This window comes from Sceloporus undulatus, chromosome 3, assembly GCF_019175285.1.
Source record: "Sceloporus undulatus isolate JIND9_A2432 ecotype Alabama chromosome 3, SceUnd_v1.1, whole genome shotgun sequence".
Taxonomy (NCBI): Eukaryota; Metazoa; Chordata; class Lepidosauria; order Squamata; family Phrynosomatidae; genus Sceloporus; species Sceloporus undulatus.
In genome coordinates, this window is record NC_056524.1 from 43,208,161 (window position 1) to 43,267,765 (window position 59,605).

The 59,605-nt window shown below is 39.3% G+C and overlaps 2 protein-coding genes across 4 annotated transcripts; both read right to left on the reverse strand.

The window, feature by feature from the left end:
• Positions 1 to 12,335: 12,335 nt before the first annotated feature.
• On the reverse strand, positions 12,336 to 33,544 carry TBX19 (T-box transcription factor 19). The gene is made up of 8 exons (XM_042459606.1): positions 33,348 to 33,544; positions 26,554 to 26,818; positions 23,194 to 23,328; positions 19,839 to 19,900; positions 19,290 to 19,355; positions 16,631 to 16,752; positions 14,829 to 14,964; positions 12,336 to 12,836 (listed from the first exon to the last, which is right to left on the reverse strand). The coding sequence occupies exons 1-8, from the start codon at positions 33,542 to 33,544 to the stop codon at positions 12,593 to 12,595; spliced, it is 1,227 nt and encodes a 408-aa protein (XP_042315540.1). The 3' UTR covers positions 12,336 to 12,592.
• A 7,935-nt stretch (positions 33,545 to 41,479) lies between these two features.
• SFT2D2 (SFT2 domain containing 2) lies at positions 41,480 to 59,390 on the reverse strand. 3 transcript variants are annotated; one of them, XM_042459284.1, is made up of 9 exons: positions 59,231 to 59,390; positions 53,998 to 54,084; positions 51,285 to 51,370; positions 50,533 to 50,614; positions 50,032 to 50,067; positions 49,879 to 49,937; positions 49,127 to 49,156; positions 46,581 to 46,639; positions 41,480 to 45,328 (listed from the first exon to the last, which is right to left on the reverse strand). In XM_042459284.1, exons 1-8 carry the CDS (start codon positions 59,291 to 59,293, stop codon positions 46,600 to 46,602), a joined length of 483 nt encoding a protein of 160 aa, XP_042315218.1. In that variant the 5' UTR covers positions 59,294 to 59,390; the 3' UTR covers positions 41,480 to 45,328; positions 46,581 to 46,599. The 3 variants fall into 3 exon arrangements, with proteins under 3 accessions (XP_042315218.1, XP_042315220.1, XP_042315219.1); XM_042459286.1 differs by lacking the exon at positions 59,231 to 59,390 and adding an exon at positions 58,391 to 58,523; XM_042459285.1 differs by lacking the exon at positions 59,231 to 59,390 and adding an exon at positions 57,835 to 57,974.
• Between the last annotated feature and the right edge of the window lie 215 nt (positions 59,391 to 59,605).

Genomic DNA, 59,605 nt, shown 5'->3' on the forward strand with positions numbered 1-59,605 from the left:
GAAATATTATGCAGCCTCCATTCTTGAAGGAGTACCGGAAGCAAATGGAGCAAAATTGCAGCACTGAATCATGAGAAATTTGCCACCTTGGAGGTTTGGGGGGATGTACCAGGACAGAGGCAAAGTTGCATTCCACACCAGACCAATTCGGATTGAAATCGAAGTGAGCTTGGAAACAATTTTTGTGAATTCACTTGTTACCGAATTCACAAAAAGCAGGAGTCACTTTGGATTGACTTTGGATCTGGCTCGGAAGTACTCCCCATAGAAAGCAATCGTGTGATAATACATCACATTTTAACATGAATTCACATGGTTGGACCAGGAATGACTTCGGATTGGAGCTGCAAAACCCGTTGTCCGATAAGGGCCCAAGTTATTTTTTACTTATGGAAAAGCTATCATGGGGTTTTCATGGTAAGATTTGTTCAAAGCCAATTTGCCATTTCCTTCCTCTGAGGCTGAGAGAGTGACTTTCCCAAAGTCACACAGTGGGTTTCTATAGCCGAGCCAGGAGTTTGATTTCTTGCTCTATTATAGTTTGGCCTTAACTTGGAGAATTTCCATACAAGAAGGCATGTAATGTAGTTAATTTACAGATTAAGTAATCTTAAACAAAAAGTAAATCCCATTGAAATCAGAAAGACTTATTTTTGAGTAAATATGCTTACGAGTGCATGGTTCATGGGTATAGTAGTTCATTAACATCTGGAAGCAACAAATTGCCTAGCCACAATAAATCTTCCAGTGCAAAGTTACCATTTATTAAAAAGGCAAAGGTATGACTTACAAAGTGTATATAGATAGATCAAATGAAAGTAAATATTCCAGAACAATGTGCTCCCAGATAGGAGGAAATTGCAAGAAAATTAGTCATTAAAAACTTCCTGGGTTTGATTTGGCACATGTATCAAAACACGCTGAATATACACATGAAGGAATATCTGAAAACATACGGTATGGCAGGAAACAACTCTGTTAAAGCTATAAAGGTCATCAATACAGAGGCCTGGCTATTTTTTCCTCTCCAAATAAAGGTTAGAGAGATTTTTATTACTTTTTATGTGTTTGACACCACTCCTGTTCACCAAAGGTTTCTGCTATTTCCTTTCCTCCCACCTTCCATCATCTTTCAAAGTCTTCCCTCACCAACAAAGTTCCCCACTCATTATTCACTTTTCCAGCCAGTGGTTAATGATCACATCCTACTGCCTAATAAACTGTCACATTTCCGTTGAATCAATTAGACAAAAGAAAATAGCTTCTGAACTGAAGAGAACCCTGCATAGAAGAAACCTCAAGCAAGACCACAGCAGTAGGTTTGTTCCAGTATGTATGTTTTCCATTTAGTCAATGCCTAGTAATTCCAAACATTTTGAAGCCATTGTCTCGTTTTCTGCATGCGCAAAAAGGAATGTGCTCATTTCTGTCCTTGGACATAATCTAAAAGAATTCTAAATATGGTGCTCAATTTGCCATGAATTTCCACAATACCCACCCCCTAGATCAGGGGTAGGCAACCTTTTTAAGCCGGGGGGCCGGGTTGCTGTCCCTCAGACAACTGGGGGGCAGAAGCCGGGGGTGGAGCTTCCACCCTCCAGGGGCGGAGCTTCCACCCTCTGGGGGCCAGGCCTCCTCCTCTTTGCCGGCCCCTAACGGGGCCCCAGGCCCTGTCAGAGGACGGGAAAGAGCCAGCAGGGGCCGCCAGCGCTGGAGGCCTCCTCTGGCAAAAAAGCCGGTGGGGGCTGCCAGTGCTGGAGGCCTCCTCTGGCAAAAAAGCCAGCTGGGGCTGCCAGCGCTGGAGGCCTCCTCCTCTTTTCTGGCCCCTGACAGAGCCCCAGGCCCCGTCAGAGGCCGGCAAAAAAGCCAGTGGGGGCCGCCACGGCTGGAGGCCTCCGCCGGCAAAAAAGCCGGCAGGGGCCGCCAGCACTAGAGGCCTCCCCCTCTTTGCTGGCCCCTGTCGGGGCCCCAGGCCCCGTCAGAGGCCGGCAAAAAAGCTGGCAGGGGCCGCCAGCACTGGAGGCCTCCTCCTCTTTGCCGGCCCCTGACAAGACCCCAGGACCCGTCAGAGGCCAGCAAAAAAGTCCTAGAGACCTGCTGCCGCCACCGGAGCCCTGTTGGATGGCCCCAGCGACAGCAACGGGCCTCCTAGAGGCCCGCTGCCGCTGCCGGAGCGCTGTTGGAGGGCCCCGGCCACCACAACGGGCCTCCCAGAGGCCCGACGCTGCTGCCGGAGCCCTGTTCGAGAGCTCTGGCGGCCGCAGCGGGCCTCCTAGAGGCCGCCACCAATGGCGGTGAAGTCTCGCGCAACCTTTCCCATGGTCGCGCAAGACTTCGCCTCTAGGGCACCGCCATTTTGGCGCCCGGGGAGGCAAAAAGCCGCAATCGGCGGCTGCAGGATTGCGCAGGGGCCGGCTGAATGGCCTCCGTGGGCTGCATCTGGCCCGCGGGCCAGAGGTTGCCAACCCCTGCCCTAGATAAAGATTCCCAAATATGGTTACCCAGAAATAAGTTCATTTTAAATTAAACCAACAAAGTGCTCCAGTTGGAAAAATCCTTTTATTTAATCAGTTCTTGTTACTTCCCTGGCCACAGCATTATGAAAATCTCCCTTTCATTAGTAAAGTCCTGTTCCCTTGCAGCCACTGGCCCTTTGATTACACATTTCCTAGCTGAAGTCATACTAATCCTGCCATCGGATGGTATACTGATTTTTATTTTTATTAAAACAATTATTCTTTATCTTTTCAAATAGATTTTTAAATAAGAATTCAAAGATATAGTCATGTTAGTGTGTAGAATCAGTATGTAGAGAGATCTTGTAGCATCTTTGAGACTAATGAAAAGAAAGAAGTTGGCAGCATGAGTTTTTGTAGACATAAGTCTACTTCCCTGATATTCAATGTGTTATTGTACTTTAATGCAGAAAGGGAAAACCTAGATCTAATCATTAGTCCTAACTAAGTAGGCCCACAGAATCAGTGGAATGTGCATAAATATTGACTTATCAAGTTTCAGTGTTTCAACTAATCAAGTCTAGTTGAGAGTGATAATTAGGATATGTGCCCACCTTACAATAAGTTTTGAAGGAGGATCTTCTTTCTCCTACTTCTTCTGGCAGAAGCTATGGGGAAAGGAAACCCGCTGGAGAATGTTCGATGGTTTTGCAACTAGGTAATGGATGAGAAGATAGGGGCACAATCTGCCATGCTGCCCATTGTCTTGCAGGCTGCTTCTAGATGTACTGATAGGTCTTAATTAGGCAACATTGGAGCAGGGACGTAGCCGGGGGGGGGGGGGTTCTTGGGGTCCAGACCCCCCCCTTCTGTTAGATAAAATGAATGGTGCGTGCTGCCTTGCCGCCGCATCCAAGCCCCATTATAATGGTGGCACTTAGTCTGGCCCCCCTCTTCCCAAAATCCTGGCTACGTCCCTGATTGGAGATGCTGCTCAGTTCAATTTCTACATAAATCAGAAAACTCATAACAAACAAGGGTTCCCATGTGTTCCCATCAGCACAATGTGGAAGGCCCTATAAAGACAGCCACTTTTTCAAAGGCATATTCTGCCTGAAGTGCTAAGTCCAGATGAAGAGCCATAGAAAAAGAAAACAAGGCCCTTGATGTTGCCCATCAACAGTTTGTAGATGGACAGCAGACTGACTGAGCAACAGGCTTACATGTCCTGTAGTCACAGCCTTCTCTTCTGAGAGGAGACATATTGTATGTTGCCAGGTGAATAAGGACAGGACTCCAGTACCTTTAACAGTTGTTTATAAGAGAGTAATTTAGCAGGTGCCGCTTCTATGACAAGCACTAATGTCTAAAAGTCCCTCCTCAGAACAACTTTTAAAGGTACAGGAGCCCTGCCCTTATTTCACTTGGCAGCCCTAAAAGCTCTTGTTTAAACTGTAGCAATCATCCCTGAATTTGCTGCCATACATATAAATTACCATAAACTAATTTCATCCAGACTTTGGTCCTCCTCCTCCTTCTTCTTTTTGGTGATACATCATCTCTTTTTTGGCAATGGATATGTGCCCACCTTACAATAAACTAGGGCCTATATCCAGTCTAGAAGTTCAAAAGCATGCAAATGCAAGTAGATAGATAAGTACCACTTAAGTGGGAAAGTAACAGCATTCGGTGCAGTCATGCCCACCAGAGCAGTCCTTGGACAATGCTGGCTCTTCAGTTTAGAAACGGAAATGAGCACCACCCCCTACAGTTGGTTATGACTAGACATTCATATCAAGGGACTACCTTTACCTTGGACTTTTCCCCTTCCCTACTGCCATTCCCTTCTCCTTTTGTGTCTTGTCTTTTTTAGATTGTAAGCCTGAGGGCAGGGAAATGTCTAATTAACAAACTGTAAGACGCTCTGATAGCCTTTTGGCTGAAGAGCGGGGTATAAATAAATATGAGTAGTAGTAGTACCTTTAGATTCAACTGGGATGCGAGATCTTAGATATACCTCAACCCTACATTTCATCATACCAAAACCTTATCCAGGATGTTAGGGTAAATGGTAGGAAAGTGAAGAAGGAAGAGTTATCATATATAGACAGACAGACCGAAAGACCCATGGCTTCTCCCAGCAGAAAATACCCCACTGGTCCTGTCCTAGATCTTTAAAAAGATGTGGGATCCATGTGAAAAACAAAAGGAATGGTTTAAAAACTACATTTTACATTTCTCTGTAAAATCTGAGTGAACGAATGCTGTTGAGTTTTGTAGAAAATAGCCATTGTGGAAAGAAGCCAAGCTGTATCTATCTGGTCTCATTGTTGGTCAAAGGTTAGTGGGACCAAGATCTTTAACAGCTGTGAGGCAAGGGAGATTTCGGCACAGGGATCAATCTACTCCTGCCCAAATCCCCTTTGGTAGTCACAGCTACTGAAGGTAAATGTGTCTGCCTTTATTCCTTATTATCTTCCAATGGAAATGCTTTAGGCAAGTGCTCCCCACAGACACAGAGACACAGAGACTAGTTGGTACAAAAGCCACAGTACTCAGCAACTGACTATTCTGTTCCCACAGCAGTCCAAGGGTTTAGTGGAACTGGCCTGAGTCCATACATCATGTCTCTTTTATCAGCCATATACTGTACCAAAAAGAACAGATGAAGTCACGGTGTGGAGCTAAACATTATCCAGCCTCAGGGGAAATGGTGCTAAAGGGTCAGTTGTAGGAACCTGTCCAAAGGTTAGCAAGTTTATGAGAGTTCAGACAAGTAAAATATCCTATCTGTCTGGTATGTGGATTGGTCCTAGTGGTATGAATCTTATCCGTAATCAGAGCAGGGTCATTGAATCAATAGAATTTTCCTATATATTGGTTTACCATTCAAACAATTGATTCAGTGGTCTGCTCTAGCTGAACATACCAAAAGAATTCAAGCCAATGATGCCAAGTCACTTCTTGGCCATAGAGAAACTGTCAATCTAGCATTCCTATAAACAGACCAAAAAGAATTATATAGGTGAGAGAAGCTTCTTGGGAGGACTTTTTTAGAGCAAGGTTGCCACCTAGTGACTCACTCTGTAGTAAATGTTGAACACAAATCCTGTACAAACACCGTCTTGTGGGATGGGATTCCAAAATCCGTATTAGTATATTAGGACATTCTTTATGTCCCACCAGCTTTTAAACTGGATTGCAAATCAGTTTGAACCGGTTCAAATGACCCTGGTTCCCACTTGAATCACTTCACTGAAGTGATTCAGAGAGAGAGGCCACAGGCTTGACCCATTTAACTCATGTCTTTTGGACGCTGAAGTTTTCTGCATCTTTTTGGATAAATCAATTCTGCACAAGTGTGAACCAGGTGCAGATCAGAATTGATTTAAATTTGCCCTTCGACCTGCTGGAGTGGGTTCATTTTGAATCGATTCATTTGTGAATGTGAACCACAAGTGGGTTATTTTACAGGAAAAAAATGTGATTGGGGAAAATGTAGTGGGAGCCATGCTCCGTTGTTGAATCAATCCATTAATTTGGATTGCAAACTGCTTTTTTTGGTAAGTGGGAATGAGGCCTAGGTCAACCAAAAGGGTACCAAAATGTATACAAGATTTCAAAATCTCTTTATGAGGAAAATATTTCATACTAAACATTTTTATTAGATGTGGTAGGGGAGGAAAGAGAGAAAAAATGACTTGTAGAAGTCATATTCATTACTACTACATAGTCTCATAGCCACATTGCAGAATTAAAACAGTTTGCCATCACTTTAACTGCCATGACTCTATCCTACAGAATCCTGGGCTTTGTCATTTGTTGAGGTACCAGAGCTCTCTGACAGACCAGGCTGAATATCTCACCAAAATACAAGTCCCAGGATTCTGAAGGATACAGTCATGACAATTAAAGTGGTGTCAAACTGTTTTAATTCTGCAGTGTGGCTTCTTAAACTAAAGTGGGGGCAGAGTTGTTTGCAGATATTTGAATGAGTAAAGCTTAGAAACATTGTAAATAAGTTCAAAGTAAAAAGTTACTTTTTAGATTAACAGTTGAATAAGCAGGAGCCAATAATGTCCTAGTGATAATTTTGCATTAAAAATAATGTTTGTCTGTTTTGGCAAAAACATTACTTTTGGATGGATTTAGTGGTAGTAACTATTTTAGTGATTTGGGGTTTTTTTACCCTTTTTTTTAACTTAACACAGGCAGTGCGTTAATATGTTGTGTTACTTATTTACAGGTAATACGTTCCTCTTAAAAAAATTAATGGCAAATATTAAGATGTTGCTTTTTAAAGACTGTTCCCAGGCTCTGCATATAAGGTTTTAACAAGTGATATGAGAGTAACCCCAGCAACATTTTCCATAAAGAGTTAGATTTTCTTTTGTTCTTATTCCAATCAATTAATTTGTCTGTGGTTCTTGGCTAAAAGAAGTGTAAGTTTCTTTCTTCTTGGCTAACTTACACCTTTCATATCTATTGGCAGCTGTATGAGGGTAGAAAATGGAATATTAGATTTGAAAATTAATTGGTTTGTTTGTTAAAATTAGAAATTAGGAAGTTAATTTGTTGTTGATTACCATATGTATTAATGCTAAGAACTGCAATTGTTTCATTAGTTGGGTTAGTGTTGGCCAATTCATTACCTGAACCATTAATTTTAAACTCAAATTACAGAATTTACAAAGATTGGTGTGGAGGTTGTCACCAGTGATCCCCAGACAGCACAATTTTGTTACTGGCTCCTTCAAAAGTGCCCCTTTCTATTTTCAAATTGTCTTCTCCCAGATGGAATACAAAGGGCATAATACAACGGTTGCTTTGAGATGGAGGACATTCACCATAACTAGAAACTGTTGGATTGGAAAAGCTTGTTCCTAAGAAATGGAATCTCATCTTACATCCTTTGTCATTGATCTGCAACTGTCTACTGTTCTTGCCATCGCCCCCTAACCTTTATCAATATCTACACTGTTTACTCACTTTTCAAACCTTAGAAGTTAAAGTTTGATAAGAAATGATGCTAAAAATTCATAAGGAATGATATGGTTATTTCACATTAAAGAACCCTGACCCATAGCAAGTACAGCAATAAGTGTTTGGCTACAAAAATAATCAGTGAATCACAGATGGAGCTTGACTCTCTGATCATATGAAGAACATTTTCTGCAAAACTGAAGCACTGTCTCCTCTCTGCTCCTCATGCACATCAAAAACATGGCCTGTAAAGATCTGTGGATAGGACATATTTTGTATGGAGGGGCCAAACTTTCCAGGTTCATAGTTTTTTGTGGTGTTTTCAGGCTATGTGGCCATGTTCTAGAAGAGTTTCTTCCTGATGTTTCACCAGCCTATGTGGCTGGCACCTTCAGAGAAATTTCCAGGTTCAGTCCATTAAAAAAAAAAATCAGTAAGCACACATCATACCCTTAAAATATTTGTTTTAATCTCTTAATCTTGCATTGTAGGGCTAAATGTTTATACTCATTTGTTTTGTTGTCTCTGTGTTGTCTTCACATGACACATGTTTGCAGCAAAGGTTCAAAAAGGAATCAAAGCAGCTAAAAGACTGGCAAATACATGCTTGTTAAAACAGTTGAAAAACCCCTCAATCCTCCCACTGTGTCAAGGGCACAATTTGTGTCTCTTTTCCATCTTTCCACTCACATCCTGCTAACTTGACTCTCTGAAGTGTGCATGGCAGCTATAGCAAATTCTGCAAGTTGTCACCCTAATATTCTGATGTAAAAGGCAAAGGTAGTCCCTTGACATGAATGTCTAGTTGTAACCAACTGTAGGTGGCAGTGCTCATCTCTGTTTCTAAACTGAAGAGTCAGCATTGTCTGAGGACTGCTCTGGTGGTCATGTGGCCAGCATGACTGCACCGAATGCTGTTACCTTCCCACTGAGAAGTGGTACCTATCTATCTACTTGCATTTGCATGCTTTCAAACTGCTAAATTGGCAAAAGCTGGGATTAATTATGGGAGCTCACCCCATCATGCAGCATGTGGGCCTCAAACTGCCAACCTTCTGATCTTCCAATCATCAGACATGACATCTTAACCACTAAGCCACTGCATCCCAAAGTTAAAAAGTGGCAGGATTTTGTGGCTTTCTGCACGGGTTAATGTCAGGTTAATGCCAAAGTGTCCGACATGTCTGCAAACAGTCCCACTCTTGCGGGATATTCACAGGATTTAAACCCTGTTTATCCACAGGATTTGGGCCCTTTGCCTCCCATGTGATAAACTCCTTAGAGTGGAATCATAGAATGATAGAGCTGGAAGGGGTCTCATGGGCCATGAAGTCTAACCCCCTGCTCTGTGCAGGATTTCTAGCCAAAGCATCCCCAGCAGGGAGTTGTCTAGCTCTCCATAGAAGAAGACATCAGCATCTCTCTAACAGTTGGTTCCATTGCCAAACCACTCTCACTGTCAAGAAGTTCTCCGAAAATGTATGAATGTATCTCTTCCCCACAAGCACACAGAATCCTGTACTAATGCCAAATACCTTTGTTTTCCTCTGTAGCCCCAATTAAAATGGTGACAGCAATTGAGGCAATGTCATTTCCTGTCACTACAAAACACACTCCTAAGAACTACAATCCTAGTTCCTATGCACAGGCAGGAATGATGTTTACTTTTCTGTTTTTTACAGGCCTTTTCTGCCCAAGACAAGAAAGTTACCACTATCACAATTCTATGTATAAAAGTGAACTGAGCTGGCAGCTGAATCATTTCACTGATGAAATTACACTGCACATTACACAAAGCAGGTCACATCAGGACAGGCATGGGGAAAGTGTACTCCATAGATTGCATGCAACCTTGGAACCCTAAGTTGAAGCCCTTGAAATTCCCCTGAAATCTCCTAAGCCCCAGATGACCTCTCCAAATTGAAGTGAGTTTTTCACTCAAAGACAACTGACCCCATTCACCCAAATACCTCCCCAAACTGGAAGTGATTGTGGCATCACTTCTATTTGTGTTGAGTGCCTCAGTTTAGCCCACCAATGGCACAGGTGAAAGTTGGTCCCCCTCTCCAATTGTCCACTGCTTTAGAGAGTTGAAATTCAAGAAGTTTTGATTCCAACTCTGCTCCAGATACTGTCAGACTGTACTTCATGCCCCCCATCAATAGCTATGCCATCTAGAGCTGATGAGATTGGCAATCAGACAACATTAAACAGAATGGTGGCGTCTCCTTCTTTGGAGATTTTTAAAGAGAGGCTGGATGGACATCTGTCAGGCGTGCATTGATTGTGAGTCCCTGCATGGCAGGGGGTTAGACTGGATGGCTCTTGTGATCTCTTCCAACTCTATGAATCTAACATCTGGGGAACTTATTGCAAAAGCTGAACAGAGATTAGAGCAAAACATTTGTTAGTGCTATATTGTTACATGAACTGTAATAGGCTTTTCATCAAGGTGTTCTGCCTGATAAATAGCTATTTTTCCCAAGCCCTTCTCCCTATATGGTATTTGACATTGTTATCAGTATTATGTTGTTGTGTGCCTTCAAGTCATTTCCTAAAGCAATCCTATCACAGGGTTTTCTTGCCAAGGTTAGTTTAGTATATTACACTTTTTTACCATAATATTAAGAAAATCCAGATTCAATATACCCCAAAGCAGTGGCATATCAAAATGACACAGCACCATTGATTTCTCTTTATTTGTACTGGAATCAGGCAGAAATTCAAGATTTGTATTCACCAAAACTAATTACATCAAGTCAAAATATGATAATTCATAAGTGCATAAAAGCACATGATGGAGAATTATTACCTCTGCCACTGAATTGAACTCTGCACTGTATGGAGTTCAAAGCTGAAATATGATGGATGGCGTTCTACACTGCACTGAAATTGTAAAAGAGGAAGTAACATAGACCACCACAATACACATAAAGTTGGAGAGGAATTATTAACCAAATTCAATCATATAATACAGTTCTTTGAATGTGAACGCAAACCTTCCCAATCCATTAAATCACATTAACAAGCTAAATGTGCAAACTAGATGAGAGCAGATACAGCTACTGCTAATTTCAACCATCACTTTCCTTTATTTTCTCTACTTGACTTTGTCCCCTAAATGTCAGCTGTAAATCCATGATCAGTAAATTAAATTTGTCAAAATGATCAGGTGTCCAAGGGACAAAAAGGAAAAATTAATTCATAGAGGATACAGAATAATTTTTTTCCTACTGGAGAGCAGCATAAAGCATTTACAAAGCATTTACAAAACATTTATAAAATTAAGGTTTTTAGAAATAATAAATGTACCGAAAAACTCCATCTAATACAATACATCAAGTTAATTTTTATTTCAAGATGAGACTGTTATCATGTAATTACTCCACTTTTTACACAGAATTTTACAAGGGTTCAGATGATAATAATGACTTCAGTTTGGTTATTATTTCACTCACTGCTGTTCCAACTTTTTTAATTTTAAAAAACCAGCCAAGGAAGGAAAGCTAGAAGAGCTAGGCAATGTTTTCTGACTTGACTTCATCATGAATCCCCATGAACCATCCTTGCTCAATATCTCTCCCCATCCTCCTGAATGTTTTCCTAGTCCCAGGGGGCACACAAGGTGTTAACACTGGAGAAGAAAAAAGAGAGTGTTTTACAAGTGACAATCTACAATGGAAAACAGACAAAGCAAGAATTGAAAACAAAAAAAAAAGTGAAGATGGACAGGGCAGTTTTACTTTTTCACTAACAGGAGAACGTCCAGTGTGTAGGCAATGCTATATTGATTTACTGGGGACCCATTCATATTACACTGTTACAGTGCCATGATTCTGCTTTAACTGCCATAGTTCCATCCTATTCAGTCCTAGATTTGAAGTTTAGGAAGGGGCATTTATCATTTTCAGCAAGAAACTCACCAAAATACAAACCCCAGGATTCCATAGAATGCAGCCATGACAGTTCAAGCAGGTTCAAAGCACTATAATTTTATAGTGTAAAAGGTCTCCAGGTCTCTCATATTGTTCCGTTTCAGAATTCTAAACAAATTTATGTAATTTTCTTTCATAATAGTATTGAAGAAGAATATGAAGATATAAAGTCTTCTCAGAGCTTGCAAATTTATACTGTAAAAATAATTTGTTCTGATTTTACTCATTACGGTGTTTAGAAAGTAAGTCATTGTAATTTGCAGTGTTTAAAACTAGCTTGTTCCTCTGTTTGTTGCACTACTTATTAATTCTTTGTTAACTTTAAAAAATCTTAGGACTCATAAGGGAATAGAATATATATAATGTCTCTAAAATGCTTTGAAATGCCCATTTAAAGTAACTAGGAAACATTACTGTGTCAATAAAATAACTTCATTTGTACTCATTGTGTGATTTTTGGAATATTAGCACATGGCATTCTGTTATCTATCTATCTATCGATCGCTCGATCTATCTATCTATCTATCTATCTATCTATCTATCTATCTATCTGTCTATCTTTTAAAAGTTAACTTGTTATAGGTCCCTGTGTTGCTTCTAACTTATTATATCCAGCCTCTGCATTTTCTAATAACTAATATGTCTCTGATCAAGTACATTTGTTATTTTTAATTATTCTTGTGAGACTTCAAGTCATTTCTGACTTATGATGACCCTAAAATGAACCTATAATGGGATTTTCATGGCAAGATTTGTTCAGGGGGAGGGTGCCTTTGCCTTCCTCTGAGGCTGAGAGAGTGTGACTTGCCCAAGATCACCCAGTAGGTTTCCATGGTTGAGTGGTCTCCAGAATCCTAGTCTAATACCCAAACCACTACATCATACTGCCTATCAAGTATGACTACAGCCAACAATATAGTGAAATCAAGCTAAAATAGTGAGTAGCCATGTGTGTGTTTTACTGAGAGCCTTTTCCCCTGTCCTCCTTGACATGACAAATAATCATCTTTCTTTTTTACATAATCATTTTGTTTCTGTGCCTGTAGAACTAGATACCACAGCAACCCAGAAGTCTTCTGCCACTATGCTTCCTTATTTAGGTGCTATTGTTTCTCTTTCCTCTGTTGGTCCTAGATCGATTCACAGTTCCAAGCTTGAATGCAGACACATCCTTTAGTTCCATTTGGGATGCTACGGGGTGTTCTTGTCTTTTCTCTTTTAAAATGAATGGGAGGCTACATGCGCCCAGGCAGACTCTGTTAATCTTGGGAAAGCAGAGTCCAGAGTGGTTTCCACACTGTTGGGAATGGTTCCTGGCAAAGGAACTGAAGGTGATGAGGAAGTGGCAGGCAAAGTGATGCTGCTTCTCAGAAATGTTCCAGGTGGGCTGCTACTTACATCACTGGCAAGGTTGGCAACATTAATCGCATTGCTGCTGACTGTCCACAAGCATGGGTAGTGACTGTAACAAAACAATTTAATTTGAAAGACCAATAATGTCCAAATAAAGTGAGAATTTAGAGGGATTCCAAATTATTTTTGCCTAATAACTTAGAGCCAAATAGAAATTGGAGCAAGAATCTAGATTACTGTTTTTAGTTTTTCCTGAGAAAGCCTTTTCAACTTCTTAACATGGGAAAAAACTTATAATGGAGCTATCATACACATACATTCACACAATAGAAGCACTATAACATCATAAATTTGGGTAGACAAAATAACCATGGCAATATATATATATCAGATGTGGATATGTGGAATAGTCCATGAGATCTTCCGTTCAATAAGGGTGAGACTGTCCTTGTTTTTGAGCAATAAATGTCCTTTACAATATGAACAATTACAGTGATGTTAATGTTTACAACTTAAAATGTAACAGAAAACATCAAGAAACCTTTGGGGTACAAAAGACCTGTCAGTGTAGAACACATCAACAGTGGGTTTTAGAACTTATGGCAATACAGTCACAAATCATGCAGGTGCATGTAAAGGAGGTGTTAAACAAGAAAGTTATATTACAAATGGAATGGCATCTGGCATGGGAAGAAGTAAACAACCCCATCCATCTTGCCATCTTGTTTCAGAAATAGGCCTACTTCACACCCTCCCTTCCTTTCCTTGGAAAACCGACTTCAAAGTACAGAGATACACATCAAAAGATATAGGGCCATTTGGGCACATCAATGCTTTAGTCTTTTGCCCAAGGACACAAAACATGTATTTCTTTCTGGACTTTCCTTTGTTCATTAGCTTAGACTTGCAAGAGGCAGAAATGTTGCCAGTCTGACCATGCTCCTCAGCAGGTCCCCAACCTTCTCCATGGGAGGGGAACTGTCTGAGTCCCTCATTCCCCAGGACCCTTAGCAACCAAGACTTCAATCCTTCAGTTGAAGTATCTCTGATGTATCTCAATCTAAGCTCTCAGTTTCTCTAGTTGTGTGTGTGTGCGTGCGCACGCACACGCACACATGTATGTATGTATGTATGTATGTGTATATGTGTTGATTAAATAAAATGTGTCTCACTGGGGGGGGGGGAAGAAATGTTTGGTTTGTCACACCACAGACAAGGACAGATACATAATGAGAGGAGTTGAATTTTTTGCATAGGCCAAGTGAAATTCTCAAAATGTTTAGGTCTAAATCCAACTATTTTAGTCCCAAATGGATGAAAGGAACCCTTCTATAGACAGAAAGCAAATTCAAGATACACATGGAATGGCTTTGTTTTATTTTAAAAAATAAATAATATTCTCTACCTTTCAGCTACACCCTACTCTTCTTGTTGTTTTATACTTTCAAATCAACTCTCAGTTGTGATAGGATTTCCTTAAACAAGCTTTATTCAGAGGATGTTTTTAAATGCCTTCTTCTTAGGTTGAGAGAATGTAACTTGCCCAAAGATCCAGTGCATATCCATTCCTAGAGACTCTCAGAGTACTAGTTCAACACAAACCACTACACCATGCTGGTTCCCTACAACCCACTCTACCATCTCAATATATTACCTCAGCTTTCTGCTCTATGTGTAGACCAGGGGCCCTTTCACACTGCGCAGTTATAGTACTTTGATTGCACTTTAAGTACCATGGCTGCATTCTATGGAATTGTGGGATGTGCAGTTTAGGGAGGGACATTTAGAATTCTCTGTCAGAAAGCTCAACAAATCCCAGAATTCCATGTGATGCAGCCATGGCACTAGAGTGGAATTAAAGTGCTATAACTATATGGTATGAAAGGGCCCCAGATCATTGCTCCCCTGCAGACACAGTGGTAGAAATGAGTCACTTAAAAAACAAATTGACTTTTGTTGTTTCCTGGTGATAAATGTTGCAGAGTTATTCTTTAGGATCCCCAAGCCAAACGAATGATTCTGAAAGGAAGCTGTTGCACTTCAGTTTTTTAAGATTGCTGGAGAGGGCTGCTGCTAATATGCAAAACAAATTTTTGCTTACCTAGGGCCTGGGGAGTTAGTGCCACTATTGTGTGGCACAGGGACCAAGTTGGCATGGTGACTGGAGGGCAATGAAGTCCATCCTTCATGGCCTGAGGATACTTGAAGATCACTGTTGGTGCTGTCAATTAAATTCACTTTCAGAGGAAAAAGAGAAAGAGTTTTGCAATGATAACGTGTTTCTAACAAATCAGTTTGTGTATGAAATTTAAAATAATTAGAAACTAGGAAGAGATAAACCTTAGACCACAGATGGGCACTTTTGACGCTCCAGCTATTTGGGTGTGGGGTCTCAGAAGCCATCACCATCCTGACAAATGGTAAATATGGCAGCTGTCATCCAAAACATGCTGTCTAAGACTAAAAGGGCAGCTTTTCTTTAATGTCTCAGTCTTGCTCATTCTCTAAAAATTATCACACGAGAGCTTACTGTGGGGTAAGCATGGTAAATCACCTCTAAAACGTTGAGGAAGCGCATGTGTGTGAAAGCCTAGCATGTTTCCTCAACGTCAGGAAATTGTCAGCCGAATTGTTCGGGAAGAGGGAATTTCCTCTAAATGCAAATTTTCCGTTCAGAGGAAATTTCCTCTCCCTGAACGATTCAGTGACACTGGAGGGGAGCCACCGATTCCTTGACATTGAGGAAGCATGCCAGGCTTTCACACACACACACACGTTTAGAGGCGATATGTGATAATCTTCTCTGAGACCATTCACAGGTCACAAATTACTTGCTCTCTTTATATATATCAAAAATAATGCTGATCCATTGTCTATGCACATTTTATGAATAAGACTTCCATTACAGGATAGCTTGAAAAAAGAGAGGTGTGTGTCTTAGAAGGAAGAATGCTGAGACTGCCTTATTCTAAGGTGCCTGCTAAAACAGCTACCCTTCCATCCTGATTTCAGATAACGTATTATTCACTAGAGCATTCTCAAATCCACCAGCATAGCCACTGTAGCCAATTGGCTAAGAAATTCTGGGAGCTGTAGTTCAAAAAGTCTAATTATCCCTCAAGAGGGAAGAAATGTAGGTTAGTAGCAGAGCATATGTTCGGCAAGCAAAATATTTTAGGTTGAATCCCTGGCACCTCTGTGCAAATCTTTGGTCATTACAGTGTAAATACCTATCTTCTTAGTGGCTGCTCCCAAGATTTTCACAACTCTCTTCTTGGGAGCAACCAGCAAGAAGATTTTCTTTCATATCCTTACCAAATGTACCAAAAGAAGAACCTCCCTGGACAATCTCAAAGTCTATGCAGGCTTATATGGGATAATCACAGTGTAGCTCTTTGGACAACCTGGACTTAAAGGCATTTATTGGTCATAGCCAGCACTTTCAATTACCTGTATGCCTAGAAACAGACCATCAACCAATGAAACTGTTGTCACAAGACAGTGATATATTCTCTGTAGCCAGCCCCTATTAATAGTCTTGCCACAGCAACTTGAAGCATCTGAAGTTTCTAAACATCCTTCAGAGGAAACTTGTTACATTAACTCAAGAAGGATATAACTAAGGTATGTACCCCATGACAAGATCATACATCACCAGGAACAGACCACAGTTTAACTGTACAAACTGGCCACTACTGAAATTTGGCATCCAAATTTCACATTTGAATCCAGAGTACACTCAGACTTGTATCTTCAGGAACAACCTAACCCCAAGGAGCACAGGCTGCCATTTGAGGGACAAAGAACACCCATGGTTTTGGAGATGGAAGATTTTGTATTTTGCTTTTTTAGCCTATGTTCTTGATCCATAAAGAAGTGAGGGAGGAAATGACATGAACTTGCCTGATGGAGATGAAACTCTTTGCATATATGAAGGAGGATATGGAACAGCTCTGTGTCCTTGAAGGGCTGAATAGTGTTCATAACCATGATGAGAATGGGAAGAAGGCAGAGAAAACGTCCCACTGTACTGATAGCTGGAACCTCCAGCTGCACACACTGCATCTGGATTGGAAATCAACCAGCCACCCACTACAGAGACATTGAGAGAGAGAAAAATATTCTTATGAAATAGCTCTTTGAGTTTTGTCAGGATTTGCCAGTTGTTCTTGCACCAGTGCCTACTCATTCCATTCTTTTTTAGAGACAGTTTTATAGTGATTTCATGAATCTCCACCAGGGAGAGCCAAAAAACCAGTTGTTGTTGTTTTTAAATCTGGGCGGTAGTTTGCTGTGATAGTTCTATAGTTTCAAGGGCAGTATCTCCTCTGATTTTTTAAAATTAAAACTTACAGTGCAGTAGTGCAAAAGTGTATTTTCACTGATCCAATAATTCACTAAAACTCTAAAAGAAAGTGTGTGTGTGTGTGTGAGAGAGAGAGAGAGAGAGAGAGAGAGAGATGAATTATCCTCCCACCTCCACTATTATGTCTTAGAATTAATAATAATTATTATTATTATTATTTATTTATTTATTTATATCCTGCCTCTTTAGTTTGGGGATCGAGGAGGGTAATAACAGAGTTTATACACAATATAAAAACAATAAAACCCACAAAACCCTGACCCAACCCTCCCTCCCAAACTATAAAATTAACATAAAACATGATTAAAATATATAACAATACAATACAACATTACAAGATTATTCTACAATCCGCGAATGACGAGGAGATTTAGTAGGAAGGATGAACAGAATCGGTTCTGGGTGGTTATCACTCAGGGAAGGCCTGCTGGAAGAGAAAGGTTTTTGTTGCTTTTTTAAAAGCCTCCAATGAGGATAATTGGCGAATCTCTTCCAGCAGGTCATTCCAAGCTTTAGGAGCCATAGCAGAAAAAGAATTAAAAAGAACCCTACTTGAGAGTGGGGAGATTATCAGATGGGAAAAGACATTGTTGTTTCATCCTTGTCCCGTCCTTCCCACATGATCACAGGAAGGACTTTCACACGACGTCATGCAAATCCGGACATTGTCCCATCCAGGAAGCACAAGTGATAGCAATCGCACAAAAGACTTTCATATAGCATCGCACTGATCCTGTCACTAGCTCGTCATTGAAGTGGAATTGTCCTGGCATTTTGTATTAATGTGAGTTCATGTTAATACAATTCCACTTCAATGACAGGATAATGACAGGATCAGCACAACATGTATGAAAAGCTTTTGTCCAATTGCAGTCACAGACGGATAAGGATGAGAGAGCAATCTCGACCCAATCCTATCCCCATATGATAATCTCCTGGTTTTAAAATGTTGCACCTGGTTCAAAAAAAGCCACAAAATAATCCAGGTCATAATTTGGATATAATCCCCCTCCCCCGAACTACAGCAACAAATGTCACAATCTCCTGAGTGATTTGTCCCGTCTGAAGGAGTACAATGTCATATTGTTATAGTTACTTTTTAAAACTATTTTTAAAAAATACTGTAATTTGTTATGAGCAGCTCCTCGTGCAAATAACTTGCAAAAATATATACCTTTGAAAAAGTCATTATGTCACTTATTGGTTTATTTTTGTTTTTGGTTGTTGTTGCTTTAAATGTAGGGTAGATCTTGAAAATAAGAAAATGCCCTATGATTTTGGGGAAGGGGGAATCCCCTCAAAATGCCTTCCAAAAGTAATTTTTGTCTCCAGAAAAGAAATGGGGAAAGTTAATGAATAAGGAATAGTTGTAACATTAAAAAAGAATGGCGGGTTACAAACCGCCAAAAATACGTATGGAATACGTATTAGGGTTAGGAAGGGGTGGTGCTTCCGCACCCCCCTAACCCTAGTATGTATTCCATACGTACAACATGGCGGCGCCCCTTCCACATGGGGGCCGCCATGTTTACGTATCGGACGCTGTGTGTCCGCACGTGTCGTGGCGTCTATGACGTCGCTTAAAGAAGCTCCATTTTGGAGCTTCTTTTTTGCTCCGCAAGGGAGCCGCGCGGTGTGGCTGCAGCGGCTCCCTTACGGAGCAAACGGCGGCGGCGGCAGACCACCTCAAAGCGGCGGTCTATAACCCGCCAATATGAATTAATGAACTGCAGTTATCACATCAAACACAAAGGATTCATCAAGCTATCACTCATTGTCTTTTAGAATTGTTTTGTGCAAAATGGAAACAGTAGAAGCATATAAACTCTGTAGTAGGACAGGAAGTCAGCCTTTATTTGCTTTCGTTTTATGCTATCCACCAACAAGTAGATTCTACTCAGCGTACCATGCAGAACCAGCAAGGGAGAAATGATGTAACAGCGAAATTCGAATTTAGACTAGAAGTCAAAATGGTAGCCACTGGAAACTGAAGATACTTGTTGAATATAGAAGGTCAGTTATCTTAGAAGTGTGACACTTTTCATTATCTCTGAACAGCTGCCTGACAAGAAGCTGTGGCAGATGGGTTGTTAGTCTTTTCATAGATGTTCCATCCAACACTATCACTTCAAAGTAATCAAACGCCATAAGAATTATTATTATTATTATTATTATTATTATTATTAATGCTACTACTTACAGTGAGAATATGTCATGTGTTGACCCTCAGAAACAATATCTGAAACATCCCTGGGGTGGTTTCTGTAAGACAGTGATATTTCTTTGAGTCTTGTGAAACTATACTCACACAAGATACTTCCCATTTGGCTGTAAGTTCAACAAATAGTCTTGCAATAGTCACACTTTCTCAGCCTATCCTACTTTACAAGGTTGTTGTGAAAATAAAACAGGAGAAAACCATGAAAACGTGTCCCAAGCTTTTTGAAGGAGACAGCAGTTTTAGCTGTCTCACACGTTTAAAAAAATTAACCTCAATGACTTGAAATTTATGAACAAATTTGTACATTTTGATTGGTTTTTATAAAAAAATGAGCCAGAGTATTAATTGTAGAAAATGCTTATTAAAAAAATTAACCAAGGTAATTTTTATTCATTCCTAATGTTTACTAATGCTTAATACTTCAGACAACAAGAATGGGAGATGAAGAGTATTTGTCTCCTTACATTCAGCCCAGCATCATAAATGTAGAAGATAACATGAGACTTATTAAACAACCAACTCACCTTTCTTTTGCATCCAGAAAGGCTTTGGCAAATGGATTGTATTTGATTTTCAGAGCTGTTATCTTGAGTTTTACAAAAGAAGAAAAGGAGGAGTAGGAAGAGGAGGAGAAGGAGGAGGAGGAAAAGGAAGAAGATGCTATTAACACAATCATATGAAGAGCAACATTTTCTAGAACAGGTAAATTTTATTTCTGTTTGAACCCTGGTCTCTTACAGTCCTAGTCTGTCACTGAAACTGCTACACCAGGCTGGCTTTTTTTTTAATAGTAGACTCCAATAAATCTTAATGGGAAAGGCAGGATAGATGAAAGAAAGTACTTCTTCACTCAGTGCATAGGTAAGTCATGGCATTTTCTATAACAAGATTTGGTAATGCCCATCAACATGGATGGCTGAAGATGTGATAAGAGCATTTTGTGCAGGATAAGGCTCTCAACCATTTCTCATGATGGCTATACAGTACCTCCAGAATCTGAGGTGATATGCTTCTAAATCAGGGAGGAAATCATGTGTCTCCCAAATCATATGCCTTGTTTTGTCTCCAATTCTCTTAAAGGTTCTTGTTGGTTTTTATTTTACGAAACTGGAACTGGACTTCTGACCACTTCCAGTTTTATTTAAAGGGACTGGTGTGGTCTGCAGCAGGTCCTTGAAGAAGCAAAATGGCCTTCAGACCAACTCAGATGGTCCTTTATGGAGCTCTGAGTGGAACACAGATGAATTATTGAACTAATGTCCTAGTTCTTGTGGATTTCCCATGAGAATGTGATTGGCCACTGTGGGAACAGAATGCTGGACCAGATAGGCCTTTTGGTTTAGTGCATCGGATTTGTGGCATCTTTTGTAATCTTACAGTTCTAGGGTTTACCACACTGAAGGGATGCCCAGATCTCTCTCTCTCTCTCTCTCTCTCTCTCTCTCTCTCTCTCTGTCTCTGTCTCTGTCTCTGTCTCTGTCTCTCTGTCTCTCTCTGTCTCTCTCTCTCTCTCTCTCTGAGTGCATGCCTTCAAATCACCTGTTGGTTTATGTCAGTCTCAACTGTTTCCTAGTTTTCTTAGGCAAGAAATATTCAGAGGTGATTTTGCCAATTTCTTCCTCTGAAATATAGCATACAGCACCTGGTATTAATTGGCAGTCTCCTATCCAAGTACTAACCAGCGTTGACCCTGCTTAGCTCCCAGGATCAGGTAGGAACTGATGCCTTTAGAGTATTTAGGCCCTATCCTGTTCTAAAGGCAACAGCTTTTATTTTGCTGCTCAGAGGAAAGGTTCTGTATGTACAGATTTTATGTCTCAGCTTGGCTAGTAAAATAAAAATTTCTTCTGTACATTGTTGAACCATAGAGATATTTAAAGGCATCCAGAATGCCTACAGACAAGTAAACATGGTAGCAAATGAGAAAAACAAAGTACTGTAAATAAAAGATCACAGTTGCCTGATTAGAATCTAGGATTCTCTCTACTGCATAGCAATGTTATACCATCAGTGAGTAATATTTTATTTACTTATTTAAATATTTATAACTGAACATATATATATTTGAGACTCTCAGGGCAGCATAGAATAAAATCAACTGGAACAGTTTAAAACAATTAAAAGCAATAAAATAATTCAATACCTAAAAATATGTGAGTTCCTGCATGGCAGAATGGGATTGGACGGAATAGCCCTTGTGGTTTCTTCCAACTCTATGATTCTATGATTCTATGTTAAACCAACTGACACTTAAAACAGGACAGTTTAATCAGTAATGTGTAAATTGGGGGGAAAATCCTTCTTATAAGCCACTGTATTATTTCTATAAGCCACTGCAGTATCTGCATCTGTGTACATATATGTTAGGAATGCCATTCTTTGCTTACTTTGTTCTTGCATGCAAAAATGGATCATTTCAAACCATTTCTCCCCACTGGATGACATTATTGGAGGTTTTGTGCCTTTTCCAAAAAAAAAAAAAAAAGGACACATCACACAATTTTGTAGTTCAATATTTTTGTGTGTGCAAAAAAAATGAATTTACAAATGCCTTTTTTGCACACAAAAAAATCTGAAAGTGTGAAAAATTTGGGGGTTGTTGATCATTTTCTTGATGAGATATATCTGTACATTGGACACCATTTTTCATTATGGATGAGAAAAAACTACATCTATACTATATATTGAAAATACAGGATTGGATTTTAAAATGCCCCATGAAAGGCTGGATTTTCAGATAATGGACCATCCAGTTATGGAAGCAAGCAAAACATGAACTTTATGTCCGCATTTTAATGACTGGTCTATTCTATTCTTTCTATTCTATTTTCTTCATCAGACCTTTCAACATTTCACAAATTAAAACTGAGGCACATGTGTCCAAGCAACATCAGAGTCTGGTTAAAAGGGCAAGAATTATTAATGAGAAAGAACACACAAGCTGGGGTTGACTGCAAGCAGTTTGCCGTTGCCTGAGTTGGCAGGGAAGAAGGGCAAGCTTCCACCCGCTCCTCTCCTTTCCCACCTGCTGAGTTGGGTGCAAACTATGTTTGTACAGTGGTGCCTCGGGTTACGAAATTAATTCGTTCCGCGGCTAATTTCGTAACCCGAAAAACCTTCGTAAGCCGAATTGCCATAGGCGCTAATGGGGAAAAAAGCCGCGGCTCTGCCGCGGCTCCATTTAAAACAGCGCCGGAGTTTTTTCGTAACCCGAAAAAACTTTCGTAACCCGAAACAATAAATCCCTATGGGATTTATTCGTATCCCGAAAAATTCGTAACCTGGGTATTTCGTATCCCGAGGTACCACTGTACTTTCAATTCTGTAGCAATTGTGCACTCTCAGAACAAAGGAGGAAAGTGGGAGGAGGAAAAGAAAATGGAGGCGTTTTAAAAGTAGATGAATTAATAGGAAGAAGGAGGAGTATCAGGACTGTCCTTGCCAAACTGGAATAGTTGGAGGGGATATGTTATTTATATCCTACCTTTCTCCTAGTACTGGGATCCAAGACAGCTATAAGCATTGTTAAAACATAAGTAAAGCTAAAAATACAACAGTGTATATTATTAAATGGAGTCTCATATTAAAAGAACCACATTTAAAAGCAGGTTTATTAAAAAAAATTAATTTTGGGAAAATCTCCCACTAAAAGTCTCTTTCTCAGCAGCCAATGAGATTTTTCTTATCTGTTTATTTATCAAGATACAGTATCTACATTTATATATATATATAAAAAACCCAAGGTGACTTAGTAGTTGGAATAAAATAAACAATCAATGAATTAGAAATGCATATGTTTAATACTAATATTGGCGTTAAAGTAGGAAGACAGACCACTGTTTTTAGGTGCTCCACAAAGTGATTTTTATTCCCACATACCTCTTCATTTTGGTAAGCAGTCACAGCAATGAACTGAGTCTCAGGAAAGGAACAATTCATTACCATCCTGTGTGGGCCTCCAACACGAACAATATGAACTTGTGGCTCATATTTATGTAGTGAATTCAGCATAATCTGCAGTGAGAAAAGAGGAGAGAGACAGGCAGAGATAATGATCTGGGTTCAACAAAAAAGCATTGTGACCTGGGGCCCATTCACATTACAAAAAAAATCGGTTCTGAAACCGATTCAATCACGTGAAGTTCCTACTCACCCCGAATCTCACACAAGCGAATCCAGGGCTTGCACACCCGTTCCGTGTTAAATGGCCCCTAGCGCGGGTCTTTTGAAATCGGCGCAAATACCGTTTATTTTTAAAAACCCTGGGTCCTGGGAATGAGAACTTTGGCCTCGATCACGATCGAGGCAAATTGAGGGAGGGATTTAAGTCAGAGGGTGGGCAAAGGGCAAGGCATTTCCTCCCCTCATCGGAGGGGAGGGGGAGGAGGAAAGAGCCCTGGGAAGAAGGGAGCAAGGGAAGGCATTCTTTAGGAGCCTCTTTTCCCTGCATCCCCTGCCCAAAGCCCTCTGTCGCTGGGCATTCCTTCCCTTGCAGGAGGAAAAAAATCAGGTCATGAACGGAGCTCATGTCAGGCAACCCCCCCCCCTTTTCAAATTCAAACAATTTTTTTGAGCGAACATGCGCATGGTTTCTATTCCAGAATGTATGTTACATTTTTAACAATTTTTTTTGAGCGAACATGCACATGGTTTATATTCCAGAGGCAGATGGAGCCAGGCTTGCACTTGCTTTCTGCAGAGGGAGAAGCTACAAATGTTGCAAACAATCAAGGTTACATTTTTAACAATTTTTTTTGAGCAAATATGCGAATGATTTGTCTTCTTGAGCAGATACAGCAAGGGAAGCAAAGGGAAAGCTAATGTTGCTTTTAAAAGCATAAAAAAAAAGCATGGCAATCCCATCCTTTGCCTGGGACAGGGGCAGACCTGACCCAAAAGCCCACAGGTTTATTAAAAAAGAGAGAGAGAGAGAGAGGCATCTCTCTCCCTGCTTCAGCCGCTGAAACCCCTGTGCCTGGCTCTTTAAAAAGGGAGGACACTTCCCCCGATGCCCTGCAAACGTCACCATGACGATAGCTTGATTGGCAGCGGCCAATCTACAGAATGCATTCGATTTCTGTCAAAATGCATTCGATTTCAATTTGTAGTGGGCACTTGCTAACGGAGCGATTCGGGGGAGGGGCATCCGGATCATCCCAGTTCCCTCCATGTCTTTTACCCCAGTATGAATGGGGCCTTAATCTAGTTAATGGGACCTTAAAGGAGAGGCCAACCTGTTTAAATTTAGGCAAAGCTAAAGTGATTGGGACAGGTGAAAAATGCTTCACTTCTAGAACATGAGTCCAGTACATTAGAAAGACAAATCAGAGGCAAGACAAATTTAGGCTTCCTCAAGCAGCAACAATTTGTTCACCAACTTGAAAAAGTGAGCAAAAATAATGCTGTAGTTGCTGGCTATTTTATTTGGCATAAGCCTTTGCAAACTGCAGCCCACTTGAACAGATGCATGGAAAGTTGCCTCAATTAACAGATAATGATATACTTGTTTGAGGTGGAAGGATGCAATAGTGGGTGAGAGGGAATGGAAATATATAATGTACAAACATTTATCTGTACCTTAACTGGAATTAACAATCCTAGCATAGATGAGATGCTTCTCATGTACCATACATTTTGATGAACAGTCAAATCGATGAAAATTAGTAGACTGTTTTCCGTTTATAATAAAATATTTATTCTATATTTCTGTAGGAGGTTAGACAATGTTCCATCCCCTCCATGTACATCCATTCAATTACTGCTACTTTTTCCTACTTTCCTCTGAATCTTGCTCAATAAATCAGATGTCTGTCACTCTCATGAGTTTACTGTGGTATTTTCATGGCTCTGTAGCTTTTTGCCATTATTGAAGGACTAATAGCCAACAAAAGGACTCTGATATGACTAGCAGTGTTTGTACATGCCTCTTATTTGTACTGAAATACAAATATAGATGTGAAATTCACATGGCTTCTCTCTCTCTGTTAATCGCCATAACAATCCTGTAAGGCAGGTTTTGTTTGAGTGGTGCTTTGGGAAGGCTGGTATGGAAAACTGCCTGTGCCACAAGCTAATCCATTGTCCAAGCCAAGCCTTCCTAGAGCACTTGACTCTGAGGCTACTTGGAAAAAGAAATAGGCTACTCAGAGCCAATAGTACACCACTCCCAATGATGATGGCAATGATGACATTGTCTTCTTCTTCCTTCATTTCTTCCTTCCTTCTTTCTTTCTGCAACACTGCATTTGTTGCCTTTTCCCTCCTGTTTATACCATCTATGCCATCACAGGGTCTTAGCTCAAGATCTCCAAGCTATTTTGCATGTCTGAACAATGTTGGCATATCTTCACTTTACATCTGAACCAGCAGCACAGAATGCCCTACATTTCTCTATTTAATGTAATGCTGACAATCATCTCCTCCTTCACAAAATGCTTAGAAGTCTATATTCATGTGGCCAGGACAGCACAGAAATGGCGACCAACAGACCAGTGTTGATGTAAATTAAACAGATGATTGAAAAGTTTGTTCTTTACTTGCTAATGGGTTTGCTGACAGGTTGTTACAATGTATGAGTTTTTCATTTTTAAAAAAGCAAGTCAAAGGCAGCGTGTAACATTGTTGTTCCTTAGATGGATATTAAACAAACAACCCAACAAAGCCAACTTTCCTCTTTGCATTTTTAAGGGTCTCAGAGAGAATGCCACTTATTTTCTGGTACAGGTAGATGCTTTTTATTATTATTCCAAAGGCCAAAGATGATTCAATAGAATATTGATAATTATCATGAAGCAGAAGCAAGCACGGTAATTATTTCATTTAGGAGAAGCCTTTTATTCGAGTGCTTGACTATTGCCAACATTCCACTTACGCACCAAACGGCATGGGGGAGAAAACAAAACCTTAATACCCACAATCATTTTCCCCTGCTCTGAAGTCCTGTGTAAAAACCTCAACACACAAGGCAAACTATGAGGTGGGGGGGAAGAAATCCCTGATGGTTGAACCACAGCACACTCTGTCTCCCTTAACATCAAGGAGTCCATTAAAATCTGAAAGCTCCAATTAAGACCTGTTTATTCCTGTTTACATTTGGACTCCATGGAATAATTGGCATCTGTGGGTGAAGAGGTCTCTAAGGGCCCATCTAATTACATAAATGCACCCTTGATATTCCTTGATTGGTACAAGCCAGTGATTCAAGCCAAGAAGGATGTACGAAGCATGATGGCACCATACCTGCCCATTGCCATTCAACTTGTTGGTGAGCTTCACCTTGCTAAAAGACACCACAGCCTTCATCCAATGGGCCCCAAAGTTGGGAGAGTCAGGATGGATATAGACACAACTGTGATTTGATGGCTCTGGCTTTCCAGCTGGTACCCATTCTCCATTCACATACTTCCAGCGGTGGCTGTCAGTTGGAGCAAAATCCAGAAGAAAGGAATACATGGCATTAGGGTCTAAACCTGAGACACTGATCTTTAAAACAGGGAACATCCGTCTGAAAGAGAAACAAGACATGAGAAACTGACTGAGAATGGAATAATTCTAAAGCTAGAAAATAATTAATTTGAATATATCAATTCAATAGGGTTTGAAATGGTCTGTAGACTAATTCAATAAATCATTCATTCATTCAATAATTCAATACCATCACTACATAAATCAAGCAGAGTTGTGAGAGTTACTTTTCAACTACAGCTCACAGAATCCCCCAGTCAGCCTGACTAACAGCCATGCTGCCTAGAAAATACTGGGAGATGTACTTCTCTATTTTGCACTGATTATGTAATGAACCTAGCATGCCTTGCAATCAAAGTATACTTTCTGCTCCTAATGTAATGGATAGATTTGCTTAGTGCTGTTCAACAGGTGTGTATGTTCAAGAGACTTTGTTCAAGAGACTTTGGCCTAAAACCTATATTTACACCTAGCATAGTATTTCTACACCTAGCAACTAGCATACACTCATAAATCAATGGAATTTATCAATCTGTTACCAGTTTGGGAAAGTCTGGCTTGAAATCTAAGACTGAGCCTCATCAGACTACATATTCCAGGTTTCCATAGGCAATTGCCATGGTAGTTAAATCATGGTAGTTAAAGTGGGATGGAGGTCTAAATAGATAGATTTCAAGCTAGATTTCCCCAGACTGGTACAGTCTGAGGATTGAAATAGATAGATTTCAAGATTTCAATAAGTGTTATGCCACAGCATTATTGCCACTCATTCCCATGGAATGATTGCAGGGCCTGTCTTCCTAATTTCAATGAGGCAGAGAAACTTTAAAGGGCCTATTCATACAATTATAGCACTATGATTCCACAATAACTAGCAACATCTTATGGAATCCTGGGATTTGCTATTCAAGGAAGGAGATTTTGAATTCTCAGTCAAAGACTGAGCCTCACCAGACGACATACTCCAGGTTTCCATAGGCAATTGGCATGGTAGTTAAAGTGGGATGGAACACTAAATTTGTGCTAGTACATTTGTATAATGTAAATGTGCCCCAAGAGATGTTTTCAAGTTTTTTCAACAAAATAGAATACTGACACAAAATGTCAACATTTTGGAATTTGTTTTAAAACTTGTTTGTTTGTTTGTTTGTTTGTTTAAATTTAAGCCCAACTTTCCAATAAAGTAGAGCACTGAAACAGCTAACAAATTAATAAAAGAACACTAACACAAGTACAAAAGAAAACCCCAAACACACACACACACTGTCTGTCTCTTCCAAGCTGATCTAATTTCCATGATTGTTGTTTAGATGACATGGGGAGGGGAGAACCAAAGTCATGTATGTTTCCTTGAGTTTGTTGGAAGAAAGGTGGGATATAAACAGAACAAATACATAGAGTCAAAGAATTACAGGATGAAAGAGACCAGTCAAGGGTGAATGGAAACATCAGAGGTTGCAGAGTCAGTCTGAGAGCATGATACTTGCCAAAAGTCACACAGTAGGTTTCATGGCTGAGTGAGGTATCAAACCTTGATCTCCAGAGTGGCAATCTAGCACTCAAACCACTATGCCACACTGGCTCGCAAAATTTTCTTACATAACACCTATGCTATCCTGTTGTAACTTGGTGTGTTTATTACTTAGAGACACCTCTATGACATCTGTCATGTTCAGAACAATGGTGTATTGAGAACCTGGGGGACAACTAAATTTGGGGATAAAAATAACCCCAGAATACTCTATATTGTAAAAGACTGATCCTACACAGTAAAGTTCCCTTCATCTTTTCATCTCAAACTTGACAGGCTTAGAATGAGCAGCTATATGAAGAAATGGTATCCAATTCCACCAAGAAATAAAAAGTAATAATTGATGGCTGAATTTCTTTATAAGCATATATCACAAACATGTATTTTTGGTAGACACCATTTTTTTAAAAAGGCACTATTATGTCTGAAATTCCATTCCATTCAGACTAAAAATCCCAAAATATGTTTTCCCCCAAATTTGGGGAAATGTGTGGGTTTCCAATAAAAGGTGGGAAGCATGAATAGTTAGATTTTTAAATCTTAACTTGAGTTTTAGTCTTCATGCTTAGCAGACTGATTCTGAATTAGTCCATAGAAGTCAAGGGGTTAAATGGGTAGGCATAGTCCTGTTTCACTTTGAGGCATTCAAAGAATGGACAGTGGTACATGGAACAGGAGTTACAGACTACTTTTTGAAAGAGTTCAAAGATATAGCCATGTTAGTGTATAGAATCAGTATGTAGAGAAATCTTGTAGCACCTTTGAGACTAACTAAAGAAAGAAGTTGGCATCATGAGCTTTCGTAGAATTCCTCAGATGCATTTGGAAGAGGCTCTTTCATTTTTTAAAGAGCTCATTGACCATTAATTGCATACAAATCAACATTTTTTTCAGCAGAGTATTTTTGCTGGAGATCAGAGTTTACATTGGCCATGGAAATCCACTGGGTGACCCTGGGCAACTCACACACTCTCTGCCTCAGATGAAGATAAAGACAAAAACCCCTCTGAATAAATCTTGCCAAAAATTTAAAAGCCATGATACTGCCTTAGGGTAGCCATAATCGTAGAATCATAGAGTTGGAGGAAACCACAAGGGCCATCCAGTCCAACCCCATTCTGCCATGCAGGAAATCTCAATCAAAGCATCCCCGACAGATGGCCATCCAGCCTCTGTTTGGAGACTTCTAAGGGAGGAGACTCCACTACACTCCAATGGAGTTTGTTCCACTGTCGAACAGCCCTTACTGTCAGGAAGTTCCTCCTAATATTGAGGTGGAATCTCTTTTCCTGGAGCTTGCATCCATTGTTCCGGGTATAAGTTGGAAATTACTTGAAGGTACACAACAACAACAACAACAAACATCCATATACAGATACCACATCCTCTAGAGCTTTGTCAACTGAGAGAACAGATGAAAGCAAAAGAAAATGTTGTCACAGAGATTCTATGAAATATGTCCACCATATTGTGAGTTCTGACAGGGTTTGGAAATATTACTTGCTTGGTTAGAACTTCCAGAATTCACAGACTGTATTCTGAGAACTGTAGCCTAAAAAAGTAACCTTTCCAAACTCTGGTTTAACCCTCTTCCCATTCTGTTTTAGTACTCCAACCATATGACATCATCATTGTATGCATTTTCCCATCCTTGCTCCATATCAGTAGCTGATGAAGGTGAGAAAAACTCCCAGCCCTGGTTTGGAAATTATGGGAAACAAGGTTTTCAGCTACATGAACAAGCTGAAGTATGTTTCGTTCATCTTCTCCATGTCTTCACTAAAGAAATGAGTAATCAAAATGGATCAGACAACACTGCTCTGTGACATCTGAGCACAAACAACTGTGGTTTGTTTAAATGGTGGCAGTGTTACCCAAAGAACAGTTGTTGTTGTTGTTGTGTACCTTCAGATCATTTCCAACTTATGGATATTTATGGGGTGGGACAGGGTACTCCCACCAACTGTGAGTGATACTTCAAATGTTGGGGAAATTAGCTTTGCATGAGGCTTGGATAACCTTTGGACAGCATACACATACACACACACACACACACACACACACACACACACAATATAAAGCTAAGTGGGAGGACTCCAGTTTTGGAGTGAAGTAAGATGGTTTTATTTATTTAGAAAATATGCAGAGTGCAATCACACACACAAAATAGCAATTCTCATAAATACAGCATTCAGAGCTAACTAAAATGTAAATATGGAAAGGGAATAGCAGAGTTTTCAGAGTTGCAGTGGAGTTATATTACCTATCCAATTAGAAGACTGTGGCTCAGAAGAAGCTGAAGTGCCTAAACTGGGAGGTCCAAGGGCAACACAGAACATGCACAGAGTGCTGGTGTGTGAGGCTGGGCTGTGTGCACAGAGGTTAGGTTTTGAAGCCATATTTATATCTTAAAACTAGCCCTAGGTGATGGGCTATCTAGCCAGGTAACAAAAATTGAATGACTTGTTCCAGGAATCAACAATAGGATTCCAGATTGGTTGATCTCTTTAACTTTACTGTAACAAAAACAGTGATCAAGATATCCCTGACATGGATGGATGCCGAAGTTTGGCTGGGGATGCAACATGGGATAGGAGAGAGAGACTGGCTTACTGCTTTATGTGTGAACAGATCCTTTGTTTAAAGTTTTGAGAGGAAATGCAAATTACATGGGGGGGGGAGGAGCACTTTAGATCTGATGGTTTTGTTTATCAGGATGTATGTATGTCTTGGGAAACAATCCTTTTTTTCCTGCCTAGTGTTGCTGAAAGGTCATCAATCTCTCAAAAACATGCTATCCCCAGACATGAGATATGAAAATATGAGGACCCCAAAATACATCACAGGGTATGCATAGGTACTTAAGGATGAACAACTCTGGAGGATCCAGGGAGCATTTTCCACACATCCTATACCTACTGCAGACCAAACCAGCCTCTCCTAATGAGGATGAAAGTGACCAGAATGTTACTTTTACTTTTATTTTAAATAACACTTATATTAAAAGAGATCTTCTTTTACTAAAACTAGACGTGAAGGGGGGATACCTGCACACCTTGTTCTAGTAGAGAACTATGTTCCTCTGACATTTCTAGGATATGATTCTTCCAATTAAAAAAAAACTGAGTGATGAGTGGTACTAAGAAAGTCTTGGTGTGCATGTACCACCTGGGCCACATGATGTCCAATCCTGGTTTGAACCTTGCTGTGGTGTGCTTTCAGGTAATTTCCAACATATGTCAACTCTAAAATGAACTCATCACAGGGTTTGTTTGTGGTTTGTTTTTGTTTTTGCAAGATTTCAGTGAGAATTCAAACCCTGATTTTCAGAGTCCAACACTTAAACAACTACACAACACTGGCTCTCCATTTGGAACTTTACCTTGTCTTAAAATCATTGACTAAACAAACCACAATTCCTTGAACTTTGATGTCAGAGGGAGGTAGTATAATTAGTTTTCAACCGAAAGCACATCTTTCTGTTCTCTCCATGGAAACCTAAGTTCCCTCTAGACTTGGGAATGGTGGGAAGCAGGGAGTTTTTCCTCTCTAGTCCCCAGAAACCTGCATTTCAAGTAAAGTCCTCATTGGTGCTTGTGGAGACTTCCCTTGGAAGGCAAATAAATTTGGAGAAGTTGTTTTCTGTCCAGGTTGTAGCAAGGAGAAAAAGAGTTAATATGCCCCCCCCCCAAAAAAAAAAAACAACCCTATACCACAATTCCTAAGGTGGCTCAGAGATCCCCATGGCAAATGTTTATCAAAGCAGAAGGTCATTTATCACACACATAGCTGAATGCAAAGCATGGGAATGTTACTTTTTTGGGAAATTATAACTCCCAAAAGTAGGCCACTTTCACTGGAAGATTCTAGGAAATGTAGTCCCCAAAAGTAACTTTCCTAGGTTCAGCTATTTATATAATAAAGAACACACACTTTAAATTCACACAATTAACATTTGCCCTCCCTTTACCCCATTTGTCATGTAATAATAAAAGATATGAAACTAATGACTGACATTATAAGCTATAGACATGGTGCTGTGTCTCACTGTACTGAGAGAAAACAGGCAATATATTCATACACTGCATATGGCAGAACTAACCTAGATTATCCCAAATCTATCCAATACAGGTTGAAAGTGTTTGTCCAAATATCTTGACATTCAAAATGGAAGAGTTGTGCACTTTACTCGAAATATTTGCAAATTGATATATGTCTGTACATGATGTGATGTGCATATCCTGACATGTGTGATAAAAGAGCACCCATCCCTGTATAATAGCTTAAGAACCTATCACTGATCAGGGATGCTCACAAAATAACTGGAATACACCAAGCTATGTCATATTAAGTACTTTTTATTTTATTTTATTTGCACTATTAGGCTTGGTAATTTGTATTTTGATGTTAATTATGCAGTAAGTGTCTCAAGGTGGGGTCTGTTTTGATCTCGAAAGCAGAATACAAATTGAAATAAAAAGTTAAGTGATCTCTGTACATTCATCAAGTTAACCCATAGAGTATGCGGAGATAATGTTGAGAAAATTCATCATCCTCAGTTAAGCCCTCCTAAGACTCTTTCAGAAAAAGCTCTACGCATGTGTCAAACCTGTGCATTCTTATCAGCAAACATTGGCCAAAAGGAAAAATATTGTCTTGCTTTAGCTATTTACTTTTTGAATCAATGGGCACATGTACCGCATTAAAATCCACAACTGCATAGACATCACTCAGATATTTTATTTCTTCCTAAGCCTACAGAAATTCTTAATATTGGAAAGGATAAAACGATTTGCACATGCACACAGAAACAAAGTATATGGGCACAATCTCCTGGGAAGGCATCTTGCACATGCTCCGCTCAAATGGCTGGGAGTAGTGCAACACCTCTATGTGCATCCTCCATTCACTTCAATGGTGCTTGAGCAGGCAAATATCTCACATGGGTTACTGACTAACTTAAATGCAGTTCTACATAACTATCCCACGCACAGTTCTCTTCATCCCTTGCTTCCTGGAATGAGAAAGTCATACTTACCGGCCATTCTTTGTGACAATCATCTCATTAGTAACTTCTCTGAACCTCTGCCAGAGAGCAGCATCCTCCAAGACCACCTGGAGCTGTTTCTCAGTGGGGTCTCCTTTGTCTCGCCCAGCCTGGAGCTCATTCTCCACCACGTTGAGCAGCCGGGAGACACTGCAGTCACTATGTTTCTTGCAGCTCAAATCAGTCATGGTGACTTTAATGTCAGGAACTTCTCAGGTGACTTTTAGAAAAAAGAAAGCAACAACAACTCACACAGGTCTAAACCTAAACCAATTAATTAGTTACAATTGAGCCAACGTGCTCCTCACAGCCTTTTGCCACAGACTTGTTCTTTCCCCCGCTCTGTCCCAATAAGATGATGACACCTGTGTGTCAAGGTTTTAACATACACACACAACCATTTCCTAATTACTGACTGTCAGGTGGGAGGCAGCCTGATTAGGCAATTGGCTATCTCAGGAGACGAATCTTCCATTCAAATCACTACGCTTTTATCTTTTTGAGGAGGGTCTAATTATTCCGTTCAAGAACTATATCTCCATTAATGAAAATGGTTTAATGTCTCCACTGAAACAATGGCTGGAAAGCTGGTCTATCCAGATGCAAATTCCTCCTGAAAGGCAGAGAGAGAAGCACATGCAAAAGCCATTTGTGGGGATATATGGGTCTTTCCGGATGCAAGAACAAATTTGCCCATTTACTTAGATTTTGCTGTATAAGTCTCAACGTCGTCATCGTCAAACCCTACTTTTGTGACTGTGTAACAACAGAAAACAATTTGTGAAAGTTTCAAGTGTTTGAGCCTAATTAACTAGTTCTGAGAGGGCAAAGAAAAGAAAACTTCTATATGATCTTGTTTTCTTAAATCTGTTCCAATACTTTCTGTTTACCTTACACTCAGAACCTGGTGGCGCAGTGGTTAAATGCCTATACTGCAGCCACTCACTCAAAAACCATAAGGTTGCAAGTTCAAGACCAGCAAAAGGGCTCAAGCTCGACTCAGGCTTGCATCCTTCCGAGGTCGCTAAAATGAGTACCCAGATTGTTGGGGGCAAATTAGCTTACAGTTGTAAACCTCTTAGACACTGCTGAGGCGCTATGAAGCTTGTTTGTTTGTTTGTTTTAAGGACTTGTTTATACATCCATCCTGGCCATCGTTGCTTGCTCCAAAATACACTTGGAGACCACAGAAGGGTTGTTTGAAAAATTCATCATGAACCCAAAGCTCAGTCTGGCAACAGCTTGTTTTAATCTTTTGAGAAAATATTTACATGTATACCGATTTTTTTTACAATCCAATCCAATCCACTTTGTGGAGAGTGGAAAAATTAAGAAGAGGGTACATGGTTGAGATTTTAGAGAATTATGTATGGCCAAGAATGGAGGAAAGGTGCTCTCTCTCGCTCTCTCGCTCTCCAGATTCTGGCTTTAGAAGCATTTTATGCAGAAGAGATCTATCAATGGCAACCTAATTCAGTCAGTTCCACAACACAATGAGTCTCCATGGTTCAGAAGAAATCCGTCAGTGAGAATGTATCTGCAATACACATTTACAACAGTATGATACCATTTTGGCTGCCAAAATGAGATGTTCCGGATTGAGATATTCCAGATGCTCTGCTAGAATTACATATACAGAGCTCTCTCAAATCTGCCTAGAAACCCCCATGATAGCTTTGCTTTAAGGTCCATAAGTCAGAAATGACTTAAAGGCACACAACAACAACAACAACAACAACAACAGAGAATGCCAAGTGCCTCACAAAACTGCACATTTCAATATTCCATATTCCACATAATGGAACCAAAGCAATAAAGGTGGTAGCAAACACCTATATCTATGTAGTGCTTACATGTACTGTACTTTGAATGTCAGCTTCTAAGCAACAACTTTAGGAAAAGGTTTAATACATAAGTATTCTGTAGCAAACAGAATACTGATGAACCCTTAGAAGGGCTTTTCTTACAATTTTTATGTTTGTTGCAACCACAAACTGCAATTGTGCATGGCTCTTTATTGTAAACTATCTGCTGTGAACTGTACAGTGATGAAAGTGACAAACAGTAACAAGAGGCAGAAAGAACAACCAGGTCTGGACTATTGGCAAGACATTTTACAATTATACCTATAACTAATAAATAAATAAATAATAAACTTTTTATTTGTATCCCGCTCCTTCCCAAGATCAGGGCGGCTTACAGCAATAATAAAACAATTCATACAATACAATAATAAAATCAAAAATTACATATACATTATACAAAAAATTAAACAGACTAAAAGCCCCCATTAGCCCATCCTCTTTGCCACAGGAGAGGAGGGAGGCCCACAGGATTTTAAGCGGGGAATGCCTGCTGGAATAGAAAAGTCTTTAGATCCTTTCTGAATTGGGCCAGGGAGGTAGCCGAGTGGAGCTCAGTGGGCAGCGTGTTCCAAAGGGCCAGGGCGGCGATGGAGAATGTCCTCCTCGTGGTGGAGGTGAGCCTGGCCCCAGGCACCTTCAGTAATTGCTGCCCAGATGTTCTGAGGGTGCGGGATGGAATATACGGGGAGAGGCGGTCCTTCAGGTATCCTGGGCCCAAGCCATTTAGGGCTTTATAGGTGAAAATAGGTAACTAAGGCATAATTCATTAACACTATAATACAGTGGTACCTCGGGTTACGAAATTAATTCGTTCCGCGGCTAATTTCGTAACCCGAAAAACCTTCGTAAGCCGAATTGCCATAGGCGCTAATGGAAAAAATAGCTCTCTGCTGCCCTCCGGTGGCGGCCTTTCCATTTAAAACAGCGCCGGGGTTTTTTCGTAACCCGAAAAAACCTTCGTAAGCCGAAACAATAAATCCCTATGGGATTTTTTCGTATCCCGAAAAATTCGTAAGCTGGGTAATTCGTATCCCGGGGTACCACTGTATAGTAAAGGATAGCATCATATCTTTTGCCACATAAAGGTAATTGGTTTTAGTCAATTTTATGGTTAAAGGGGTTGAGTGCTGATACTGAGGTGTGTTTGCATTATAGAACAACAGATTTAAGCATTCTGGTATGTGTATTGTAAATGAATTAAAGTTACTAAAGTGGAGGTCTTTAAGCAGAGGCTAGATGGCCATCTGCTGGGGATGCTTTGATTTTGATTTCCTGCATGGCAGGGGGTTGGACTGGATGGCCCATGCGGTCTCTTCCAACTCTATGATTCTATGATTCTATGATTCTATGACTATTTTACAGTCAATCCTCTGTATCCATGGATTCTGCATCCATGGATTCAACCAACCACAGTTCGAAAATATTCACACACACACACACACACACACACACACACACACTACAAAAAGGAAATCTTGATTTTGCTGGTTTATATAAGCAGGACTCCATTTTTCCACACCAATCCTTGTATGTAAGTTGATATAGAATGCTGGAGATTCATAATAATAATAGAATTCATAAGCTTCATAATCTTTATGGAGGATAAATACGAGTTATTTAGCATCAGTATTGATTGTGTCATTCATTTGATTTAACTAACAATTATTGGTATATTTCTAAATATTGTTCTGCATTACTCCTTTTGTTCCAATTTTCATAATTAAGAAATGGATAATACAGGAGTGAGAGAATGTATCCATACCCACACCTCATAACCACTGGTTTCCATAGCCCAATGTAACAGGTACCTCCTGTCAGCTAAATGGAAGAGAACAAGCCATTTAATCCAAGCAAAACCACATGCTTCCATGCTTCAGAAAAGACATTCAACTGTTGATCCATACGTCTCTTGGCTTCACTGAAGTTCATGAAAACTGAACTCTCTTCTTGTGCTGTTACCAATGATCTTCTTAGCTATTACTCATGGCAGTGCATAAATCCTGCACTATGCCTGGCTCAGCCTTTAGAAATGTAAGTAATTGGCCCTTTATCTGCACTGATCCCTGCAAAAGTAATGAAAAGCCTAATCTTTGCTAAATCGTTTAAAGTCCAGTAATCACTGATGGTGTCAAACCCTGATTAAAAAAAAATAAGCAAAGCAGCTGTCTTTTTGTCCTTCCTAATTATGACTTGGCATTGGATGTCATGCTAGACGGATATTTGGTTTCTCTGAGCTTCTGGAACTGAACGTACAGGGAAGAGAGTGCATTCACATGGGATGCAAGGGAAATGGAAAGAATGAGTTTGTGTCTCATGGATTTCATTTGATCAAGAATTTCCTCTTTTTTAAAAAAAAGTCATTAGAAACGTGTGTGTCGGGGGGACAACTATCAGATATCAGGTAAAGAGGGAAAAGACCTTTCCATTTTTCTTGTTCTGTGTGAACACCTGTTGGCCTGAGAGTTTAGACTGAGGGGTTGGTATTTTTTTAGCTATTCAACCAAGAAATGATCTAAACCACTTCTAGATAAGCATGCTAACTGATAAACATGAGCAAGGACATGTTAATCTATAACACATTTAACAGAATCATGATCTCCGCTTGTACTCTATTCATAAAGCTCCTTCATATCAAATTGTTTTAGCCTATTATTTCAATTGTATGATATCAAAAGTATGCTTCAGCTTATTGTTTTTAACTGGATTTAATAGCAGCATTTCAAACATATTTAACTGTATTATTTTGATTGCATTTGATGGTATTATTTTAACTGTACTCTCTTAATTTAATTGTATTGCTAGAATTATGGCAGCATATGTATTAAAAATAGGGTAGTTAATGAAGTAGTTGCATTATAGCAATTCAATTTACTAACCAAACCGGATGGCCATCTGTCAGAAATGCTTTCAGGTTTCCTGCATGGCAGGGGGTTGGATTGGATGGCCCCTGTGGTCTCTTCCAACTCTATGATTCTATGATTTAGGCCTAATTGGAGATACATTTCAGATTATAGCATTTCTCATTCCCATATATATTTCTAAAGTAGATTTAGCCCCATATTATACATATGAATTCATTTACCCTATTGTAACAATCCATGGAACATAGTAAGCCATTGAGTCAAAACAGTGAACCATTTAGCACAGTTATTTACAATAGCTGGTAGTGGTTCTCTGGGGTTTCAGACTGGAGATTTCCTCATACCACTGGGAACCGGAGCTGAGGATTTCTGTATGCAAGGCCACTGCTTTACCATTCAGTTACTAGCCTTTCCTTTACTGAAATTAAGATTAAGGATTCCCAACTTTCAGCTGTTGCTTATGGGCAGTGCATATTTACATTTTGTAAATAACCCATGGCTGAAAGGCTTGAGGACTGAAGTAGACGACTGAATTTACTCTGTTAACTATTTCAGAGGGTTTTAAAGAACTGATCTTATCTGTGGGTGCTTCTAGGCAAGGCTTTCCAGAACTTGGAACACATGTTTGGACTACAGCTCCAAGGAGTCCAGACAGCATGATCAGTGGTGAATTTTCCAGTCTCTTGATTGTTTTTTTAATGCACTTGACTTGCTTCATCCACCCAATTTTTACTGAGGCAAGGGGGCTACAGGCATCTTCTACTAGTCAGGCTTCCATGTTTTTCCACTGCTTCACCCATCTCTTTTATTTCTACAAGTTTTCCATTAAGAAGCTATAGATAAAATAGTTGTACAGGCATACGTCAGTTAACAAAGTCTCTAACAAGTTTTTTTTTTTACAGTCTTTTCCTGCCTGCCCACCTACAATCCCACCCTCCCACCGTTGCTCTGCTTAGCTGGAAGTTTTTAGTAGTAGTGTATTGTCAGTGGGAGGATGATGTAGCAAAACAACCATCAGTGCTGGGTTGCAGCAGTCTGTCTGAAGAAAGCAAGGCAATGAACTTTTTGCTAGAAGGAAGAGGAATCTGCTGTACCTAATCCTATTGTAACTGCATGTGCCTGCTTACAACAAAGTAAACAGTAGCTGCCTCCACAATCCCTTACCAACTACATGTGAAGAACAAAGTACAGGGGAAGAAACATAGCCTGTCTCACCTGCTACCCACAGGATATTTGAAAAGAATAGATCGATAGATTTGGACAGCAAAATAGAAAGAAGAAACAAAAGGAGGCAGTGAAAGAAAAAAATAATCTCTGAATATATTATGGAAGACCTTTTTAACTGATCTCTAGCAAGCACAGAATATTTTTGTTTACTTGTGCAAGCTGTTTTCATTTCACATGTACCTATCCCTATTCTTTTCATGTTTTTTGACTTAACACTTTGGGTTATTTTTCCAAGGATGAAAGAAAGTGTGGCAAGCCAACTCTAACTAGTGATTCTCAACAACCTTCACTTCAAGCCTGGAACATAGAAACATTCCTGGTCCAAGAATTCCATATATAAATATGCACCAATATTGATGCTATGTCTCCAGGTATGTATCTTTTCCCTACAGAACAGTGCAGATGAGAAGAGAAAAAAGGCGGAAAGAGCATAAGAGTGGTGCTTTGGTGTAAATGGTACAGTAATTATTATCGTTATCATTATTATTGCCTACCCATTTCTCCCCATGGATCAAAGTGGGGAACAATAATAATAAACAGACAAACATCAGTTAAAACGCACCTCAATTTAAAAGGCGAAATAAGATGTACACATATTAAAACAATCAACATATAAATAAGAGGGTAATATCATGACCAGCCAGCCATAATCTTTGCTCAGAGCTGAGCCAGGAAAGGAAACAGGGACCAACAAGATTTCAGAGGAAATGGTAAAACAAAAGTGAATTTCCGGTGCCCATTGCCAGCAGAGTGTGAGATGGAGGATATAGAGCTGCTATAGCTCAGAGTCTAATGTAGGTAAGCAGCAATATGGAGCCAACACCCACTCAACTTGATTTATATCCTATATCTCTCCCAGGAGGAAGATGTAAGGCAGATTGTAACCAAATTTTAAAGGTTTCACTGAAAAGCACAATAAATTATAATATTTAAATGTAAATTTAAAATAATTACACCATTAAAATATAGTACAAAACAATCCACTCTTCACTTCAGGAAGATGAAGTGGCTAAAATCTCAGTCTCAAAAGTTCAGAATATCTAGTTATATGATCTGAATATTGCCTTTATTTCCATTTGGGACTCCTATTGTACACAAATGTCTTCCACAATAGACACTGCTTTAACTGCCCTGGCTCAGAGCTAAGGAATGCTGGGAATTGTAGTTTGTTGTGGTACCAGAGCTCTCCCACAGAGAAAGCTAAATATCTCACAAAACTACAATTCCCAGAATTCCATAGCATTGAGCCAGAACAATTTAAATGGTGTCAAACTGGATTATTTCTGCAATGTGTTTTGGCACAATGCTGTAAAAAGTTTACCCTGACTCCCAGAACCCCAAAAAGGGTAGAGAATGGGTTTTCCAGGCCCTAATCCCTGATCTCCAAAAGAAGAGTGCGGAATAAGCTCCCAAATGATTGTCTACCTTAGATTTCAAGGCATTATATGTGCCTATGTCTTTTTGGCACAACGCATGAAAATATTTGGAGTTTACCAAGATGTCAATTGGGTTTTTTGGACCTGTTTGCAATTTGTGCTCATGGTAAGCATTTTTTTTTATTCCATAATATACTCTGCAGAATTTCAAGTTGCTCAAAAACTAGAATTCTCTCTTATTGCCCCAAGAAAGATAGCTATTTTCAGGTCCAAGTTACATAATAATAATAATAATAATAATAATAATAATAATAATAATAATAATAAAAATAATAATAATAAATATCCCGCCTCTCCCTGTCTTGGATCGAGGTGGGTAACAAGATATCAAAGACAATAAAATCAAGTAAAAAAAACCATGGAAACAATAGTTAAAAGACATATTACATTTCAAGTTCCCAAACTCCCTCCCACTCTATAAAACAATAAAACAACCGATGGCCAATAAAATCAATCAAGATCATTCAATCCAATGGGAACAATTAGGTAAGTGGAAAAATTGGAAGTCAATTCGGGAAGCCTCACCAGAAAAGATCCCTTTTTATTTATTTTTATTAGAAAAGGAGCATGAGTACAAATTTAAAGAGTTAAACATTAAAACCCTCATTATGGTATAAAGTGAAATCATTAAAGCCTTGTACTAATATTACTTTGTAGCCTCAGTACTGAGTGGCACCATTTCTTGAACTTTTCTGCAATGCTGACTTTATTGAAAGCAATGAGATACACATATGTTGAGAAATTAGCTTTATTACAGAACAGATAGTGCTGTAAAGGTTTATTCAAAGAGCTGTTTTACTTAAAACAGGTGATACAAGCATGTACAAAAAGATACAATAGGCAAAAGAAATACATACAAAATTTAGCTTCATTCAGTCTGAAAATACAAAACTGTACTATGAAAATCCCTGTCAATGTGACTGTTACATAGTGTAGTTAGGCACTTTTTGTGTTCCCCTTCAAAAAAGGACATCTCAAAGAGACTGCCTTGTATTCAGCAGCTGAAAATTCTTAAGTTATGATAGTAGAGTATATGAAGTTAAGACAAACAGTGAGTTCAATGAAACAGTGTTATGTGACAGAATGTAGCAAAAAATAGCGTGATTAATTGTCACAAAGTGACAAAAGGGCAAGAAAGTCAGACAATCGGAAACAAGCCCTTTTTATAATATACAAAAATGTTTTAACCCAGAACACCAAGGCTGACCAAATGTTTAGTGTTAAGGTTCAGATAATAAATTATTAAGGTCTTTGGAAAACTTGGTCATATTAAGATGCTGATCCTCTGCTTTGCTCCCTTAATGCAGTCTACTTCTCAAAAAATAATCATAAAGTCATAATTCAAAGACATTTTAAAAATACTTTTCAAATATTCAATGCCTTTAGCAAAAATATGATTTTTTGGGGAAAAAACTATACCTTACCATAATGTAGCAGTGTCAAAATCTGAAAGCTATCCAAGTTGGAGACATATCTCGAATAGAAAAATAGCAACTAGAAAGCATTGGTGTATTTGCAGTGCACATGGTGAAGAATCACTCTTTTAGAAGAGACACAGCATTGTTACCTTCTGTGCCTTAATGTGTTAAATGTACAAAAGTTAACTATTGATCCTATAGCTTCACATTCTGTAAATGAGTACACTGATTATCCCAAACCTAAAAACTGGCTTTGTGAAAAGGAATAACTGCATCTTGCTCCTCTTAAAGTAAGGACCTAGATAAAAAGTTAGGCAAGGATGCTTCAGTTCTTTTTCCAAAAAAACCTTTAAGTTTCATCAATAAACTAGCATGGCATTCCAAGCCTTTTGTTGCAGTAGTTGTTGTTTGTTAACCTTCAATGTTCTGCAGCTTCAACAAGTAACAGTGAAGACAGGCAACAGTTTAAGAGAGCTAAAAGCAATTTGAGATAGGCATTGCTTCTCATTATTAGCTTGCATATTATACTGTACTCTTTCTATCCTACCAACCAAACACATATGCAAGTTTTTAAAACATACAGAAGTTATAATTTTGCCAGAAGTGAAAATGGGATATGCAGTGTATACAACACAAGCAACTACCCCTCTTTCAAACTACTTTAAACTCTCTGAAGAAACTATTTTCTCAGATGTAAAAGGCAAGCTGGTATGAAAGGTTAAGGCTGGTGCTTTAGAGACCCAGAATGATTTCAGTACTTCAATTTTCAGAGGAAACCCCCCCGTGGTCCCTCTCCACTTCCACAGTTTACACTTTACCTCTTGTAATTTAGTGTCCCAGAAATTTCCAACAGTTCTGAGAAGTGTACAGAGTTTACTCTCCCTACAGCAATAATTCATACATTAAATATTTTTGCAATAGAAATTAGCCTACCAGGCTCAGGACCTGAAAAAAACCTGTACCTTTCAGCAGCCTCCACCTAGCTTATTTCATCACTGCAGCAGCAAGATAAGAAAAACAGACAGACAAAATTCCACTTTCTCTGCTATAATCACCTTCTTAAGGCCTGGTTAGCAACTATAATAAGTATTCACAATAGCTCTTTGATGAATATTTATACTTTTGCCTTCATCTTTTTAGATCTTAAAAACTCATCCTGAAGACATAGGGTGGCTACTGTACCATTTCTGATCACTAAAAGCATCCTATTTTTTACACTCTCAAACACACACGTGTGCTCCATTTCTAAAACTATTGTATACATATCTTCACTGCCGAACACATAACTACCAATAACAGTAATGATCCTAAAGATCACACCATGTGAGAAGTAACCATACACAGAGTATTCACAGACTGGTCTTCAGGATGCTATTAGTGATCAGAAACGGTACACCTAAGTTTAATTGGTGTACCAATTAATTTATAATTATAAAGTCAAGGCTTCAGTTTTCTAACTGCTTATTGTAAAATCACTGAGAACTGAAACCAAACTGAAACCTCACAAACTTTAATTATGGTATCTTATTGACATCAGGGCAGGAGAACTTGAATTCTGACCTTTAAAAAAATAATTCATAAATGTCTAATTTTCTAATCTTTAGATTTGCTGGCATGGCAAAATGAGCATTACAATTAAGCTTCCCAAACCATCAGGTTAAAAATAGCTGATAGTAGCCAATAAAAGATGCAATTAGGTAATTATGCAGCTAGAAACACTGAGGCCAGTGTGCACTTAATTAGGTTTAATCCTGGTACTCCTGAGTTATTCAGGGAAATTTCCATGCTCAGATACACTCTACTAGTCCCTTTCAAATAATGGGAGAGAACAGAGTGGGAGGGATAATTAATAGAGACAGTATGTACTACAAGCCACTAGTACTGAGAATGTGATTAGGGTTTTTTAGCTTTAAAAAAAACCTGCAAAGTATACATTTATCAAAATACTCCAAAGACTATTCTAGGACAGTTCTCAAATAACACTTTCTTAGTATGTCTGCATGCATATACACAACACTTATTTCAATCCTTATTACACAGAAAAAATTACTATGACAAAATTTGCAACAGAGAAAAGGAATTTACAACTTCAGGGTACCCATTCAAATCATTACATGATATTGTCCTATTGGGAAAGCAGAATATTAAGTACAAGACATAGGCTCCATCGCATCAGAACAACAATAAGCTGTGCTGTCCATGAGAACAGAAATCACATATTAAAAGTACATGGTGGTAAGAGGAGAAAATGGGGGGAAACATCTCCTTTAATTACATTTCATATTTGGACCATATTTTGTTTATAGGCTGTGTGAAGACATATTTCACTAACTATTAAGAGGAATGAGGGGTGTGGTGAGGGATGTAATGAAACAGGAGCAGCAAGAAATAATTCAAAAGGCAACACATAGCATTAAGGCAGAGCTGTCAACATTATTTCAAACTGAGGCTGCATTTTAAGAGACCACAAATGTAATACAGTATACCAGTTTTAGAAATGGAAGAGCACTTGTTTGCTTTTATGATTCCTCATGTGTATCTGCTTGTTGTTGCTTCTGTTGCTTGCTGGACAATTATTCAACATCAAAGTCAGTAATTTTACAATAAAAACTGAACTTGCTATTTTTGTTACAAGATATTAACTTACTTCCTTTCAATGATTATAGCTACATATGTTGTAGGAGACAAAGGTTTTCAGGCTCCAACATTTAAATCTCACCAAAAAAACAGATACAAAGTTGTAAAACCCCAGTAAACCTACCATGTTCTTAGCTAAAAGCAGCATCCAACCTTTAAGCTGTCCTTTGGACCCCATAAATCAAAAACATGTAAACTGAAGCAAGAACTTCAACTCCCGTCTATTTGGGATTGTCATAATATATTTTACATTAACAAAAGTGCATAATCTGAAAAATACATCTTTGTGTCAGACAACAAAATAGCTTGACCAAGCAAGCAAAAAAAAAAAATGTAGTTGATTTTGGGGTTCATCACAAAATTTGTTATCCTTGGTAGAACAATATTTGGTATTCTCCTGTAGTTCACAGATTTAATTAGCAAACTTAATAAGTTTGCTCCAAGCCAGGTGTGTACAGACGTAAAGGTCATAAGGTTGTGCAGGTCTTCCAGTCCTCAGTGTAAGGAGATGAAATTTATCTTGCTGGCCTATAGAAAAGCAGCAAAATTCTTTTTTATATTACTAAAGTCACTACCACTGATTTTATATTCATGCTTTTCATGCTTTACATGCTTTTCCTTTTCAAAAACAAAACTTAAATTTAATCAGTCACTCCTACTAGCCAGAATGGTTTCTTGTTTCAAATCAGGAACCTGAAAACACTTAAGTATTTAGAAGGTACTGGTTGCAGAAGGAGGCCACTGTGCGCGCACGCACACGCACGCACACACACAAAACCCCTTAATCCTTACTTTTTTTTGATAAATCACCTCCCCCAAATGCTACTCTTTAGTTTAGAGTCAAGCTACACATCTTGATTTAGGCTGAAGCTTACAGATAGTAAAAACTTTTACCTCTTTAAGAAGAAAAACAGATACAAGTAAATTCCTGGGCTTTCATACAATCAACAATATATACACTTAAAAAGAAACCTCAAATATACTACAACTATAGTTTTACCCACTTTATTTATTGTTGTTGTTGTTGTTGTTATTGGTGTGTGACTTCAAGTCATTTGTGATTTATGGCATCTGCAAGGCAAACCTATTAGGGGTTTTAGGGGGCAAGATTTTTCAGTGGTGGGCTGCTAATGCCTTCCCCTGACGTTGAGTGTGTGTGACTTGCCCAAGATCAGCCAGTAGGTTGAACCCTGTTCTCCCAGACGCCTAGTCAGCACTCAAACCACTACACCATGTTTGCTCTCTACCTACTTTATGCTATCCTAGAAATTTACCATTGGATTTGTAAGCATGTCTGATCAACTTAAATATCCACAGCATACCATGGAGCATTCCTCTGGATAATATTTTAGTATTATTATTTGGAAGTTGTTTTGTTACTTTATCACTTTCTCAGAAAGCAACACACTGGCCTAGACCAATCATTACACCATCTAAGCAAAAGAGTCAACTAGTATAAGATTTAACCAGTGCACTAGGAGTAGCACAAGAGATAGCACACATATACTATCTCTTGATAGTGCAAATCTACAGAGCTAAATAAATAAATAAATAAATAATGATCAGTCAATTGCAAAATATGATATGACCTGGATCCCTCCCTTGTGCCAATTCTGGCAATGAATGTCTACTAGTGCAACTGACCTTCCAGCGACATTGCTAGATTCATACCACAAAGACCTAAAATATTTTTTACAGTAAACCTAGATGGACATTGCTGAGTAAGAAGTTGGGGATATAACCATATTATCATAGTATGATTACACATTCAAACACTTACCAAGCTGTTTATTTGCCTGTTATGTAAGACATACTGTGAAACATTTCTTCACAGCATCCCTGTGGAAAAAGAGAAACATTAATGAAGCAAAGATACTGCCTTCTTAAACATTTAAATTATCCAAGGACTTTGATATTTTGCATATTTTATTCATGCATTGGATAGCCACCCTTTAAGACTTATCATATCACTACATATATAATAAAAAGTAGCATATATAATAATAAATAATAATAAAATATTTATTTATAGCCCGCCTTTCGTAGATCAAGGCGGGTTACAACAATAACAGTTACAGAGTAAAAAACACAATAACCACAATTATGCATTAAAATAACAATAACAATATCCAACTAGCATAAGATGTTTACAACAAAGTTAATAATGGTGAGGGGGAGGAAGGAGGCTACAAAGGGAAAAAATTAGGGGAAAGCTGTTTGGAACAGGAAGGTTTTTAATTCCTTCCTGAACCGCTCAAGGGAGGTGGCCGAGCGGAGCTCACTGGAAAGCGCGTTCCAGAGCAAAGGAGCCGAGATGGAATAGGCTCTACGCAATGTTGTGGCGTATTTAGAATCTGGGACTGTCAACAAATGCTTCCCAGCGGATCTGAGTGTGCGGGGTGGATTATATGGGGAAAAATTTCCATTAAAATCTAAAGAAGACAACTCTTTTTAGAAACCCTCTCAAAACAACAGATGTCTCACAGATGCATCTTTGGACAGACACTCTACAACTCGACAAGCCAGACCCTCTGGCTCTTGCTGAGAACTAACTTTCTGATTCTGCTGCAGAATAACTGTTTATCAGATACATGCCCTTGTACTTAATTGTTGTTGTTGTTCTACAGACTTCATGTGTTTTATTGTAAAAACTTCATAAAATTTAATTAGGGAAAAAAACAGATGTACAACCATGTATTTCTTAGAATTAAACCTTAGGAAGAACTTTCTGACAGTAAGAGCTGTTTGACAGTGGAACATGCCTCTGAAAGCGGTGGACTCTCCTTCTTTGGAGGGTTTTTTTTTTTTAACAGAGGCTGGATGGCCAACTATCAAGAATATTTTCACTGTGTATTCCTGCACAGCAGGCAGTTGGCTGAATGGCCTTTGAGGTCTCTACCAACTCTTATTCTATGATTCCACAGGATGTGGGCTACTGCTAAGTCATCTAGCTAACATAAAGATTAGATCCTCCCCCTGTAAGCCCTCTGTGGGCTGACGTGTGGACCTTTTCCACGAGTATTGAGTACTTCAATTACGACATGACTTCACTTCTCCTAGTGGGAAAAGGTGTTAAGTGCTATCAGATGGGTGTTGCAAATACCAGCTGACAATATTGCCAGCTTTGTTCTTTCTTCCACTTCCTGACATGTGAGAGTGGAAAAGCAAAGCCAGTAATGGAAAAACTCTAAGCAGTGATCAGAGACAGCAGGGATTTTCTTCATATTAATTTCCAGAGGTGGGGCTTGTCTCAATAAGGCATGTGGGCTGGAATTCTCCCTCCTAACATTAGTGCCTGCCAGCTGTACAGATAATGGGAAAAGGAAACATCTGAGAGTAGATGTACCACCAACCAATCTGTATTGTGCCATCTCCCTCTATAAATCCCTCCTCAGAACCAACTTCTTTCATGAAGTCTTGGTATAAAGCCAAATACTCAAGCCCCAATGTAGCAAAACCTAACTATGCATATTAGAAATAATCACACAGTCTTTCCTTAATTACTCCAGCCTTTACATCCCTCCTTTCTTCTGCTGTATGTTTAAATACAGACTGTTAGCTATCAAGACAGGGACCTGTCCTCTTCTACTTTATAAAGCAACTTGCAAATTGATAGCTCTATATACATTATCGAAACTCAGAAATAATAGAACACACTGGGGTGTCCATTATCAATTATGTATTGCCATTCCAATCCTGCAAGGGAATTAGTTCAGTCTCTCTGTCAGCTTTTAACTACATAGTTTTGTAGTAACTTCTGGCTCTGAGGCACACTAAGTGATATTTCATCATCAACATAGACTTTCCAAGCCATATAAGTCACAAAGAAATGTGTCTGTCTAATAAACTAAGGCAGGTTACAGACTGCCATTTGGGACGTCCTCAGGACGTCCCAGTTTAAAAAAGGGGTGTCTCTTCTAGACGCCCTACTCCTGTTACGGACTCTGTCTGTAACAAATGGCAGCGGCCGTTCCACACGGCCGCCGCCATTTTGACATCTTGGACGCATAGCATCCAGACGTGTCGCGGCGGAAGTGACCCCGTGAAAGCGCGCTTTGCGGCACCACTTCCAGGGCCCAGGAAGGAGCGCAATTTCCGCACTCCTTCTTAGGAGCGTCCAGGAGCCCCGCAGTTTGGCCGCTGCGGCTCCCGGACACTGCAAGCGGCGGTGGCAGCAGACCGCCGCAATCCGGCGGTCTGTAACGCGCCTAAGTATCTTGTGAGCTACCTTGGGGCTCTTTTTGGTAGAAATGCAGCATAGGCGTTAAATAAATAAATAAATAAATAAAAAGTGCTTTCTGAAGAAAATGAGGAATTCAAGATTACCTTGCAAATGGAATGTAGGAAATACTGTACCTAAGGCATAGATAATACAAATACATTAGTTAGCAAGGACAGATAGCAGTACTTTTCCCCACACTGTAAAAAGTGGTCCAAGCCACAGTCAATCTATCATACATTGTGGCCTGTCAAACAACAGACAAATGGCATACCTGGCTTATGGGCTACAACTATTGGTGTTTGTAAAATTAAGGTTAATTTCCCCACATTTAATTTCCAAACTGTCCAAGAAAATCAGAGCAAGCTTGTGCTACTTTTTCAGAGGCACTGTTTATTTAGAGAAGAAATGTCAAACATAAACCAAACGCTCATTACTCATTGGTGGCTGTGAATGACAGCTTTCTAGACTGACACTATACATGTAGACCATTTCAGCAAAAAGGAAAAAGACAAATGCGCAAGATGGACAAGAATTGCAACAATTAATCTGAGCCTCAATGACCGTAGTTGAAGGGAGCTAGAGAAACAAAGCAATAAAATTGACTTAGAATTTATGTGAGAGAGATTCAAGGAATCAAAGATATATGAAAGGCAAAGTAAGACAATGCAGGGGGAAAATACATCAAATGGTGGAATAGCAGTCTAGATAAAATTTCATAGGAAACTACAGTATTTGTGGATGTTCAGCTCCATAATTTTTTGTAAAAATAAGCCTTTCCATTATAAATGGGCACAAGGCTCAAGAAAATGCTACCTATTTATGTTAAGGGCTATGAAGAAACAGGGATATTACCTACCATGCTAAGGCAAAGAATTGCAGAATGCAGAAGATCAGGGCAAGTCCCTTATTGTGCCACTGGAAAAAAAAGGGGGAGGAATCACAAATCAAGCAAATAAAACTATTTGTCAATGTATAATTACATACGAATTACTGAAATTCAAGCACTTACCCAGAAAGCTGCACATAGAGTTAATATGAGGCACAACTAAAAGAGAATAGAAAAATATTACAAATAGTCAGAACATAATGGCCACAGCTAGAACAGGACATCTGTATATAAACCATTGTTGAAAACAGAATGCTGGCTAGTCTAACAAGATAACTCTTATAACAAGAAAATTCATTTAAGACTGAACTGTTCATATGGTGCATGCAATATACCAGCATTAATGCAAATAAAATGTACTGAAGTTGCTAACTTATGAGTAGTCAATAATAGTAACTTGCACATTTAGGAATTTGCAGTCATTCATGATAGCACTCTTGCTATTCCAGTACATTAACTAAGCACACTTTAGAGTCACACATCACAAAAGCTTCTAGCTTTATGCCTGGTCTATGTCCTCCTCTATAGTCCTAATTCAAGTGACCAAAATACTAAAAAAAAAGCATCTTATCTATCTCCTCACAACTAGCCAGTACATAAAAATATAGTAACTTCATTACTTACGAGCATAACAATAGTAGCTATCAAACGAGTAGGTTCAAACATTCTTTTCAGTTGCCTCATAGGCCCCATAAGAAAGACTGTGCTACAAAATAAAAATTAAAAATCTTAAATATATCTGCAGGCAGTAGCCCACACTTTTTAAGACATTCACAAGCTTAAAGCAGAAACACAGCTGTACTGTAAAAGTCATTGGTATATCATATATTGTCTCAAAGATATTTCTCATAAAGTAAGACAACATTAGTCCTTGAAGAAGAAAATACAAAATTACTGAAAATGAGTTATGAGACATGAAGATAGACCAACTAAGGTCCAAAACACACTGCATAAGTAATCAAGACTGAAACCACTTTAACTGCTCTGGCTCAGTGCTAAGGAATTCTGGGAACTGTAGTTTTGTGAGACATAGCCTTCTCTGTCAGAGAGCTCTGGTGCCACAATAAACTACAATTTCCAGGATTCCCTAGCACTGAGCTAGGCAGTTAAAGGGGGTCTCAAACTGGATTGTTTCTGCAGTGTGTTTTGGACCATAGTTAAACTGGTATGATTTTTCAGCCTAAAACAGCTATACCTTTGAATAGTTAAATTGCTTCCCACACTCCAAATGAAATAGAATTGACAACCATAAGACCTCATCCTCCTGTCAATTATTTTATCAGTCAAAACATTTTGACTTGGTTAGGGAAAATATGTAGAAACATTGTACATCTCACAATCTGCTATGATCTATAAATTTTCTTAAAAAGGACTACCTTCCAATGGATGAGATATTTCCCAATGTGTAAAATACTGCAAACAAGAGTAGTCCTTTTCTGGGAACCCATAACAAGCCAGTACCCTGAAAAGGGAAGCAAACAAAACTAAATAATCTATTTAAAATGTTATGTAAATGGTATAGAAATAACAACAGAGGCTAACAATAATACATTCCAGATTCTCTAATTTATTCTTATACAAGAAGTTTGTTTTACCTCCCTAATGAAACATTAGGCCTTCAAACAATTTATTTTTAAAAAATAATGAAAATAATACTTTCATATTTAGAACATTCTGTGAAAATGCTAATTTACAGAACAATCTCAGTTTAAAAGAAGAGGGAAGCAAAACATCATAGGTACTGTAAACAAACTCAATTCTGTGTGTGTTGGTTGATACATAAAACAGAGCTACCTATGAACAAGAGGAAAATATCAGTAGGTCAGGGAAATGTCACAATTTGTTTATGCATATGAGAACAACAATAAGATATGGCCAACCTGCACCTCAAGAAACTACCCAAAGTGATCTGGCCATGCCCAGGAAATAAATAATTATATCAAACTCTTGGTAGGTGGAGAGAATGGAATGACTAAAATCCTAAGCAAAGTGCTCCATGCTGCAACACTTTGTTCCAGTACAAGAACTACTTCTTACAACTACTACAACATAATTAATAAATGTGATTTCCTTCAAGAATCTGAAAGCTATCTTTGCAGCCACTCTGAGGCTGCAATCTTGTGCAACATATTTACAATGTTTGGGGCTGCTCAGAAGGGGGGGAAAGAGTAAGGGGAAACATGGTGCTGTATAAATTATGCATAACATGGAGATTTTTTTCCTCTGTCTCAAGAACATTCATGGCAGATAAAAGTAAATGATGCTTAACACCACATAGTTCAACTATGGAAATGGCTATAAGAACTTTTGTGATGGTTTTAGAAGGAAATTAGATAAATCCATGGATACTGGAGCTATCACTAGTCAAGATGGCTATATACTCCCACTACTATCACAGGCATTATGTCTCCATTGCTGGGGAACATGTGACAGAGGGTATAGTTACACTCATCTTTAGTTTGATGGTCACTGTGTGACAAGAATACTAGTACAGTTGGCCCTCTGAATCCACGGATTCTTTATCCATGGATTCAACATATTGAAAATATTCAAAAAATATAAATTCCAAAAGGCAAGCCTTCATGCTATTTTATATAAGAGACACCATTTTGCTATGCCACTGTATTTAATATCTTGAACATCTACAGATTTTGATATCCACAGGATGGTCCTAGAACCAAATCCCAGAGGATACCAAGGGCCCACTGTATAATCAGGTCTTTGGTCAGAATCAGGGTGCATATGTGTCTCTTTCTCTAAACATGGTTATTCTTAGTTCTTCAGCATTCAGGTTTATTATAGTCTGATCAAGTCCGCTTTCATTTGCATTTTTTTACTGAATTCGAACACTAAAGATTTCTCATAATTTACAAACAATCTGTTGCATCCATTAGTGGGCCATGCCTTAGCAAAAGCTGGGAAGCTGTGGCCCTCTAGATGTCACTGGATTTTAAATGCCATTGATTTCAGCTAGCCGGCTAATGGTGAGGGATGACAGGAGTACTGGTTCCACTAATATCTGAGAGGTTGTTGGGCCCGCAACACTGTCTTAAGAGTTAGTACAGTACATTTGTCCCTCTATATTTGCTAGGTTTAGGGGCACAAGACCCCCGTGAATATGGAAAAACCACAAATAACAAAAACATGTTTTTACCTGAGAGGACACCTCTCTAGGAAGCTTTGACGCGTTACAGAGTGCCCAAGAAGGGTGCTCTGCCACCGCCACCGGTTGCTGCGTCCGCGAACCGCAGCAGCCAAACCGCGCAGTTCCCAAACGCAGCCGAAAAGAAGTGCCGAAGTGGCGCTTCTATCTGCGCCTCGGAAGTGGCACCGCGAGGCGCTAGTTGCGCACTCGCGGCGTCACTTCCGCTGCGCGATGTCGGGACACTATGCGTCCGCGACGTCAAAATGGCGCCCCCCGTGTGGAATGGGCATCGCCATTTTGTACGGACTCGGTCCGTATTAGGGTTAGAGGCGTCCGGAAGTGACGCCTCTTTCTAACCCTAGTACGGACCCAGTCCGTACCATAGGCCCGTTTGTAACGGGCCTTTAGGTCCTCCAGTGCAACTCTGGGGTCAACGTCCAATAGACACTGATCATAGAACTTCACTGGAGGAGCTACAAATGCCTAGTAGAGTACTGTATTCTCTCTAAGAATCTCTAGGTCTTTCATTGCAACCTTTAGTTAAAGTTGATCATAGAATTGCACAGGAGGACATAGATATTCCTAGAGAGAACATATTAATCAAATCCATGAATAATCAAATCCGCAAATGTCAAAGCCACAAAAATTAAACTAAGGTTGCAAACATATGGGTAGAGATGGGAAAACAGACCCTCTAATCTACATTTGTTTGAACTGCTGTAAAAATGTAACAGGAATAGATGAGACAAAATCTTTTTTCTATATGGACTCAAATCTTATGTACTGCTTTGGTTAGCATATTCCTAAATAAAACATATAATAGTTTGAAAAATGAATGAGATGACTACAATTAGGTTGTTTTGCACCATGGAACATATTATAGAAGAAACCCAAACTTTATTTTACAGAAGTTTGATGAGGTAGAAAAGAGGGAACCATCTTACCAGGATAGAACACAGGACTCCAAGAGTAAAACAAGCAATGAAGCCTTTCAGTCTTGTGCTCCAGCTTAAGGAAGATGCATCCACCACCTAGAAATGTTTTAAAAGAGACTTATTAAAATTTAATTTTCAAGATTTTTGTCCCTTCTTTTAAAGTCACCTAACTATTAGAGGAAATTGGTGAGAGGAAAGTGATGTACAAAACACTGAGTTCTCTACATCTGAAAATATCATTACAAGAATAACTGGATTTCTAATTGAAATCACTAACAAACAGTTAAAAGTATTAATGATTTGCTTCTCATACATATTTTCTGAATCAATGCTTGTAATACCACTTTGAAATTATTTCCACCATCTCTTCTACACAAGAGCTATCTATGCCTCTGTTAAATTAAAACAAAACTTTGCCCTTTTCTAAAAACAAAAAAACTTACTACTGATCATCAATAAAAGCAATGCTTGAGTATGCACTACTCAAATGTTCACAGAAAGCAGTTAGGTTTCCTAATCCATTAGCTGTTCTCCATTACACCAAATCAGAACAGAAGAGAATTTTCCATTTCCATTTGAAAACAGCTTTGTGAGCTTCTCGTGCAAATACTTAGTTCAAAAATCATAATCAATTAATTAAAACTGATTTGTATCAGTTTAACCAATGTTATAAAATTAAAGATTAGCACAAACCTCTATCGTTTTTGTATTTGAAATTTCAGCAATGATAACTTGGAAATTGCGGGAGTGGGGACTTTAAAAAAGAAGGCAGGGTACATCCAAATTTTTTTAGCATTCCTAACAGGCTGTCTGACTTTTCAGAGAAACAAAATTACTTGTATATAGGCATATCTTAATACAAAACAGTGCTGTTAATTTTACAAGACTAACACAGCTGTCTTTGAATTCTACCACTATGTTGGGGCTGTTAGGAGCATTGAAAAATGCATGCAAAGCTATCTGCTTCATGGCCAAAATTAGTTCATTTATACCAAAGATTCAAAACACAAGATAATGGGAAAAGTACAATTTCTGGAATGCTATTACATGCAAATATTTTGTTTATTTTCTATCTTGCACACACCCTTGAGAGAGTTTTATCCTAAGGATAACCTAAAAATCATTTTGAATTACAAAATAAAAGATAAAAGTTCCTAAATTATACAATCTGCCAAGAATGTTATATATGTTTTAAACTGGTGTTTCTTACATCAATTTAGTTACGTCTTACAATTTTTGTTATACAAGAACCATACTATTAACTTGTAGGTGTAAACCCAGATAACAAAATTAAACTACCAAAATTCTGTAATATTCTGATGCTTGTTTTATTATAAAGTTCATAATAATACTTAATATTTTTTTACAACACTTCCATGTCATTAAGGTAGTTCATATATCTAGGCTGAATCGATACTGCAGAAATAATGCAGTTTTGACAGTGCTTATTGCCATGGCTCCAAGCTATGCAATTCTGGGATTTGTAGTTTTGTGATATTTAGCCTTCTGTCAGAATGCTCTAGTGCCAAAACAACCTACAAATGCCAGGATTCCATAGTATGAAGCCATGGCAATTAAAGCAGCGTCAAACTGCATTTTTTATGCACTGCAGGTTTAGCACTACAGTGGTACCCCGGGATACGAAATGACCGCGTTACGAAATTTCCGGGATACGAAAAAATTAGATAGGAAAAAACTGTTCCGGGTTACGTTTTTTTTTTCGGCTTACGAAAAAATTTTTGGTGCTTTTCGGCGCTTTTTCGCACGAAATCGCGGCTTTCCAGCGCTAGCGGCTATGGCTTTTTCGGGTTGCGAAATCTTTCGGGTTACGAACGGCGCTGCGGAACGAATTAAATTCGTAACCCGGGGTACCACTGTACTTGCAATCCTTACAAACTGCTCTATAAAGTATGGTTATGATTCATATTGCAGGTGGAGGGGCTGAGGTTTGTCTATGGCCACCTGTGATTTCATGGCAATGGCTTATCGGTTTAGTAGCTCTGACTCAGCCACATAAGCATACCAAGTTAATAACTCAGCCTTTCCCATCATATTCACTCAAGGTGGTAGTTTGTGCTGCAGGGATATGAAGTTTTCCCAGCACACATTTGCAATTCCTCCTTCAAACAAGGCATTTATTGCTATTACAATTGCTCAACAGCATTCTGGTTGCATCACATATCTGTAGAGATCTGACAATCCCCCCTGCAATAATAATCATGACCACCTCATTTTACTAACTTTATGTTACAGTTACTTCTCTTATGCGTTTTTTTTTAAAAATGAACACACACAATATAGGTATCTCTCTTTTACAATGTTTAGAAAGCCTTTTTAAGGTACAGTATTCTAAAATTTAAATGAGGTTTCCCTTACTGTTAATGTGTTTCATCATAGTTTAAAACCAACAACATTCCTTTAGTTCTGTTTGCAAAACAAAATCAATGCACTTGGAACACAAATTACACAGACATCCATACTCTTTCTATGGGGATGGAATATCACACCACTGGTGCAAAACTGGATTAGCATATATAATGCTGCGGATGAAATCCATAGACCATCTCTGCCTTTTCTCATTTCCCATCCCAACATTCCAAAAACAACAAAACAAAACCTATATATATATATAATTTGATTAGGGTTATATTGCTTGGGGAATCAGTAAATGTCAATGGGTTGCACCCAAGTGTTCAACAGTAGCCTGGTCCTAACTGGAACCAATTCTGTTTACAGAAAGCTAACAGAAACAATCCTGTTCATGTAAGACAAATCTTTTCACACATGTCTCCCTAGTAGGGTTGCTATGTCTCCCTTCTTATAAGGGACAACTTTTATTTGAGGTCAAAAAAACCCTGTCTCTTATAGGGCTGGCAGGTGACCTTGATTATGTTATATCCCCCATTTGAAGGTCAGAAGGCTTTCCTTTTTACATAAAATTAAGGGGGGGGGGGGAGAGAAATCCTTCATTTCTGGGTGTGGATCCTTAATAAAGACAGAAATGTGTGCATCATGTAATTTGTGAATGTAAATATGCTAATTTTACAGAGAAATACATGGTTAAGTGACTGGAAATCAATACTTTCTTTAGTATGTAGACAGAATGCAATTATGCTAACAGCTACTTCCTGACTATCAACCCTGCATCAGCTGTTGCTTATGAGCTATTTTGAAAACCTGGCAGCATTATTCCCCAGCCTTCTGAAAGAGTGTTAGATATGTTGAGCAATACTGAACAGGAAAAGGAAATCAGTGAAAATCAGATGCACTGGCCTAGTTGCTTTCTGCCAGCACAAAGCCACCACGGGATATAGCCATAGCTAAAATGACATCATGAGTGTGGTATAGTGGTTTCTGAATGCTGATCTACAGCCCTAGAGACCAGTGTTCAAATCCTTGGAAACCTAGGGCACAGCCTTTAAAAAGTCACACTCTCTCAGCCTCAGAGAGAGGCAAAGGCAAACCTCTTTTGAACAAATCTTGCCATGAAAATCCCATGATTGGTTGGTTCACCTTAGGGTTGCCATAAGTAGGAAATGACCTGAAGGCACAACACAACAAATTCAACTTAACATTTTTGCTGTGCAAAGACAGATGCTGCATCTCTGCACTGGTTTTGTTTTAGATATTGCTCTTCATTAGAAGGAAAGATTACTTGAAGTGGCTTCTTTTTGAGCTCCCAAGTAATAATGAGAAATAAAATAGCCTTGACTTATGGATTTCTCCAATTAACATTGGCGCTAGTAACAGATTAACCAAAGCATTAGTGGAGCAGTGTACATATTAATTCAATTAAGGCTTGCAGCCAAAGCTTAACTAAAGTACTAAATTATCTCAAGTGTACACCTTTAAGACAGTGGTATTTTGCTTTCTGTCTCCTTCTCTATGCTTTGGTAGTTCTTCACAGGAGGATTTTGGTAGTAAACCACTTTTACACTTTCTCTTCTGCTTTCGTCCTTTGAGGCGTTTTGCTGTTCTTCGCTCATCTTTCAATATAGCATAGACAAAGTAATATGGAGTCACAGTTAATCACATACAACAGCTAACGAGAACAAGACTTGTTCTTCCATTTGTGCTCCTTTTCATCACCCCTAAACCCCACAATTGAACCCGTAGTTTTCTCAGGCTCATTACCAGAAAAAGCTTTCTAACAACTACAGTATTCTGCCCTTCTCTCCACCTATGATCTCTGGGACTAAAATACTGGTATGGCCAAAGAAAACAGTGCAGAAATAATGCAGTTAAGTGCTCTTGCTCCATCCTATGGAATCCTGGGATGTGTAGTTTTACAAGGTCTTCAGCCTTCCCAGCCAAAGAGTGCTGGTGCCCCAGGATTCTGTAGGAGGGAGCCCTGACACTTGAAGTGGTGTCAAAGTACATTATTTCTATAGTACAAACAAACCTTCAGCTCTATAATGTGGCACAGGAAGCCTGAGGGGTAGATGATGTGTTTGGTAGTCCAACAGTGGCTTTCAAATCGAGGGGAGGGCAGGGTCCTGATGTTGTTGGACTTCAATTCCCAAAAGCCACTCTCCGCCTGTCAGGGATTCTGCCAACTACGGTCCAAAATAATAATAATAATAACAACAACAACAATAATAATAATAAACCCCAGTTGAGAACCCTCATAGAGAGGCCAGAGTGGTGCAGTGGTTTGAGTGTTGGATTAGGACTCTGGGAGACCAAGGTTTGAATCTGGTTCGGCCATATAGACCCACCGGGTGACCTTGGGCGAGTCACACTCTCTCAGCCTCTGGGGATGATAGCAATAGTAAAATGTCAGTTTTACCTTTATAATTCCGTTCCCTTAATCTTTAGAAAGGCTTCTCTGTAAACATATTTATATATTTATGGAGACCAGGGTTTGAGTCCCAGATCAGCCATGGAAGCTCACTGGTTAGACCTTGGGCGAGTCACACTCTCTCAGCCTCAGAGGACGGACATGGCTTATTATTATTATTATTATTATTATTATTATTATTATTATTATTATATAAAGAACCCTCTGAAGAAACATGCCAAGAAGAAAGCCTCACGAAGCCTTGGACTTAAAGGACTCTCCCCAAGGCGGAAACGAGTTGAAGGGACACACAGGGACAACGACGACGACGACGCCTCCAGAGCAGTTTGTGTGGAAGAAGGCCGAGGAGCCCGAGGAACCGGAGGCGAGACCAAGGGGAAAGTCCAGCCTGGCCCCAGGCAGAGGGGCCTCGTTGTTGCCCTTCCCCTTCCCCGCGTTTACCTCGGCCAAGGGGCCCGGGTCCTCGGCGTCCCGCCCGCTCAAAACCCGCTTCAGCTTGTCCATGATCTCAGGCACCTGCCGCCCTCGCCCTCCTCCTCCTCTGGCCCAGCTCCCTGGCCTCAATCACAGCCACAAAGCAGCCAGCCCCTCCTCCGCCCTCCCAAGACCACAACTCCCAGCATGCATCAGGCGTCCATTAAACGCTCCGTGCCCCGCCTCTCAAACGCAAGGCATGCTGGGAAGTGTAGGCTTTACCTTACACAAACACACACACCTGCGGGTGAAAATTCAAAGATATACACTTGTCCCTCCGCCGCAAATAATCAAAACGCCATGTTTTTCCCTGAGAGGACACCTCTCTAGGGATCTCTAGGT

Bases quoted from the DNA above. Each gene is read 5' to 3' on its own strand.
- SFT2D2 (XM_042459284.1), bottom strand. From the start codon at position 59,293: ATGGACAAGCTGAAGCGGGTTTTGAGCGGGCGGGACGCCGAGGACCCG. The intron at 50,615-51,284 runs GTAGTCCTTTTT...TTTATTTTGTAG, and splicing joins AATATCTCATCCATTGGAAG to CACAGTCTTTCTTATGGGGC. The intron at 50,068-50,532 runs GTAAGTAATGAA...ATTCTCTTTTAG, and splicing joins TAGCTACTATTGTTATGCTC to TTGTGCCTCATATTAACTCT.
- TBX19 (XM_042459606.1), bottom strand. From the start codon at position 33,544: ATGACTGATTTGAGCTGCAAGAAACATAGTGACTGCAGTGTCTCCCGG. The intron at 26,819-33,347 runs GTAAGTATGACT...TTTCTCTTTCAG, and splicing joins ATTGTCACAAAGAATGGCCG to ACGGATGTTCCCTGTTTTAA. The intron at 19,356-19,838 runs GTGAGTTGGTTG...ACTGTCTTACAG, and splicing joins TTTCTGGATGCAAAAGAAAG to AAACCACCCCAGGGATGTTT.